This window comes from Lampris incognitus, chromosome 14 (genome assembly GCF_029633865.1).
Source record: "Lampris incognitus isolate fLamInc1 chromosome 14, fLamInc1.hap2, whole genome shotgun sequence".
In the NCBI taxonomy this organism is placed as follows: Eukaryota; Metazoa; Chordata; class Actinopteri; order Lampriformes; family Lampridae; genus Lampris; species Lampris incognitus.
In genome coordinates this window covers 253,046-325,134 of record NC_079224.1, presented here as the reverse complement: position 1 = coordinate 325,134, position 72,089 = coordinate 253,046, and positions in this window count along the sequence as shown.

The following is a 72,089-nucleotide window of genomic DNA, read 5'->3' as shown; positions in this document are numbered from 1 at the left end:
TCGCGTTAAACGCCTTTTCTCGACGAGAAAAGCACAATTTCATCAAAAACAAACAAAACAAGAAAAATGAATCTATTCAACAAGTCTGCAACAAGTCCTTAAGAGTTACATGATTTCACCCAATGCCAATGTGTAATTTCTCCAGTTCTGATCATTTTTTAGGTTGTTGGTAGCTTGGTCAATGCCAAAACACAGTGAGATTTTTTTATGGCTTTAAACGCGTTTTCTCCTCGAGAGAAACATGATTTCACTAAAAACATTATACTTTAAACATGCCTGTTGTACATGTGTGCAAACACTCAAAGCCTTAAAATAGGGTTTTCACCAATGTGTTTTTTGGTGGTAAACCTTCTATTTCAAGGTTCTCTGCGTTTTCAGACAAGTACAATATGTATTTACAGTGTTTCTAATGAAATCCCTCCTTTTAATGCATTTTCTCACAGAAAACGAGTCTCTCGCCATGGGAACATGGCTTTTTTTGAAAAAGCATATTCTGGTCGAGAAATCGTGTTTTAAGCAATAAAAACGACGCCCGGTCTTATTTAGTTCACATTTGTACTTTTGGTAAGCTAGCCCGTATTCATAACGCACTAAACCTTTTTATCGCGTTAAACGCCTTTTCTCGACGAGAAAAGCACAATTTCATCAAAAACAAACAAAACAAGAAAAATGAATCTATTCAACAAGTCTGCAACACGTCCTTAAGAGTTACATGATTTCACCCAATGTCAATGTGTAATTTCTCCAGTTCTGATCATTTTTTAGGTTGTTGGTAGCTTGGTCCAATGTCAAAACACAGTGAAATCTTTTTATGGCTTTAAACGCGTTTTCTCCTCGAGAGAAACATGATTTCACTAAAAACGTTATAGTTTAAACATGCCTGTTGTACATGTGCGCAAAAACTCAGAGCCTTAAGATAGGGGTTTCACCAATGTGTTTTTTGGTGAGAAACCTTCTATTTCAAGGTTCTGTGCGTTTTCAGACAAGTACAATATGTATTTATAGTGTTTCTGATGAAATCCCTCCTTTTAATGCATTTTCTCACAGAAAACGAGTCTCTCGCCATGGGAACATGGCTTTTTTGAAAAAGCATATTCTCGTCGAGAAATCGTGTTTTAAACAATAAAAACGACTCCCGACCTTATTTAGTTCACATTTGTACTTTTGGTAAGCTAGCCCGTATTCATAACGCACTAAACCTTTTTATCGCGCTAAACGCCTTTTCTCGATAAGAAAAGCACAATTTCATCAAAAACGAACAAAACAAGAAAAATGAATCTATTCAACAAGTCTGCAACACGTCCTTAAGAGTTACATGATTTCACCCAATGAAAATGTGTAATTTCTCCAGTTCTGATCATTTTTTAGGTTGTTGGTTGCTTGGTCAATGCCAAAACACAGTGAGATCTTTTTATGGCTTTAAACGCGTTTTCTCCTCGAGAGAAACATGATTTCACTAAAAACGTTATAGTTTAAACATGCCTGTTGTACATGTGTGCAAACACTCAGAGCCTTAAGATAGGGGTTTCACCAATGTGTTTTTTGGTGAGAAACCTTCTATTTCAAGGTTCTGTGCGTTTTCAGACAAGTACAATATGTATTTACAGTGTTTCTAATGAAATCCCTCCTTTTAATGCATTTTCTCACAGAAAACGAGTCTCTCGCCATGGCAACATGGCTTTTTTGAAAAGCATATTCTGGTCGAGAAATCGTGTTTTAAGCAATAAAAACGACGCCCGGTCTTATTTAGTTCACATTTGTACTTTTGGTAAGCTAGCCCGTATTCATAACGCACTAAACCTTTTTATCGCGTTAAACGCCTTTTCTCGACGAGAAAAGCACAATTTCATCAAAAACAAACAAAACAAGAAAAATGAATCTATTCAACAAGTCTGCAACAAGTCCTTAAGAGTTACATGATTTCACCCAATGCCAATGTGTAATTTCTCCAGTTCTGATCATTTTTTAGGTTGTTGGTAGCTTGGTCAATGCCAAAACACAGTGAGATCTTTTTATGGCTTTAAACGCGTTTTCTCCTCGAGAGAAACATGATTTCACTAAAAACATTATACTTTAAACATGCCTGTTGTACATGTGTGCAAACACTCAAAGCCTTAAAATAGGGTTTTCACCAATGTGTTTTTTGGTGAGAAACCTTCTATTTCAAGGTTCTGTGCGTTTTCAGACAAGTACAATATGTATTTATAGTGTTTCTGATGAAATCCCTCCTTTTAATGCATTTTCTCACAGAAAACAAGTCTCTCGCCATGGGAACATGGCTTTTTTGAAAAAGCATATTCTGGGCGAGAAATCGTGTTTTAAACAATAAAAACGACTCCCGGCCTTATTTAGTTCACATTTGTACTTTTGGTAAGCTAGCCCGTATTCATAACGCACTAAACCTTTTTATCGCGCTAAACGCCTTTTCTCGACGAGAAAAGCACAATTTCATCAAAAACAAACAAAACAAGAAAAATGAATCTATTCAACAAGTCTGCAACACGTCCTTAAGAGTTACATGATTTCACCCAATTTCAATGTGTAATTTCTCCAGTTCTGATCATTGTTTAGGTTGTTGGTAGCTTGGTCCAATGCCAAAACACAGTGAAATCTTTTTATAGCTTTAAACATGTTTTCTCCTCGAGAGAAACATGATTTCACTAAAAACGTTATAGTTTAAACATGCCTGTTGTACATGTGTGCAAACACCTCAGCGCCTTAAGATAGGGGTTTCACCAATGTGTTTTTTGGTGAGAAACCTTCTATTTCAAGGTTCTGTGCGTTTTCAGACAAGTACAATATGTATTTAAAGTGTTTCTAATGAAATCCCTCCTTTTAATGCATTTTCTCACTGAAGACGAGTCTCTCGCCATGGGAGCATGGCTTTTTTGAAAAAGCATATTCTGGTCGAGAAATCGTGTTTTAAGCAATAAAAACGACGCCCGGTCTTATTTAGTTTACATTTGTACTTTTGGTAAGCTAGCCCGTATTCATAACGCACTAAACCTTTTTATCGCGTTAAACGCCTTTTCTCGACGAGAAAAGCACAATTTCATCATAAACAAACAAAACAAGAAAAATGAATCTATTCAACAAGTCTGCAACACGTCCTTAAGAGTTACATGATTTCACCCAATGTCAATGTGTAATTTCTCCAGTTCTGATCATTTTTTAGGTTGTTGGTAGCTTGGTCAATGCCAAAACACAGTGAGATCTTTTTATGGCTTTAAACGCGTTTTCTCCTCGAGAGAAACATGATTTCACTAAAAACATTATACTTTAAACATGCCTGTTGTACATGTGTGCAAACACTCAAAGCCTTAAAATAGGGTTTTCACCAATGTGTTTTTTGGTGAGAAACCTTCTATTTCAAGGTTCTGTGCGTTTTCAGACAAGTACAATATGTATTTACAGTGTTTCTGATGAAATCCCTCCTTTTAATGCATGTTCTCACAGAAAATGAGTCTCTCGCCATGGGAACATGGCTTTTTTGAAAAAGCATATTCTGCTCGAGAAATCGTGTTTTAAACAATAAAAACGACTCCCGGCCTTATTTAGTTCACATTTGTACTTTTGGTAAGCTAGCCCGTACTCAGAACGCACTAAACCTTTTTATCGCGTTAAACGCCTTTTCTCGACGAGAAAAGCACAATTTCATCAAAAACAAACAAAACAAGAAAAATGAATGTATTCAACAAGTCTGCAACACGTCCTTAAGAGTTCCATAATTTCACCCAATTTCAATGTGTAATTTCTCCAGTTCTGATCATTGTTTAGGTTGTTGGTAGCTTGGTCCAATGCCAAAACACAGTGAAATCTTTTTATAGCTTTAAACATGTTTTCTCCTCGAGAGAAACATGATTTCACTAAAAACGTTATAGTTTAAACATGCCTGTTGTACATGTGTGCAAACACCTCAGCGCCTTAAGATAGGGGTTTCACCAATGTGTTTTTTGGTGAGAAACCTTCTATTTCAAGGTTCTGTGCGTTTTCAGACAAGTACAATATGTATTTACAGTGTTTCTAATGAAATCCCTCCTTTTAATGCATTTTCTCACAGAAGACGAGTCTCTCGCCATGGGAGCATGGCTTTTTTGAAAAAGCATATTCTGGTCGAGAAATCGTGTTTTAAGCAATAAAAACGACGCCCGGTCTTATTTAGTTCACATTTGTACTTTTGGTAAGCTAGCCCGTATTCATAACGCACTAAACCTTTTTATCGCGTTAAACGCCTTTTCTCGATGAGAAAAGCACAATTTCATCAAAAACAAACAAAACAAGAAAAATGAATCTATTCAACAAGTCTGCAACACGTCCTTAAGAGTTACATGATTTCACCCAATGTCAATGTGTAATTTCTCCAGTTCTGATCATTTTTTAGGTTGTTGGTTGCTTGGTCAATGCCAAAACACAGTGAGATCTTTTTATGGCTTTAAACGCGTTTTCTCCTCGAGAGAAACATGATTTCCCTAAAAACGTTATAGTTTAAACATGCCTGTTGTACATGTGTGCAAACACCTCAGCGCCTTAAGATAGGGGTTTCACCAATGTGTTTTTTGGTGAGAAACCTTCTATTTCAAGGTTCTGTGCGTTTTCAGACAAGTACAATATGTATTTATAGTGTTTCTGATGAAATCCCTCCATTTAATGCATTTTCTCACAGAAAACGAGTCTCTCGCCATGGGAACATGGCTTTTTTGAAAAAGCATATTCTCGTCGAGAAATCGTGTTTTAAGCAATAAAAACGACGCCCGGTCTTATTTAGTTCACATTTGTACTTTTGGTAAGCTACCCCGTATTCATAACGCACTAAACCTTTTTATCGCGCTAAACGCCTTTTCTCGACGAGAAAAGCACAATTTCATCAAAAACAAACAAAACAAGAAAAATGAATCTATTCAACAAGTCTGCAACAAGTCCTTAAGAGTTACATGATTTCACCCAATGTCAATGTGTAATTTCTCCAGTTCTGATCATTTTTTAGGTTGTTGGTAGCTTGGTCAATGCCAAAACACAGTGAGATCTTTTTATGGCTTTAAACGCGTTTTCTCCTCGAGAGAAACATGATTTCACTAAAAACATTATACTTTAAACATGCCTGTTGTACATGTGTGCAAACACTCAAAGCCTTAAAATAGGGTTTTCACCAATGTGTTTTTTGGTGAGAAACCTTCTATTTCAAGGTTCTGTGCGTTTTCAGACAAGTACAATATGTATTTATAGTGTTTCTGATGAAATCCCTCCTTTTAATGCATTTTCTCACAGAAAACAAGTCTCTCGCCATGGGAACATGGCTTTTTTGAAAAAGCATATTCTGGGCGAGAAATCGTGTTTTAAACAATAAAAACGTCTCCCGGCCTTATTTAGTTCACATTTGTACTTTTGGTAAGCTAGCCCGTATTCATAACGCACTAAACCTTTTTATCGCGCTAAACGCCTTTTCTCGACGAGAAAAGCACAATTTCATCAAAAACAAACAAAACAAGAAAAATGAATCTATTCAACAAGTCTGCAACACGTCCTTAAGAGTTACATGATTTCACCCAATTTCAATGTGTAATTTCTCCAGTTCTGATCATTGTTTAGGTTGTTGGTAGCTTGGTCCAATGCCAAAACACAGTGAAATCTTTTTATGGCTTTAAACATGTTTTCTCCTCGAGAGAAACATGATTTCACTAAAAACGTTATAGTTTAAACATGCCTGTTGTACATGTGCACAAACACTCAGAGCCTTAAGTTAGGGGTTTCACCAATGTGATTTTTGGTGAGAAACCTTCTATTTCAAGGTTCTGTGCGTTTTCAGACAAGTACAATATGTATTTATAGTGTTTCTGATGAAAATCCTCCTTTTAATGCATTTTCTCACAGAAAACGAGTCTCTCGCCATGGGAACATGGCTTTTTTGAAAAAGCATATTCTCGTCGAGAAATCGTGTTTTAAACAATAAAAACGACACCCGGCCTTATTTAGTTCACATTTGTACTTTTGGTAAGCTAGCCCGTATTCATAACGCACTAAACCTTTTTATCGCGTTAAACGCCTTTTCTCGACGAGAAAAGCACAATTTCATCAAAAACGAACAAAACAAGAAAAATGAATCTATTCAACAAGTCTACAACACGGCCTTTAAGAGTTACATGATTTCACCCAATGCCAATGTGTAATTTCTCCAGTTCTGATCATTTTTTAGGTTGTTGGTAGCTTGGTCCAATGCCAAAACACAGTGAAATCTTTTTATAGCTTTAAACGCGTTTTCTCCTCGAGAGAAACATGATTTCACTAAAAACGTTATAGTTTAAACATGCCTGTTGTACATGTGCGCAAATACTCAGAGCCTTAAGATAGGGGTTTCACCAATGTGTTTTTTGGTGAGAAACCTTCTATTTCAAGGTTCTGTGCGTTTTCAGACAAGTACAATATGTATTTATAGTGTTTCTGATGAAATCCCTCCTTTTAATGCATTTTCTCACAGAAAACGAGTCTCTCGCCATGGGAACATGGCTTTTTTGAAAAAGCATATTCTCGTCGAGAAATTGTGTTTTAAGCAATAAAAACGACTCCCGACCTTATTTAGTTCACATTTGTACTTTTGGTAAGCTAGCCCGTATTCATAACCTACTAAACCTTTTTATCGCGCTAAACGCCTTTTCTCGATAAGAAAAGCACAATTTCATCAAAAACAAACAAAACAAGAAAAATGAATCTATTCAACAAGTCTGCAACACGTCCTTAAGAGTTACATGATTTCACCCAATGTCAATGTGTAATTTCTCCAGTTCTGATCATTTTTTAGGTTGTTGGTTGCTTGGTCAATGCCAAAACACAGTGAGATCTTTTTATGGCTTTAAACGCGTTTTCTCCTCGAGAGAAACATGATTTCACTAAAAACGTTATAGTTTAAACATGCCTGTTGTACATGTGTGCAAACACTCAGAGCCTTAAGATAGGGGTTTCACCAATGTGTTTTTTGGTGAGAAACCTTCTATTTCAAGGTTCTGTGCGTTTTCAGACAAGTACAATATGTATTTACAGTGTTTCTAATGAAATCCCTCCTTTTAATGCATTTTCTCACAGAAAACGAGTCTCTCGCCATGGCAACATGGCTTTTTTGAAAAGCATATTCTGGTCGAGAAATCGTGTTTTAAGCAATAAAAACGACGCCCGGTCTTATTTAGTTCATATTTGTACTTTTGGTAAGCTAGCCCGTATTCATAACGCACTAAACCTTTTTATCGCGTTAAACGCCTTTTCTCGACGAGAAAAGCACAATTTCATCAAAAACAAACAAAACAAGAAAAATGAATCTATTCAACAAGTCTGCAACAAGTCCTTAAGAGTTACATGATTTCACCCAATGTCAATGTGTAATTTCTCCAGTTCTGATCATTTTTTAGGTTGTTGGTAGCTTGGTCAATGCCAAAACACAGTGAGATCTTTTTATGGCTTTAAACGCGTTTTCTCCTCGAGAGAAACATGATTTCACTAAAAACATTATACTTTAAACATGCCTGTTGTACATGTGTGCAAACACTCAAAGCCTTAAAATAGGGTTTTCACCAATGTGTTTTTTGGTGAGAAACCTTCTATTTCAAGGTTCTGTGCGTTTTCAGACAAGTACAATATGTATTTATAGTGTTTCTGATGAAATCCCTCCTTTTAATGCATTTTCTCACAGAAAACGAGTCTCTCGCCATGGGAACATGGCTTTTTGGAAAAGCATTTTCTGGTCGAGAAATCGTGTTTTAAACAATAAAAACGACTCCCGGCCTTATTTAGTTCACATTTGTACTTTTGGTAAGCTAGCCCGTACTCAGAACGCACTAAACCTTTTTATCGCGTTAAACGCCTTTTCTCGACGAGAAAAGCACAATTTCATCAAAAACGAACAAAACAAGAAAAACGAATCTATTCAACAAGTCTACAACACGGCCTTAACAGTTACATGATTTCACCCAATGCCAATGTGTAATTTCTCCAGTGCTGATCATTTTTTAGGTTGTTGGTAGCTTGGTCCAATGTCAAAACACAGTGAAATCTTTTTATGGCTTTAAACGCGTTTTCTCCTCGAGAGAAACATGATTTCCCTAAAAACGTTATAGTTTAAACATGCCTGTTGTACATGTGCGCAAACACTCAGAGCCTTAAGATAGGGGTTTCACCAATGTGTTTTTTGGTGAGAAACCTTCTATTTCAAGGTTCTGTGCGTTTTCAGACAAGTACAATATGTATTTATAGTGTTTCTGATGAAATCCCTCCTTTTAATGCATTTTCTCACAGAAAACGAGTCTCTCGCCATGGGAACATGGCTTTTTGGAAAAGCATTTTCTGGTCGAGAAATCGTGTTTTAAGCAATAAAAACGACTCCCGGCCTTATTTAGTTCACATTTGTACTTTTGGTAAGCTAGCCCGTATTCATAACGCACTAAACCTTTTTATCGCGTTAAACGCCTTTTCTCGACGAGAAAAGCACAATTTCATCAAAAACAAACAAAACAAGAAAAATGAATCTATTCAACAAGTCTGCAACACGTCCTTAAGAGTTACATGATTTCACCCAATTTCAATGTGTAATTTCTCCAGTTCTGATCATTGTTTAGGTTGTTGGTAGCTTGGTCCAATGCCAAAACACAGTGAAATCTTTTTATAGCTTTAAACATGTTTTCTCCTCGAGAGAAACATGATTTCACTAAAAACATTGTACTTTAAACATGCCTGTTGTACATGTGTGCAAACACTCAAAGCCTTAAAATAGGGTTTTCATCAATGTGTTTTTTGGTGAGAAACCTTCTATTTCAAGGTTCTGTGCGTTTTCAGACAAGTACAATATGAATTTATAGTGTTTCTGATGAAATCCCTCCTTTTAATGCATTTTCTCACAGAAAATGAGTCTCTCGCCATGGGAACATGGCTTTTTTGAAAAAGCATATTCTGCTCGAGAAATCGTGTTTTAAACAATAAAAACGACTCCCGGCCTTATTTAGTTCACATTTGTACTTTTGGTAAGCTAGCCCGTACTCAGAACGCACTAAACCTTTTTATCGCGTTAAACGCCTTTTCTCGACGAGAAAAGCACAATTTCATCAAAAACAAACAAAACAAGAAAAATGAATCTATTCAACAAGTCTACAACACGGCCTTCAAGAGTTACATGATTTCACCCAATGCCAATGTGTAATTTCTCCAGTTCTGATCATTTTTTAGGTTGTTGGTAGCTTGGTCCAATGCCAAAACGCAGTGAAATCTTTTTATAGCTTTAAACGCGTTTTCTCCTCGAGAGAAACATGATTTCACTAAAAACGTTATAGTTTAAACATGCCTGTTGTACATGTGCGCAAATACTCAGAGCCTTAAGATAGGGGTTTCACCAATGTGTTTTTTGGTGAGAAACCTTCTATTTCAAGGTTCTGTGCGTTTTCAGACAAGTACAATATGTATTTATAGTGTTTCTGATGAAATCCCTCCTTTTAATGCATTTTCTCACAGAAAACGAGTCTCTCGCCATGGGAACATGGCTTTTTTGGAAAAGCATTTTCTGGTCGAGAAATCGTGTTTTAAGCAATAAAAACGACTCCCGGCCTTATGTAGTTCACATTTGTACTTTTGGTAAGCTAGCCCGTATTCATAACGCACTAAACCTTTTTATCGCGTTAAACGCCTTTTCTCGACGAGAAAAGCACAATTTCATCAAAAACGAACAAAACAAGAAAAATGAATCTATTCAACAAGTCTACAACACGGCCTTAACAGTTACATGATTTCACCCAATGCCAATGTGTAATTTCTCCAGTTCTGATCATTTTTTAGGTTGTTGGTAGCTTGGTCCAATGTCAAAACACAGTGAAATCTTTTTATGGCTTTAAACGCGTTTTCTCCTCGAGAGAAACATGATTTCCCTAAAAACGTTATAATTTAAACATGCCTGTTGTACATGTGCGCAAAAACTCAGAGCCTTAAGATAGGGGTTTCACCAATGTGTTTTTTGGTGAGAAACCTTCTATTTCAAGGTTCTGTGCGTTTTCAGACAAGTACAATATGTATTTATAGTGTTTCTGATGAAATCCCTCCTTTTAATGCATTTTCTCACAGAAAACGAGTCTCTCGCCATGGGAACATGGCTTTTTTGAAAAAGCATATTCTCGTCGAGAAATCGTGTTTTAAACAATAAAAACGACTCCCGGCCTTATTTAGTTCACATTTGTACTTTTGGTAAGCTAGCCCGTATTCATAACGCACTAAACCTTTTTATCGCGTTAAACGCCTTTTCTCGATGAGAAAAGCACAATTTCATCAAAAACAAACAAAACAAGAAAAATGAATCTATTCAACAAGTCTACAACACGTCCTTAAGAGTTACATGATTTCACCCAATGCCAATGTGTAATTTCTCCGGTGCTGATCATTTTTTAGGTTGTTGGTAGCTTGGTCCAATGTCAAAACACAGTGAAATCTTTTTATGGCTTTAAACGCGTTTTCTCCTCGAGAGAAACATGATTTCACTAAAAACGTTATAGTTTAAACATGCCTGTTGTACATGTGCGCAAACACTCAGAGCCTTAAGATAGGGGTTTCACCAATGTGTTTTTTGGTGAGAAACCTTCTATTTCAAGGTTCTGTGCGTTTTCTGACAAGTACAATATGTATTTATAGTGTTTCTGATGAAATCCCTCCTTTTAATGCATTTTCTCACAGAAAACGAGTCTCTCGCCATGGGAACATGGCTTTTTTGAAAAAGCATATTCTGGGCGAGAAATTGTGTTTTAAACAATAAAAACGACACCCGGCCTTATTTAGTTCACATTTGTACTTTTGGTAAGCTTGCCCGTATTCATAACGCACTAAACCTTTTTATCGCGTTAAACGCCTTTTCTCGACGAGAAAAGCACAATTTCATCAAAAACGAACAAAACAAGAAAAATGAATCTATTCAACAAGTCTACAACACGGCCTTTAAGAGTTACATGATTTCACCCAATGCCAATGTGTAATTTCTCCAGTTCTGATCATTTTTTAGGTTGTTGGTAGCTTGGTCCAATGCCAAAACACAGTGAAATCTTTTTATAGCTTTAAACGCGTTTTCTCCTCGAGAGAAACATGATTTCACTAAAAACGTTATAGTTTAAACATGCCTGTTGTACATGTGCGCAAATACTCAGAGCCTTAAGATAGGGGTTTCACCAATGTGTTTTTTGGTGAGAAACCTTCTATTTCAAGGTTCTGTGCGTTTTCAGACAAGTACAATATGTATTTATAGTGTTTCTGATGAAATCCCTCCTTTTAATGCATTTTCTCACAGAAAACGAGTCTCTCGCCATGGGAACATGGCTTTTTTGAAAAAGCATATTCTCGTCGAGAAATTGTGTTTTAAGCAATAAAAACGACTCCCGACCTTATTTAGTTCACATTTGTACTTTTGGTAAGCTAGCCCGTATTCATAACGCACTAAACCTTTTTATCGCGCTAAACGCCTTTTCTCGATAAGAAAAGCACAATTTCATCAAAAACAAACAAAACAAGAAAAATGAATCTATTCAACAAGTCTGCAACACGTCCTTAAGAGTTACATGATTTCACCCAATGTCAATGTGTAATTTCTCCAGTTCTGATCATTTTTTAGGTTGTTGGTTGCTTGGTCAATGCCAAAACACAGTGAGATCTTTTTATGGCTTTAAACGCGTTTTCTCCTCGAGAGAAACATGATTTCACTAAAAACGTTATAGTTTAAACATGCCTGTTGTACATGTGTGCAAACACTCAGAGCCTTAAGATAGGGGTTTCACCAATGTGTTTTTTGGTGAGAAACCTTCTATTTCAAGGTTCTGTGCGTTTTCAGACAAGTACAATATGTATTTACAGTGTTTCTAATGAAATCCCTCCTTTTAATGCATTTTCTCACAGAAAACGAGTCTCTCGCCATGGCAACATGGCTTTTTTGAAAAGCATATTCTGGTCGAGAAATCGTGTTTTAAGCAATAAAAACGACGCCCGGTCTTATTTAGTTCATATTTGTACTTTTGGTAAGCTAGCCCGTATTCATAACGCACTAAACCTTTTTATCGCGTTAAACGCCTTTTCTCGACGAGAAAAGCACAATTTCATCAAAAACAAACAAAACAAGAAAAATGAATCTATTCAACAAGTCTGCAACAAGTCCTTAAGAGTTACATGATTTCACCCAATGTCAATGTGTAATTTCTCCAGTTCTGATCATTTTTTAGGTTGTTGGTAGCTTGGTCAATGCCAAAACACAGTGAGATCTTTTTATGGCTTTAAACGCGTTTTCTCCTCGAGAGAAACATGATTTCACTAAAAACATTATACTTTAAACATGCCTGTTGTACATGTGTGCAAACACTCAAAGCCTTAAAATAGGGTTTTCACCAATGTGTTTTTTGGTGAGAAACCTTCTATTTCAAGGTTCTGTGCGTTTTCAGACAAGTACAATATGTATTTATAGTGTTTCTGATGAAATCCCTCCTTTTAATGCATTTTCTCACAGAAAACGAGTCTCTCGCCATGGGAACATGGCTTTTTGGAAAAGCATTTTCTGGTCGAGAAATCGTGTTTTAAGCAATAAAAACGACTCCCGGCCTTATTTAGTTCACATTTGTACTTTTGGTAAGCTAGCCCGTATTCATAACGCACTAAACCTTTTTATCGCGTTAAACGCCTTTTCTCGACGAGAAAAGCACAATTTCATCAAAAACAAACAAAACAAGAAAAATGAATCTATTCAACAAGTCTGCAACACGTCCTTAAGAGTTACATGATTTCACCCAATTTCAATGTGTAATTTCTCCAGTTCTGATCATTGTTTAGGTTGTTGGTAGCTTGGTCCAATGCCAAAACACAGTGAAATCTTTTTATAGCTTTAAACATGTTTTCTCCTCGAGAGAAACATGATTTCACTAAAAACATTGTACTTTAAACATGCCTGTTGTACATGTGTGCAAACACTCAAAGCCTTAAAATAGGGTTTTCATCAATGTGTTTTTTGGTGAGAAACCTTCTATTTCAAGGTTCTGTGCGTTTTCAGACAAGTACAATATGAATTTATAGTGTTTCTGATGAAATCCCTCCTTTTAATGCATTTTCTCACAGAAAATGAGTCTCTCGCCATGGGAACATGGCTTTTTTGAAAAAGCATATTCTGCTCGAGAAATCGTGTTTTAAACAATAAAAACGACTCCCGGCCTTATTTAGTTCACATTTGTACTTTTGGTAAGCTAGCCCGTACTCAGAACGCACTAAACCTTTTTATCGCGTTAAACGCCTTTTCTCGACGAGAAAAGCACAATTTCATCAAAAACAAACAAAACAAGAAAAATGAATCTATTCAACAAGTCTACAACACGGCCTTTAAGAGTTACATGATTTCACCCAATGCCAATGTGTAATTTCTCCAGTTCTGATCATTTTTTAGGTTGTTGGTAGCTTGGTCCAATGCCAAAACACAGTGAAATCTTTTTATAGCTTTAAACGCGTTTTCTCCTCGAGAGAAACATGATTTCACTAAAAACGTTATAGTTTAAACATGCCTGTTGTACATGTGCGCAAATACTCAGAGCCTTAAGATAGGGGTTTCACCAATGTGTTTTTTGGTGAGAAACCTTCTATTTCAAGGTTCTGTGCGTTTTCAGACAAGTACAATATGTATTTATAGTGTTTCTGATGAAATCCCTCCTTTTAATGCATTTTCTCACAGAAAACGAGTCTCTCGCCATGGGAACATGGCTTTTTTGGAAAAGCATTTTCTGGTCGAGAAATCGTGTTTTAAGCAATAAAAACGACTCCCGGCCTTATGTAGTTCACATTTGTACTTTTGGTAAGCTAGCCCGTATTCATAACGCACTAAACCTTTTTATCGCGTTAAACGCCTTTTCTCGACGAGAAAAGCACAATTTCATCAAAAACGAACAAAACAAGAAAAATGAATCTATTCAACAAGTCTACAACACGGCCTTAACAGTTACATGATTTCACCCAATGCCAATGTGTAATTTCTCCAGTTCTGATCATTTTTTAGGTTGTTGGTAGCTTGGTCCAATGTCAAAACACAGTGAAATCTTTTTATGGCTTTAAACGCGTTTTCTCCTCGAGAGAAACATGATTTCCCTAAAAACGTTATAATTTAAACATGCCTGTTGTACATGTGCGCAAAAACTCAGAGCCTTAAGATAGGGGTTTCACCAATGTGTTTTTTGGTGAGAAACCTTCTATTTCAAGGTTCTGTGCGTTTTCAGACAAGTACAATATGTATTTATAGTGTTTCTGATGAAATCCCTCCTTTTAATGCATTTTCTCACAGAAAACGAGTCTCTCGCCATGGGAACATGGCTTTTTTGAAAAAGCATATTCTCGTCGAGAAATCGTGTTTTAAACAATAAAAACGACTCCCGGCCTTATTTAGTTCACATTTGTACTTTTGGTAAGCTAGCCCGTATTCATAACGCACTAAACCTTTTTATCGCGTTAAACGCCTTTTCTCGATGAGAAAAGCACAATTTCATCAAAAACAAACAAAACAAGAAAAATGAATCTATTCAACAAGTCTGCAACACGTCCTTAAGAGTTACATGATTTCACCCAATGTCAATGTGTAATTTCTCCAGTTCTGATCATTTTTTAGGTTGTTGGTTGCTTGGTCAATGCCAAAACACAGTGAGATCTTTTTATGGCTTTAAACTCGTTTTCTCCACGAGAGAAACATGATTTCACTAAAAACGTTATAGTTTAAACATGCCTGTTGTACATGTGTGCAAATACCTCAGAGCCTTAAGATAGGGGTTTCACCAATGTGTTTTTTGGTGAGAAACCTTCTATTTCAAGGTTCTGTGCGTTTTCAGACAAGTACAATATGTATTTATAGTGTTTCTGATGAAATCCCTCCTTTTAATGCATTTTCTCACAGAAAACGAGTCTCTCGCCATGGGAACATGGCTTTTTTGGAAAAGCATTTTCTGGTCGAGAAATCGTGTTTTAAGCAATAAAAACGACTCCCGGCCTTATGTAGTTCACATTTGTACTTTTGGTAAGCTAGCCCGTATTCATAACGCACTAAACCTTTTTATCGCGTTAAACGCCTTTTCTCGACGAGAAAAGCACAATTTCATCAAAAACGAACAAAACAAGAAAAACGAATCTATTCAACAAGTCTGCAACACGTCCTTAAGAGTTACATGATTTCACCCAATGTCAATGTGTAATTTCTCCAGTTCTGATCATTTTTTAGGTTGTTGGTAGCTTGGTCCAATGTCAAAACACAGTAAAATCTTTTTATGGCTTTAAACGCGTTTTCTCCTCGAGAGAAACATGATTTCACTAAAAACGTTATAGTTTAAACATGCCTGTTGTACATGTGCGCAAACACTCAGAGCCTTAAGATAGGGGTTTCACCAATGTGTTTTTTGGTGAGAAACCTTCTATTTCAAGGTTCTGTGCGTTTTCAGACAAGTACAATATGTATTTATAGTGTTTCTGATGAAATCCCTCCTTTTAATGCATTTTCTCACAGAAAACGAGTCTCTCGCCATGGGAACATGGCTTTTTTGAAAAAGCATATTCTGGGCGAGAAATTGTGTTTTAAACAATAAAAAAGACTCCCGGCCTTATTTAGTTCACATTTGTACTTTTGGTAAGCTAGCCCGTATTCATAACGCACTAAACCTTTTTATCGCGTTAAACGCCTTTTCTCGACGAGAAAAGCACAATTTCATCAAAAACGAACAAAACAAGAAAAACGAATCTATTCAACAAGTCTACAACACGGCCTTAAGAGTTACATGATTTCACCCAATGCCAATGTGTAATTTCTCCAGTGCTGATCATTTTTTAGGTTGTTGGTAGCTTGGTCCAATGTCAAAACACAGTGAAATCTTTTTATGGCTTTAAACGCGTTTTCTCCTCGAGAGAAACATGATTTCACTAAAAACGTTATAGTTTAAACATGCCTGTTGTACATGTGTGCAAACACCTCAGAGCCTTAAGATAGGGGTTTCACCAATGTGTTTTTTGGTGAGAAACCTTCTATTTCAAGGTTCTTTGCGTTTTCAGACAAGTACAATATGTATTTACAGTGTTTCTAATGAAATCCCTCCTTTTAATGCATTTTCTCACAGAAAACGAGTCTCTCGCCATGGGAACATGGCTTTTTTTGAAAAAGCATATTCTGGTCGAGAAATCGTGTTTTAAGCAATAAAAACGACGCCCGGTCTTATTTAGTTCACATTTGTACTTTTGGTAAGCTAGCCCGTATTCATAACGCACTACACCTTTTTATCGCGTTAAACGCCTTTTCTCGACGAGAAAAGCACAATTTCATCAAAAACAAACAAAACAAGAAAAATGAATGTATTCAACAAGTCTGCAACACGTCCTTAAGAGTTACATGATTTCACCCAATGTCAATGTGTAATTTCTCCAGTTCTGATCATTTTTTAGGTTGTTGGTAGCTTGGTCAATGCCAAAACACAGTGAGATCTTTTTATGGCTTTAAACGCGTTTTCTCCTCGAGAGAAACATGATTTCACTAAAAACATTATACTTTAAACATGCCTGTTGTACATGTGTGCAAACACTCAAAGCCTTAAAATAGGGTTTTCACCAATGTGTTTTTTGGTGAGAAACCTTCTATTTCAAGGTTCTGTGCGTTTTCAGACAAGTACAATATGAATTTATAGTGTTTCTGATGAAATCCCTCCTTTTTATGCATTTTCTCACAGAAAATGAGTCTCTCGCCATGGGAACATGGCTTTTTTGAAAAAGCATATTCTGCTCGAGAAATCGTGTTTTAAACAATAAAAACGACTCCCGGCCTTATTTAGTTCACATTTGTACTTTTGGTAAGCTAGCCCGTACTCAGAACGCACTAAACCTTTTTATCGCGTTAAACGCCTTTTCTCGACGAGAAAAGCACAATTTCATCAAAAACGAACAAAACAAGAAAAACGAATCTATTCAACAAGTCTGCAACACGTCCTTAAGAGTTACATGATTTCACCCAATGTCAATGTGTAATTTCTCCAGTTCTGATCATTTTTTAGGTTGTTGGTAGCTTGGTCCAATGTCAAAACACAGTAAAATCTTTTTATGGCTTTAAACGCGTTTTCTCCTCGAGAGAAACATGATTTCACTAAAAACGTTATAGTTTAAACATGCCTGTTGTACATGTGCGCAAACACTCAGAGCCTTAAGATAGGGGTTTCACCAATGTGTTTTTTGGTGAGAAACCTTCTATTTCAAGGTTCTGTGCGTTTTCAGACATAGACCAATATGTATTTATAGTGTTTCTGATGAAATCCCTCCTTTTAATGCATTTTCTCACAGAAAACGAGTCTCTCGCCATGGGAACATGGCTTTTTTGAAAAAGCATATTCTGGGCGAGAAATTGTGTTTTAAACAATAAAAACGACTCCCGGCCTTATTTAGTTCACATTTGTACTTTTGGTAAGCTAGCCCGTATTCATAACGCACTAAACCTTTTTATCGCGTTAAACGCCTTTTCTCGACGAGAAAAGCACAATTTCATCAAAAACGAACAAAACAAGAAAAACGAATCTATTCAACAAGTCTACAACACGGCCTTAAGAGTTACATGATTTCACCCAATGCCAATGTGTAATTTCTCCAGTGCTGATCATTTTTTAGGTTGTTGGTAGCTTGGTCCAATGTCAAAACACAGTGAAATCTTTTTATGGCTTTAAACGCGTTTTCTCCTCGAGAGAAACATGATTTCACTAAAAACGTTATAGTTTAAACATGCCTGTTGTACATGTGTGCAAACACCTCAGAGCCTTAAGATAGGGGTTTCACCAATGTGTTTTTTGGTGAGAAACCTTCTATTTCAAGGTTCTTTGCGTTTTCAGACAAGTACAATATGTATTTACAGTGTTTCTAATGAAATCCCTCCTTTTAATGCATTTTCTCACAGAAAACGAGTCTCTCGCCATGGGAACATGGCTTTTTTTGAAAAAGCATATTCTGGTCGAGAAATCGTGTTTTAAGCAATAAAAACGACGCCCGGTCTTATTTAGTTCACATTTTTACTTTTGGTAAGCTAGCCCGTATTCATAACGCACTACACCTTTTTATCGCGTTAAACGCCTTTTCTCGACGAGAAAAGCACAATTTCATCAAAAACAAACAAAACAAGAAAAATGAATCTATTCAACAAGTCTGCAACACGTCCTTAAGAGTTACATGATTTCACCCAATGTCAATGTGTAATTTCTCCAGTTCTGATCATTTTTTAGGTTGTTGGTAGCTTGGTCAATGCCAAAACACAGTGAGATCTTTTTATGGCTTTAAACGCGTTTTCTCCTCGAGAGAAACATGATTTCACTAAAAACATTATACTTTAAACATGCCTGTTGTACATGTGTGCAAACACTCAAAGCCTTAAAATAGGGTTTTCACCAATGTGTTTTTTGGTGAGAAACCTTCTATTTCAAGGTTCTGTGCGTTTTCAGACAAGTACAATATGAATTTATAGTGTTTCTGATGAAATCCCTCCTTTTTATGCATTTTCTCACAGAAAATGAGTCTCTCGCCATGGGAACATGGCTTTTTTGAAAAAGCATATTCTGCTCGAGAAATCGTGTTTTAAACAATAAAAACGACTCCCGGCCTTATTTAGTTCACATTTGTACTTTTGGTAAGCTAGCCCGTACTCAGAACGCACTAAACCTTTTTATCGCGTTAAACGCCTTTTCTCGACGAGAAAAGCACAATTTCATCAAAAACGAACAAAACAAGAAAAACGAATCTATTCAACAAGTCTGCAACACGTCCTTAAGAGTTACATGATTTCACCCAATTTCAATGTGTAATTTCTCCAGTTCTGATCATTGTTTAGGTTGTTGGTAGCTTGGTCCAATGCCAAAACACAGTGAAATCTTTTTATAGCTTTAAACATGTTTTCTCCTCGAGAGAAACATGATTTCACTAAAAACATTATACTTTAAACATGCCTGTTGTACATGTGTGCAAACACTCAAAGCCTTAAAATAGGGTTTTCACCAATGTGTTTTTTGGTGAGAAACCTTCTATTTCAAGGTTCTGTGCGTTTTCAGACAAGTACAATATGAATTTATAGTGTTTCTGATGAAATCCCTCCTTTTAATGCATTTTCTCACAGAAAACGAGTCTCTCGCCATGGGAACATGGCTTTTTTGAAAAAGCATATTCTGGGCGAGAAATTGTGTTTTAAACAATAAAAACGACTCCCGGCCTTATTTAGTTCACATTTGTACTTTTGGTAAGCTAGCCCGTATTCATAACGCACTAAACCTTTTTATCGCGTTAAACGCCTTTTCTCGACGAGAAAAGCACAATTTCATCAAAAACGAACAAAACAAGAAAAATGAATCTATTCAACAAGTCTACAACACGGCCTTAAGAGTTACATGATTTCACCCAATGCCAATGTGTAATTTCTCCAGTGCTGATCAATTTTTAGGTTGTTGGTAGCTTGGTCCAATGTCAAAACACAGTGAAATCTTTTTATGGCTTTAAACGCGTTTTCTCCTCGAGAGAAACATGATTTCCCTAAAAACGTTATAGTTTAAACATGCCTGTTGTACATGTGCGCAAAAACTCAGAGCCTTAAGATAGGGGTTTCACCAATGTGTTTTTTGGTGAGAAACCTTCTATTTCAAGGTTCTGTGCGTTTTCAGACAAGTACAATATGTATTTATAGTGTTTCTGATGAAATCCCTCCTTTTAATGCATTTTCTCACAGAACGAGTCTCTCGCCATGGGAACATGGCTTTTTTGAAAAAGCATATTCTGGGCGAGAAATTGTGTTTTAAACAATAAAAACGACACCCGGCCTTATTTAGTTCACATTTGTACTTTTGGTAAGCTTGCCCGTATTCATAACGCACTAAACCTTTTTATCGCGTTAAACGCCTTTTCTCGACGAGAAAAGCACAATTTCATCAAAAACGAACAAAACAAGAAAAATGAATCTATTCAACAAGTCTACAACACGGCCTTTAAGAGTTACATGATTTCACCCAATGCCAATGTGTAATTTCTCCAGTTCTGATCATTTTTTAGGTTGTTGGTAGCTTGGTCCAATGCCAAAACACAGTGAAATCTTTTTATAGCTTTAAACGCGTTTTCTCCTCGAGAGAAACATGATTTCACTAAAAACGTTATAGTTTAAACATGCCTGTTGTACATGTGCGCAAATACTCAGAGCCTTAAGATAGGGGTTTCACCAATGTGTTTTTTGGTGAGAAACCTTCTATTTCAAGGTTCTGTGCGTTTTCAGACAAGTACAATATGTATTTATAGTGTTTCTGATGAAATCCCTCCTTTTAATGCATTTTCTCACAGAAAACGAGTCTCTCGCCATGGGAACATGGCTTTTTTGAAAAAGCATATTCTCGTCGAGAAATTGTGTTTTAAGCAATAAAAACGACTCCCGACCTTATTTAGTTCACATTTGTACTTTTGGTAAGCTAGCCCGTATTCATAACGCACTAAACCTTTTTATCGCGCTAAACGCCTTTTCTCGATAAGAAAAGCACAATTTCATCAAAAACAAACAAAACAAGAAAAATGAATCTATTCAACAAGTCTGCAACACGTCCTTAAGAGTTACATGATTTCACCCAATGTCAATGTGTAATTTCTCCAGTTCTGATCATTTTTTAGGTTGTTGGTTGCTTGGTCAATGCCAAAACACAGTGAGATCTTTTTATGGCTTTAAACGCGTTTTCTCCTCGAGAGAAACATGATTTCACTAAAAACGTTATAGTTTAAACATGCCTGTTGTACATGTGTGCAAACACTCAGAGCCTTAAGATAGGGGTTTCACCAATGTGTTTTTTGGTGAGAAACCTTCTATTTCAAGGTTCTGTGCGTTTTCAGACAAGTACAATATGTATTTACAGTGTTTCTAATGAAATCCCTCCTTTTAATGCATTTTCTCACAGAAAACGAGTCTCTCGCCATGGCAACATGGCTTTTTTGAAAAGCATATTCTGGTCGAGAAATCGTGTTTTAAGCAATAAAAACGACGCCCGGTCTTATTTAGTTCATATTTGTACTTTTGGTAAGCTAGCCCGTATTCATAACGCACTAAACCTTTTTATCGCGTTAAACGCCTTTTCTCGACGAGAAAAGCACAATTTCATCAAAAACAAACAAAACAAGAAAAATGAATCTATTCAACAAGTCTGCAACAAGTCCTTAAGAGTTACATGATTTCACCCAATGTCAATGTGTAATTTCTCCAGTTCTGATCATTTTTTAGGTTGTTGGTAGCTTGGTCAATGCCAAAACACAGTGAGATCTTTTTATGGCTTTAAACGCGTTTTCTCCTCGAGAGAAACATGATTTCACTAAAAACATTATACTTTAAACATGCCTGTTGTACATGTGTGCAAACACTCAAAGCCTTAAAATAGGGTTTTCACCAATGTGTTTTTTGGTGAGAAACCTTCTATTTCAAGGTTCTGTGCGTTTTCAGACAAGTACAATATGTATTTATAGTGTTTCTGATGAAATCCCTCCTTTTAATGCATTTTCTCACAGAAAACGAGTCTCTCGCCATGGGAACATGGCTTTTTGGAAAAGCATTTTCTGGTCGAGAAATCGTGTTTTAAGCAATAAAAACGACTCCCGGCCTTATTTAGTTCACATTTGTACTTTTGGTAAGCTAGCCCGTATTCATAACGCACTAAACCTTTTTATCGCGTTAAACGCCTTTTCTCGACGAGAAAAGCACAATTTCATCAAAAACAAACAAAACAAGAAAAATGAATCTATTCAACAAGTCTGCAACACGTCCTTAAGAGTTACATGATTTCACCCAATTTCAATGTGTAATTTCTCCAGTTCTGATCATTGTTTAGGTTGTTGGTAGCTTGGTCCAATGCCAAAACACAGTGAAATCTTTTTATAGCTTTAAACATGTTTTCTCCTCGAGAGAAACATGATTTCACTAAAAACATTGTACTTTAAACATGCCTGTTGTACATGTGTGCAAACACTCAAAGCCTTAAAATAGGGTTTTCATCAATGTGTTTTTTGGTGAGAAACCTTCTATTTCAAGGTTCTGTGCGTTTTCAGACAAGTACAATATGAATTTATAGTGTTTCTGATGAAATCCCTCCTTTTAATGCATTTTCTCACAGAAAATGAGTCTCTCGCCATGGGAACATGGCTTTTTTGAAAAAGCATATTCTGCTCGAGAAATCGTGTTTTAAACAATAAAAACGACTCCCGGCCTTATTTAGTTCACATTTGTACTTTTGGTAAGCTAGCCCGTACTCAGAACGCACTAAACCTTTTTATCGCGTTAAACGCCTTTTCTCGACGAGAAAAGCACAATTTCATCAAAAACAAACAAAACAAGAAAAATGAATCTATTCAACAAGTCTACAACACGGCCTTTAAGAGTTACATGATTTCACCCAATGCCAATGTGTAATTTCTCCAGTTCTGATCATTTTTTAGGTTGTTGGTAGCTTGGTCCAATGCCAAAACACAGTGAAATCTTTTTATAGCTTTAAACGCGTTTTCTCCTCGAGAGAAACATGATTTCACTAAAAACGTTATAGTTTAAACATGCCTGTTGTACATGTGCGCAAATACTCAGAGCCTTAAGATAGGGGTTTCACCAATGTGTTTTTTGGTGAGAAACCTTCTATTTCAAGGTTCTGTGCGTTTTCAGACAAGTACAATATGTATTTATAGTGTTTCTGATGAAATCCCTCCTTTTAATGCATTTTCTCACAGAAAACGAGTCTCTCGCCATGGGAACATGGCTTTTTTGGAAAAGCATTTTCTGGTCGAGAAATCGTGTTTTAAGCAATAAAAACGACTCCCGGCCTTATGTAGTTCACATTTGTACTTTTGGTAAGCTAGCCCGTATTCATAACGCACTAAACCTTTTTATCGCGTTAAACGCCTTTTCTCGACGAGAAAAGCACAATTTCATCAAAAACGAACAAAACAAGAAAAATGAATCTATTCAACAAGTCTACAACACGGCCTTAACAGTTACATGATTTCACCCAATGCCAATGTGTAATTTCTCCAGTTCTGATCATTTTTTAGGTTGTTGGTAGCTTGGTCCAATGTCAAAACACAGTGAAATCTTTTTATGGCTTTAAACGCGTTTTCTCCTCGAGAGAAACATGATTTCCCTAAAAACGTTATAATTTAAACATGCCTGTTGTACATGTGCGCAAAAACTCAGAGCCTTAAGATAGGGGTTTCACCAATGTGTTTTTTGGTGAGAAACCTTCTATTTCAAGGTTCTGTGCGTTTTCAGACAAGTACAATATGTATTTATAGTGTTTCTGATGAAATCCCTCCTTTTAATGCATTTTCTCACAGAAAACGAGTCTCTCGCCATGGGAACATGGCTTTTTTGAAAAAGCATATTCTCGTCGAGAAATCGTGTTTTAAACAATAAAAACGACTCCCGGCCTTATTTAGTTCACATTTGTACTTTTGGTAAGCTAGCCCGTATTCATAACGCACTAAACCTTTTTATCGCGTTAAACGCCTTTTCTCGATGAGAAAAGCACAATTTCATCAAAAACAAACAAAACAAGAAAAATGAATCTATTCAACAAGTCTGCAACACGTCCTTAAGAGTTACATGATTTCACCCAATGTCAATGTGTAATTTCTCCAGTTCTGATCATTTTTTAGGTTGTTGGTTGCTTGGTCAATGCCAAAACACAGTGAGATCTTTTTATGGCTTTAAACTCGTTTTCTCCACGAGAGAAACATGATTTCACTAAAAACGTTATAGTTTAAACATGCCTGTTGTACATGTGTGCAAATACCTCAGAGCCTTAAGATAGGGGTTTCACCAATGTGTTTTTTGGTGAGAAACCTTCTATTTCAAGGTTCTGTGCGTTTTCAGACAAGTACAATATGTATTTATAGTGTTTCTGATGAAATCCCTCCTTTTAATGCATTTTCTCACAGAAAACGAGTCTCTCGCCATGGGAACATGGCTTTTTTGGAAAAGCATTTTCTGGTCGAGAAATCGTGTTTTAAGCAATAAAAACGACTCCCGGCCTTATGTAGTTCACATTTGTACTTTTGGTAAGCTAGCCCGTATTCATAACGCACTAAACCTTTTTATCGCGTTAAACGCCTTTTCTCGACGAGAAAAGCACAATTTCATCAAAAACGAACAAAACAAGAAAAACGAATCTATTCAACAAGTCTGCAACACGTCCTTAAGAGTTACATGATTTCACCCAATGTCAATGTGTAATTTCTCCAGTTCTGATCATTTTTTAGGTTGTTGGTAGCTTGGTCCAATGTCAAAACACAGTAAAATCTTTTTATGGCTTTAAACGCGTTTTCTCCTCGAGAGAAACATGATTTCACTAAAAACGTTATAGTTTAAACATGCCTGTTGTACATGTGCGCAAACACTCAGAGCCTTAAGATAGGGGTTTCACCAATGTGTTTTTTGGTGAGAAACCTTCTATTTCAAGGTTCTGTGCGTTTTCAGACAAGTACAATATGTATTTATAGTGTTTCTGATGAAATCCCTCCTTTTAATGCATTTTCTCACAGAAAACGAGTCTCTCGCCATGGGAACATGGCTTTTTTGAAAAAGCATATTCTGGGCGAGAAATTGTGTTTTAAACAATAAAAAAGACTCCCGGCCTTATTTAGTTCACATTTGTACTTTTGGTAAGCTAGCCCGTATTCATAACGCACTAAACCTTTTTATCGCGTTAAACGCCTTTTCTCGACGAGAAAAGCACAATTTCATCAAAAACGAACAAAACAAGAAAAACGAATCTATTCAACAAGTCTACAACACGGCCTTAAGAGTTACATGATTTCACCCAATGCCAATGTGTAATTTCTCCAGTGCTGATCATTTTTTAGGTTGTTGGTAGCTTGGTCCAATGTCAAAACACAGTGAAATCTTTTTATGGCTTTAAACGCGTTTTCTCCTCGAGAGAAACATGATTTCACTAAAAACGTTATAGTTTAAACATGCCTGTTGTACATGTGTGCAAACACCTCAGAGCCTTAAGATAGGGGTTTCACCAATGTGTTTTTTGGTGAGAAACCTTCTATTTCAAGGTTCTTTGCGTTTTCAGACAAGTACAATATGTATTTACAGTGTTTCTAATGAAATCCCTCCTTTTAATGCATTTTCTCACAGAAAACGAGTCTCTCGCCATGGGAACATGGCTTTTTTTGAAAAAGCATATTCTGGTCGAGAAATCGTGTTTTAAGCAATAAAAACGACGCCCGGTCTTATTTAGTTCACATTTGTACTTTTGGTAAGCTAGCCCGTATTCATAACGCACTACACCTTTTTATCGCGTTAAACGCCTTTTCTCGACGAGAAAAGCACAATTTCATCAAAAACAAACAAAACAAGAAAAATGAATGTATTCAACAAGTCTGCAACACGTCCTTAAGAGTTACATGATTTCACCCAATGTCAATGTGTAATTTCTCCAGTTCTGATCATTTTTTAGGTTGTTGGTAGCTTGGTCAATGCCAAAACACAGTGAGATCTTTTTATGGCTTTAAACGCGTTTTCTCCTCGAGAGAAACATGATTTCACTAAAAACATTATACTTTAAACATGCCTGTTGTACATGTGTGCAAACACTCAAAGCCTTAAAATAGGGTTTTCACCAATGTGTTTTTTGGTGAGAAACCTTCTATTTCAAGGTTCTGTGCGTTTTCAGACAAGTACAATATGAATTTATAGTGTTTCTGATGAAATCCCTCCTTTTTATGCATTTTCTCACAGAAAATGAGTCTCTCGCCATGGGAACATGGCTTTTTTGAAAAAGCATATTCTGCTCGAGAAATCGTGTTTTAAACAATAAAAACGACTCCCGGCCTTATTTAGTTCACATTTGTACTTTTGGTAAGCTAGCCCGTACTCAGAACGCACTAAACCTTTTTATCGCGTTAAACGCCTTTTCTCGACGAGAAAAGCACAATTTCATCAAAAACGAACAAAACAAGAAAAACGAATCTATTCAACAAGTCTGCAACACGTCCTTAAGAGTTACATGATTTCACCCAATGTCAATGTGTAATTTCTCCAGTTCTGATCATTTTTTAGGTTGTTGGTAGCTTGGTCCAATGTCAAAACACAGTAAAATCTTTTTATGGCTTTAAACGCGTTTTCTCCTCGAGAGAAACATGATTTCACTAAAAACGTTATAGTTTAAACATGCCTGTTGTACATGTGCGCAAACACTCAGAGCCTTAAGATAGGGGTTTCACCAATGTGTTTTTTGGTGAGAAACCTTCTATTTCAAGGTTCTGTGCGTTTTCAGACATAGACCAATATGTATTTATAGTGTTTCTGATGAAATCCCTCCTTTTAATGCATTTTCTCACAGAAAACGAGTCTCTCGCCATGGGAACATGGCTTTTTTGAAAAAGCATATTCTGGGCGAGAAATTGTGTTTTAAACAATAAAAACGACTCCCGGCCTTATTTAGTTCACATTTGTACTTTTGGTAAGCTAGCCCGTATTCATAACGCACTAAACCTTTTTATCGCGTTAAACGCCTTTTCTCGACGAGAAAAGCACAATTTCATCAAAAACGAACAAAACAAGAAAAACGAATCTATTCAACAAGTCTACAACACGGCCTTAAGAGTTACATGATTTCACCCAATGCCAATGTGTAATTTCTCCAGTGCTGATCATTTTTTAGGTTGTTGGTAGCTTGGTCCAATGTCAAAACACAGTGAAATCTTTTTATGGCTTTAAACGCGTTTTCTCCTCGAGAGAAACATGATTTCACTAAAAACGTTATAGTTTAAACATGCCTGTTGTACATGTGTGCAAACACCTCAGAGCCTTAAGATAGGGGTTTCACCAATGTGTTTTTTGGTGAGAAACCTTCTATTTCAAGGTTCTTTGCGTTTTCAGACAAGTACAATATGTATTTACAGTGTTTCTAATGAAATCCCTCCTTTTAATGCATTTTCTCACAGAAAACGAGTCTCTCGCCATGGGAACATGGCTTTTTTTGAAAAAGCATATTCTGGTCGAGAAATCGTGTTTTAAGCAATAAAAACGACGCCCGGTCTTATTTAGTTCACATTTTTACTTTTGGTAAGCTAGCCCGTATTCATAACGCACTACACCTTTTTATCGCGTTAAACGCCTTTTCTCGACGAGAAAAGCACAATTTCATCAAAAACAAACAAAACAAGAAAAATGAATCTATTCAACAAGTCTGCAACACGTCCTTAAGAGTTACATGATTTCACCCAATGTCAATGTGTAATTTCTCCAGTTCTGATCATTTTTTAGGTTGTTGGTAGCTTGGTCAATGCCAAAACACAGTGAGATCTTTTTATGGCTTTAAACGCGTTTTCTCCTCGAGAGAAACATGATTTCACTAAAAACATTATACTTTAAACATGCCTGTTGTACATGTGTGCAAACACTCAAAGCCTTAAAATAGGGTTTTCACCAATGTGTTTTTTGGTGAGAAACCTTCTATTTCAAGGTTCTGTGCGTTTTCAGACAAGTACAATATGAATTTATAGTGTTTCTGATGAAATCCCTCCTTTTTATGCATTTTCTCACAGAAAATGAGTCTCTCGCCATGGGAACATGGCTTTTTTGAAAAAGCATATTCTGCTCGAGAAATCGTGTTTTAAACAATAAAAACGACTCCCGGCCTTATTTAGTTCACATTTGTACTTTTGGTAAGCTAGCCCGTACTCAGAACGCACTAAACCTTTTTATCGCGTTAAACGCCTTTTCTCGACGAGAAAAGCACAATTTCATCAAAAACGAACAAAACAAGAAAAACGAATCTATTCAACAAGTCTGCAACACGTCCTTAAGAGTTACATGATTTCACCCAATTTCAATGTGTAATTTCTCCAGTTCTGATCATTGTTTAGGTTGTTGGTAGCTTGGTCCAATGCCAAAACACAGTGAAATCTTTTTATAGCTTTAAACATGTTTTCTCCTCGAGAGAAACATGATTTCACTAAAAACATTATACTTTAAACATGCCTGTTGTACATGTGTGCAAACACTCAAAGCCTTAAAATAGGGTTTTCACCAATGTGTTTTTTGGTGAGAAACCTTCTATTTCAAGGTTCTGTGCGTTTTCAGACAAGTACAATATGAATTTATAGTGTTTCTGATGAAATCCCTCCTTTTAATGCATTTTCTCACAGAAAACGAGTCTCTCGCCATGGGAACATGGCTTTTTTGAAAAAGCATATTCTGGGCGAGAAATTGTGTTTTAAACAATAAAAACGACTCCCGGCCTTATTTAGTTCACATTTGTACTTTTGGTAAGCTAGCCCGTATTCATAACGCACTAAACCTTTTTATCGCGTTAAACGCCTTTTCTCGACGAGAAAAGCACAATTTCATCAAAAACGAACAAAACAAGAAAAATGAATCTATTCAACAAGTCTACAACACGGCCTTAAGAGTTACATGATTTCACCCAATGCCAATGTGTAATTTCTCCAGTGCTGATCAATTTTTAGGTTGTTGGTAGCTTGGTCCAATGTCAAAACACAGTGAAATCTTTTTATGGCTTTAAACGCGTTTTCTCCTCGAGAGAAACATGATTTCCCTAAAAACGTTATAGTTTAAACATGCCTGTTGTACATGTGCGCAAAAACTCAGAGCCTTAAGATAGGGGTTTCACCAATGTGTTTTTTGGTGAGAAACCTTCTATTTCAAGGTTCTCTGCGTTTTCAGACAAGTACAATATGTATTTATAGTGTTTCTGATGAAATCCCTCCTTTTAATGCATTTTCTCACAGAAAACGAGTCTCTCGCCATGGGAACATGGCTTTTTTGAAAAAGCATATTCTCGTCGAGAAATCGTGTTTTAAACAATAAAAACGACTCCCGACCTTATTTAGTTCACATTTGTACTTTTGGTAAGCTAGCCCGTATTCATAACGCACTAAACCTTTTTATCGCGCTAAACGCCTTTTCTCGATAAGAAAAGCACAATTTCATCAAAAACAAACAAAACAAGAAAAATGAATCTATTCAACAAGTCTGCAACACGTCCTTAAGAGTTACATGATTTCACCGAATGTCAATGTGTAATTTCTCCAGTTCTGATCATTTTTTAGGTTGTTGGTTGCTTGGTCAATGCCAAAACACAGTGAGATCTTTTTATGGCTTTAAACGCGTTTTCTCCTCGAGAGAAACATGATTTCACTAAAAACGTTATAGTTTAAACATGCCTGTTGTACATGTGTGCAAACACTCAGAGCCTTAAGATAGGGGTTTCACCAATGTGTTTTTTGGTGACAAACCTTCTATTTCAAGGTTCTGTGCGTTTTCAGACAAGTACAATATGTATTTACAGTGTTTCTAATGAAATCCCTCCTTTTAATGCATTTTCTCACAGAAAACGAGTCTCTCGCCATGGCAACATGGCTTTTTTGAAAAGCATATTCTGGTCGAGAAATCGTGTTTTAAGCAATAAAAACGACGCCCGGTCTTATTTAGTTCATATTTGTACTTTTGGTAAGCTAGCCCGTATTCATAACGCACTAAACCTTTTTATCGCGTTAAACGCCTTTTCTCGACGAGAAAAGCACAATTTCATCAAAAACAAACAAAACAAGAAAAATGAATCTATTCAACAAGTCTGCAACAAGTCCTTAAGAGTTACATGATTTCACCCAATGTCAATGTGTAATTTCTCCAGTTCTGATCATTTTTTAGGTTGTTGGTAGCTTGGTCAATGCCAAAACACAGTGAGATCTTTTTATGGCTTTAAACGCGTTTTCTCCTCGAGAGAAACATGATTTCACTAAAAACATTATACTTTAAACATGCCTGTTGTACATGTGTGCAAACACTCAAAGCCTTAAAATAGGGTTTTCACCAATGTGTGTTTTGGTGAGAAACCTTCTATTTCAAGGTTCTGTGCGTTTTCAGACAAGTACAATATGTATTTATAGTGTTTCTGATGAAATCCCTCCTTTTAATGCATTTTCTCACAGAAAACGAGTCTCTCGCCATGGGAACATGGCTTTTTGGAAAAGCATTTTCTGGTCGAGAAATCGTGTTTTAAACAATAAAAACGACTCCCGGCCTTATTTAGTTCACATTTGTACTTTTGGTAAGCTAGCCCGTACTCAGAACGCACTAAACCTTTTTATCGCGTTAAACGCCTTTTCTCGACGAGAAAAGCACAATTTCATCAAAAACGAACAAAACAAGAAAAACGAATCTATTTAACAAGTCTACAACACGTCCTTAAGAGTTACATGATTTCACCCAATGCCAATGTGTAATTTCTCCAGTGCTGATCATTTTTTAGGTTGTTGGTAGCTTGGTCCAATGTCAAAACACAGTGAAATCTTTTTATGGCTTTAAACGCATTTCTCCTCGAGAGAAACATGATTTCCCTAAAAACGTTATAGTTTAAACATGCCTGTTGTACATGTGCGCAAACACTCAGAGCCTTAAGATAGGGGTTTCACCAATGTGTTTTTTGGTGAGAAACCTTCTATTTCAAGGTTCTGTGCGTTTTCAGACAAGTACAATATGTATTTATAGTGTTTCTGATGAAATCCCTCCTTTTAATGCATTTTCTCACAGAAAACGAGTCTCTCGCCATGGGAACATGGCTTTTTGGAAAAGCATTTTCTGGTAGAGAAATCGTGTTTTAAGCAATAAAAACGACTCCCGGCCTTATTTAGTTCACATTTGTACTTTTGGTAAGCTAGCCCGTATTCATAACGCACTAAACCTTTTTATCGCGTTAAACGCCTTTTCTCGACGAGAAAAGCACAATTTCATCAAAAACAAACAAAACAAGAAAAATGAATCTATTCAACAAGTCTGCAACACGTCCTTAAGAGTTACATGATTTCACCCAATTTCAATGTGTAATTTCTCCAGTTCTGATCATTGTTTAGGTTGTTGGTAGCTTGGTCCAATGCCAAAACACAGTGAAATCTTTTTATAGCTTTAAACATGTTTTCTCCTCGAGAGAAACATGATTTCACTAAAAACATTGTACTTTAAACATGCCTGTTGTACATGTGTGCAAACACTCAAAGCCTTAAAATAGGGTTTTCACCAATGTGTTTTTTGGTGAGAAACCTTCTATTTCAAGGTTCTGTGCGTTTTCAGACAAGTACAATATGAATTTATAGTGTTTCTGATGAAATCCCTCCTTTTAATGCATTTTCTCACAGAAAATGAGTCTCTCGCCATGGGAACATGGCTTTTTTGAAAAAGCATATTCTGCTCGAGAAATCGTGTTTTAAACAATAAAAACGACTCCCGGCCTTATTTAGTTCACATTTGTACTTTTGGTAAGCTAGCCCGTACTCAGAACGCACTAAACCTTTTTATCGCGTTAAACGCCTTTTCTCGACGAGAAAAGCACAATTTCATCAAAAACGAACAAAACAAGAAAAACGAATCTATTCAACAAGTCTACAACACGTTCTTAAGAGTTACATGATTTCACCCAATGCCAATGTGTAATTTCTCCGGTGCTGATCATTTTTTAGGTTGTTGGTAGCTTGGTCCAATGTCAAAACACAGTGAAATCTTTTTATGGCTTTAAACGCGTTTTCTCCTCGAGAGAAACATGATTTCACTAAAAACGTTATAGTTTAAACATGCCTGTTGTACATGTGCGCAAACACTCAGAGCCTTAAGATAGGGGTTTCACCAATGTGTTTTTTGGTGAGAAACCTTCTATTTCAAGGTTCTGTGCGTTTTCAGACAAGTACAATATGTATTTACAGTGTTTCTAATGAAATCCCTCCTTTTAATGCATTTTCTCACAGAAAACGAGTCTCTCGCCATGGGAACATGGCTTTTTTTGAAAAAGCATATTCTGGTCGAGAAATCGTGTTTTAAGCAATAAAAACGACGCCCGGTCTTATTTAGTTCACATTTGTACTTTTGGTAAGCTAGCCCGTATTCATAACGCACTACACCTTTTTATCGCGTTAAACGCCTTTTCTCGACGAGAAAAGCACAATTTCATCAAAAACAAACAAAACAAGAAAAATGAATCTATTCAACAAGTCTGCAACACGTCCTTAAGAGTTACATGATTTCACCCAATGTCAATGTGTAATTTCTCCAGTTCTGATCATTTTTTAGGTTGTTGGTAGCTTGGTCAATGCCAAAACACAGTGAGATCTTTTTATGGCTTTAAACGCGTTTTCTCCTCGAGAGAAACATGATTTCACTAAAAACATTATACTTTAAACATGCCTGTTGTACATGTGTGCAAACACTCAAAGCCTTAAAATAGGGTTTTCACCAATGTGTTTTTTGGTGAGAAACCTTCTATTTCAAGGTTCTGTGCGTTTTCAGACAAGTACAATATGAATTTATAGTGTTTCTGATGAAATCCCTCCTTTTTATGCATTTTCTCACAGAAAATGAGTCTCTCGCCATGGGAACATGGCTTTTTTGAAAAAGCATATTCTGCTCGAGAAATCGTGTTTTAAACAATAAAAACGACTCCCGGTCTTATTTAGTTCACATTTGTACTTTTGGTAAGCTAGCCCGTATTCATAACGCACTAAACCTTTTTATCGCGTTAAACGCCTTTTCTCGACGAGAAAAGCACAATTTCATCAAAAACAAACAAAACAAGAAAAATGAATCTATTCAACAAGTCTGCAACACGTCCTTAAGAGTTACATGATTTCACCCAATTTCAATGTGTAATTTCTCCAGTTCTGATCATTGTTTAGGTTGTTGGTAGCTTGGTCCAATGCCAAAACACAGTGAAATCTTTTTATAGCTTTAAACATGTTTTCTCCTCGAGAGAAACATGATTTCACTAAAAACATTGTACTTTAAACATGCCTGTTGTACATGTGTGCAAACACTCAAAGCCTTAAAATAGGGTTTTCACCAATGTGTTTTTTGGTGAGAAACCTTCTATTTCAAGGTTCTGTGCGTTTTCAGACAAGTACAATATGAATTTATAGTGTTTCTGATGAAATCCCTCCTTTTAATGCATTTTCTCACAGAAAATGAGTCTCTCGCCATGGGAACATGGCTTTTTTGAAAAAGCATATTCTGCTCGAGAAATCGTGTTTTAAACAATAAAAACGACTCCCGGCCTTATTTAGTTCACATTTGTACTTTTGGTAAGCTAGCCCGTACTCAGAACGCACTAAACCTTTTTATCGCGTTAAACGCCTTTTCTCGACGAGAAAAGCACAATTTCATCAAAAACGAACAAAACAAGAAAAACGAATCTATTCAACAAGTCTACAACACGTTCTTAAGAGTTACATGATTTCACCCAATGCCAATGTGTAATTTCTCCGGTGCTGATCATTTTTTAGGTTGTTGGTAGCTTGGTCCAATGTCAAAACACAGTGAAATCTTTTTATGGCTTTAAACGCGTTTTCTCCTCGAGAGAAACATGATTTCACTAAAAACATTATACTTTAAACATGCCTGTTGTACATGTGTGCAAACACTCAAAGCCTTAAAATAGGGTTTTCACCAATGTGTTTTTTGGTGAGAAACCTTCTATTTCAAGGTTCTGTGCGTTTTCAGACATAGACCAATATGTATTTATAGTGTTTCTGATGAAATCCCTCCTTTTAATGCATTTTCTCACAGAAAACGAGTCTCTCGCCATGGGAACATGGCTTTTTTGAAAAAGCATATTCTGGGCGAGAAATTGTGTTTTAAACAATAAAAACGACTCCCGGCCTTATTTAGTTCACATTTGTACTTTTGGTAAGCTAGCCCGTATTCATAACGCACTAAACCTTTTTATCGCGTTAAACGCCTTTTCTCGACGAGAAAAGCACAATTTCATCAAAAACGAACAAAACAAGAAAAACGAATCTATTCAACAAGTCTACAACACGGCCTTAAGAGTTACATGATTTCACCCAATGCCAATGTGTAATTTCTCCAGTGCTGATCATTTTTTAGGTTGTTGGTAGCTTGGTCCAATGTCAAAACACAGTGAAATCTTTTTATGGCTTTAAACGCGTTTTCTCCTCGAGAGAAACATGATTTCACTAAAAACGTTATAGTTTAAACATGCCTGTTGTACATGTGTGCAAACACCTCAGAGCCTTAAGATAGGGGTTTCACCAATGTGTTTTTTGGTGAGAAACCTTCTATTTCAAGGTTCTTTGCGTTTTCAGACAAGTACAATATGTATTTACAGTGTTTCTAATGAAATCCCTCCTTTTAATGCATTTTCTCACAGAAAACGAGTCTCTCGCCATGGGAACATGGCTTTTTTTGAAAAAGCATATTCTGGTCGAGAAATCGTGTTTTAAGCAATAAAAACGACGCCCGGTCTTATTTAGTTCACATTTTTACTTTTGGTAAGCTAGCCCGTACTCAGAACGCACTACACCTTTTTATCGCGTTAAACGCCTTTTCTCGACGAGAAAAGCACAATTTCATCAAAAACAAACAAAACAAGAAAAATGAATCTATTCAACAAGTCTGCAACACGTCCTTAAGAGTTACATGATTTCACCCAATGTCAATGTGTAATTTCTCCAGTTCTGATCATTTTTTAGGTTGTTGGTAGCTTGGTCAATGCCAAAACACAGTGAGATCTTTTTATGGCTTTAAACGCGTTTTCTCCTCGAGAGAAACATGATTTCACTAAAAACATTATACTTTAAACATGCCTGTTGTACATGTGTGCAAACACTCAAAGCCTTAAAATAGGGTTTTCACCAATGTGTTTTTTGGTGAGAAACCTTCTATTTCAAGGTTCTGTGCGTTTTCAGACAAGTACAATATGAATTTATAGTGTTTCTGATGAAATCCCTCCTTTTTATGCATTTTCTCACAGAAAATGAGTCTCTCGCCATGGGAACATGGCTTTTTTGAAAAAGCATATTCTGCTCGAGAAATCGTGTTTTAAACAATAAAAACGACTCCCGGTCTTATTTAGTTCACATTTGTACTTTTGGTAAGCTAGCCCGTATTCATAACGCACTAAACCTTTTTATCGCGTTAAACGCCTTTTCTCGACGAGAAAAGCACAATTTCATCAAAAACAAACAAAACAAGAAAAATGAATCTATTCAACAAGTCTGCAACACGTCCTTAAGAGTTACATGATTTCACCCAATTTCAATGTGTAATTTCTCCAGTTCTGATCATTGTTTAGGTTGTTGGTAGCTTGGTCCAATGCCAAAACACAGTGAAATCTTTTTATAGCTTTAAACATGTTTTCTCCTCGAGAGAAACATGATTTCACTAAAAACATTGTACTTTAAACATGCCTGTTGTACATGTGTGCAAACACTCAAAGCCTTAAAATAGGGTTTTCACCAATGTGTTTTTTGGTGAGAAACCTTCTATTTCAAGGTTCTGTGCGTTTTCAGACAAGTACAATATGAATTTATAGTGTTTCTGATGAAATCCCTCCTTTTAATGCATTTTCTCACAGAAAATGAGTCTCTCGCCATGGGAACATGGCTTTTTTGAAAAAGCATATTCTGCTCGAGAAATCGTGTTTTAAACAATAAAAACGACTCCCGGCCTTATTTAGTTCACATTTGTACTTTTGGTAAGCTAGCCCGTACTCAGAACGCACTAAACCTTTTTATCGCGTTAAACGCCTTTTCTCGACGAGAAAAGCACAATTTCATCAAAAACGAACAAAACAAGAAAAACGAATCTATTCAACAAGTCTACAACACGTTCTTAAGAGTTACATGATTTCACCCAATGCCAATGTGTAATTTCTCCGGTGCTGATCATTTTTTAGGTTGTTGGTAGCTTGGTCCAATGTCAAAACACAGTGAAATCTTTTTATGGCTTTAAACGCGTTTTCTCCTCGAGAGAAACATGATTTCACTAAAAACGTTATAGTTTAAACATGCCTGTTGTACATGTGCGCAAACACTCAGAGCCTTAAGATAGGGGTTTCACCAATGTGTTTTTTGGTGAGAAACCTTCTATTTCAAGGTTCTGTGCGTTTTCAGACAAGTACAATATGTATTTACAGTGTTTCTAATGAAATCCCTCCTTTTAATGCATTTTCTCACAGAAAACGAGTCTCTCGCCATGGGAACATGGCTTTTTTTGAAAAAGCATATTCTGGTCGAGAAATCGTGTTTTAAGCAATAAAAACGACGCCCGGTCTTATTTAGTTCACATTTGTACTTTTGGTAAGCTAGCCCGTATTCATAACGCACTACACCTTTTTATCGCGTTAAACGCCTTTTCTCGACGAGAAAAGCACAATTTCATCAAAAACAAACAAAACAAGAAAAATGAATCTATTCAACAAGTCTGCAACACGTCCTTAAGAGTTACATGATTTCACCCAATGTCAATGTGTAATTTCTCCAGTTCTGATCATTTTTTAGGTTGTTGGTAGCTTGGTCAATGCCAAAACACAGTGAGATCTTTTTATGGCTTTAAACGCGTTTTCTCCTCGAGAGAAACATGATTTCACTAAAAACATTATACTTTAAACATGCCTGTTGTACATGTGTGCAAACACTCAAAGCCTTAAAATAGGGTTTTCACCAATGTGTTTTTTGGTGAGAAACCTTCTATTTCAAGGTTCTGTGCGTTTTCAGACAAGTACAATATGAATTTATAGTGTTTCTGATGAAATCCCTCCTTTTTATGCATTTTCTCACAGAAAATGAGTCTCTCGCCATGGGAACATGGCTTTTTTGAAAAAGCATATTCTGCTCGAGAAATCGTGTTTTAAACAATAAAAACGACTCCCGGCCTTATTTAGTTCACATTTGTACTTTTGGTAAGCTAGCCCGTACTCAGAACGCACTAAACCTTTTTATCGCGTTAAACGCCTTTTCTCGACGAGAAAAGCACAATTTCATCAAAAACGAACAAAACAAGAAAAACGAATCTATTCAACAAGTCTGCAACACGTCCTTAAGAGTTACATGATTTCACCCAATGTCAATGTGTAATTTCTCCAGTTCTGATCATTTTTTAGGTTGTTGGTAGCTTGGTCCAATGTCAAAACACAGTAAAATCTTTTTATGGCTTTAAACGCGTTTTCTCCTCGAGAGAAACATGATTTCACTAAAAACGTTATAGTTTAAACATGCCTGTTGTACATGTGCGCAAACACTCAGAGCCTTAAGATAGGGGTTTCACCAATGTGTTTTTTGGTGAGAAACCTTCTATTTCAAGGTTCTGTGCGTTTTCAGACATAGACCAATATGTATTTATAGTGTTTCTGATGAAATCCCTCCTTTTAATGCATTTTCTCACAGAAAACGAGTCTCTCGCCATGGGAACATGGCTTTTTTGAAAAAGCATATTCTGGGCGAGAAATTGTGTTTTAAACAATAAAAACGACTCCCGGCCTTATTTAGTTCACATTTGTACTTTTGGTAAGCTAGCCCGTATTCATAACGCACTAAACCTTTTTATCGCGTTAAACGCCTTTTCTCGACGAGAAAAGCACAATTTCATCAAAAACGAACAAAACAAGAAAAACGAATCTATTCAACAAGTCTACAACACGGCCTTAAGAGTTACATGATTTCACCCAATGCCAATGTGTAATTTCTCCAGTGCTGATCATTTTTTAGGTTGTTGGTAGCTTGGTCCAATGTCAAAACACAGTGAAATCTTTTTATGGCTTTAAACGCGTTTTCTCCTCGAGAGAAACATGATTTCACTAAAAACGTTATAGTTTAAACATGCCTGTTGTACATGTGTGCAAACACCTCAGAGCCTTAAGATAGGGGTTTCACCAATGTGTTTTTTGGTGAGAAACCTTCTATTTCAAGGTTCTTTGCGTTTTCAGACAAGTACAATATGTATTTACAGTGTTTCTAATGAAATCCCTCCTTTTAATGCATTTTCTCACAGAAAACGAGTCTCTCGCCATGGGAACATGGCTTTTTTTGAAAAAGCATATTCTGGTCGAGAAATCGTGTTTTAAGCAATAAAAACGACGCCCGGTCTTATTTAGTTCACATTTTTACTTTTGGTAAGCTAGCCCGTACTCAGAACGCACTACACCTTTTTATCGCGTTAAACGCCTTTTCTCGACGAGAAAAGCACAATTTCATCAAAAACAAACAAAACAAGAAAAATGAATCTATTCAACAAGTCTGCAACACGTCCTTAAGAGTTACATGATTTCACCCAATGTCAATGTGTAATTTCTCCAGTTCTGATCATTTTTTAGGTTGTTGGTAGCTTGGTCAATGCCAAAACACAGTGAGATCTTTTTATGGCTTTAAACGCGTTTTCTCCTCGAGAGAAACATGATTTCACTAAAAACATTATACTTTAAACATGCCTGTTGTACATGTGTGCAAACACTCAAAGCCTTAAAATAGGGTTTTCACCAATGTGTTTTTTGGTGAGAAACCTTCTATTTCAAGGTTCTGTGCGTTTTCAGACAAGTACAATATGAATTTATAGTGTTTCTGATGAAATCCCTCCTTTTTATGCATTTTCTCACAGAAAATGAGTCTCTCGCCATGGGAACATGGCTTTTTTGAAAAAGCATATTCTGCTCGAGAAATCGTGTTTTAAACAATAAAAACGACTCCCGGCCTTATTTAGTTCACATTTGTACTTTTGGTAAGCTAGCCCGTACTCAGAACGCACTAAACCTTTTTATCGCGTTAAACGCCTTTTCTCGACGAGAAAAGCACAATTTCATCAAAAACGAACAAAACAAGAAAAACGAATCTATTCAACAAGTCTGCAACACGTCCTTAAGAGTTACATGATTTCACCCAATTTCAATGTGTAATTTCTCCAGTTCTGATCATTGTTTAGGTTGTTGGTAGCTTGGTCCAATGCCAAAACACAGTGAAATCTTTTTATAGCTTTAAACATGTTTTCTCCTCGAGAGAAACATGATTTCACTAAAAACATTATACTTTAAACATGCCTGTTGTACATGTGTGCAAACACTCAAAGCCTTAAAATAGGGTTTTCACCAATGTGTTTTTTGGTGAGAAACCTTCTATTTCAAGGTTCTGTGCGTTTTCAGACAAGTACAATATGAATTTATAGTGTTTCTGATGAAATCCCTCCTTTTAATGCATTTTCTCACAGAAAACGAGTCTCTCGCCATGGGAACATGGCTTTTTTGAAAAAGCATATTCTGGGCGAGAAATTGTGTTTTAAACAATAAAAACGACTCCCGGCCTTATTTAGTTCACATTTGTACTTTTGGTAAGCTAGCCCGTATTCATAACGCACTAAACCTTTTTATCGCGTTAAACGCCTTTTCTCGACGAGAAAAGCACAATTTCATCAAAAACGAACAAAACAAGAAAAATGAATCTATTCAACAAGTCTACAACACGGCCTTAAGAGTTACATGATTTCACCCAATGCCAATGTGTAATTTCTCCAGTGCTGATCAATTTTTAGGTTGTTGGTAGCTTGGTCCAATGTCAAAACACAGTGAAATCTTTTTATGGCTTTAAACGCGTTTTCTCCTCGAGAGAAACATGATTTCCCTAAAAACGTTATAGTTTAAACATGCCTGTTGTACATGTGCGCAAAAACTCAGAGCCTTAAGATAGGGGTTTCACCAATGTGTTTTTTGGTGAGAAACCTTCTATTTCAAGGTTCTGTGCGTTTTCAGACAAGTACAATATGTATTTATAGTGTTTCTGATGAAATCCCTCCTTTTAATGCATTTTCTCACAGAAAACGAGTCTCTCGCCATGGGAACATGGCTTTTTTGAAAAAGCATATTCTCGTCGAGAAATCGTGTTTTAAACAATAAAAACGACTCCCGACCTTATTTAGTTCACATTTGTACTTTTGGTAAGCTAGCCCGTATTCATAACGCACTAAACCTTTTTATCGCGCTAAACGCCTTTTCTCGATAAGAAAAGCACAATTTCATCAAAAACAAACAAAACAAGAAAAATGAATCTATTCAACAAGTCTGCAACACGTCCTTAAGAGTTACATGATTTCACCGAATATCAATGTGTAATTTCTCCAGTTCTGATCATTTTTTAGGTTGTTGGTTGCTTGGTCAATGCCAAAACACAGTGAGATCTTTTTATGGCTTTAAACGCGTTTTCTCCTCGAGAGAAACATGATTTCACTAAAAACGTTATAGTTTAAACATGCCTGTTGTACATGTGTGCAAACACTCAGAGCCTTAAGATAGGGGTTTCACCAATGTGTTTTTTGGTGACAAACCTTCTATTTCAAGGTTCTGTGCGTTTTCAGACAAGTACAATATGTATTTACAGTGTTTCTAATGAAATCCCTCCTTTTAATGCATTTTCTCACAGAAAACGAGTCTCTCGCCATGGCAACATGGCTTTTTTGAAAAGCATATTCTGGTCGAGAAATCGTGTTTTAAGCAATAAAAACGACGCCCGGTCTTATTTAGTTCATATTTGTACTTTTGGTAAGCTAGCCCGTATTCATAACGCACTAAACCTTTTTATCGCGTTAAACGCCTTTTCTCGACGAGAAAAGCACAATTTCATCAAAAACAAACAAAACAAGAAAAATGAATCTATTCAACAAGTCTGCAACAAGTCCTTAAGAGTTACATGATTTCACCCAATGTCAATGTGTAATTTCTCCAGTTCTGATCATTTTTTAGGTTGTTGGTAGCTTGGTCAATGCCAAAACACAGTGAGATCTTTTTATGGCTTTAAACGCGTTTTCTCCTCGAGAGAAACATGATTTCACTAAAAACATTATACTTTAAACATGCCTGTTGTACATGTGTGCAAACACTCAAAGCCTTAAAATAGGGTTTTCACCAATGTGTGTTTTGGTGAGAAACCTTCTATTTCAAGGTTCTGTGCGTTTTCAGACAAGTACAATATGTATTTATAGTGTTTCTGATGAAATCCCTCCTTTTAATGCATTTTCTCACAGAAAACGAGTCTCTCGCCATGGGAACATGGCTTTTTGGAAAAGCATTTTCTGGTCGAGAAATCGTGTTTTAAACAATAAAAACGACTCCCGGCCTTATTTAGTTCACATTTGTACTTTTGGTAAGCTAGCCCGTACTCAGAACGCACTAAACCTTTTTATCGCGTTAAACGCCTTTTCTCGACGAGAAAAGCACAATTTCATCAAAAACGAACAAAACAAGAAAAACGAATCTATTTAACAAGTCTACAACACGTCCTTAAGAGTTACATGATTTCACCCAATGCCAATGTGTAATTTCTCCAGTGCTGATCATTTTTTAGGTTGTTGGTAGCTTGGTCCAATGTCAAAACACAGTGAAATCTTTTTATGGCTTTAAACGCATTTCTCCTCGAGAGAAACATGATTTCCCTAAAAACGTTATAGTTTAAACATGCCTGTTGTACATGTGCGCAAACACTCAGAGCCTTAAGATAGGGGTTTCACCAATGTGTTTTTTGGTGAGAAACCTTCTATTTCAAGGTTCTGTGCGTTTTCAGACAAGTACAATATGTATTTATAGTGTTTCTGATGAAATCCCTCCTTTTAATGCATTTTCTCACAGAAAACGAGTCTCTCGCCATGGGAACATGGCTTTTTGGAAAAGCATTTTCTGGTAGAGAAATCGTGTTTTAAGCAATAAAAACGACTCCCGGCCTTATTTAGTTCACATTTGTACTTTTGGTAAGCTAGCCCGTATTCATAACGCACTAAACCTTTTTATCGCGTTAAACGCCTTTTCTCGACGAGAAAAGCACAATTTCATCAAAAACAAACAAAACAAGAAAAATGAATCTATTCAACAAGTCTGCAACACGTCCTTAAGAGTTACATGATTTCACCCAATTTCAATGTGTAATTTCTCCAGTTCTGATCATTGTTTAGGTTGTTGGTAGCTTGGTCCAATGCCAAAACACAGTGAAATCTTTTTATAGCTTTAAACATGTTTTCTCCTCGAGAGAAACATGATTTCACTAAAAACATTGTACTTTAAACATGCCTGTTGTACATGTGTGCAAACACTCAAAGCCTTAAAATAGGGTTTTCACCAATGTGTTTTTTGGTGAGAAACCTTCTATTTCAAGGTTCTGTGCGTTTTCAGACAAGTACAATATGAATTTATAGTGTTTCTGATGAAATCCCTCCTTTTAATGCATTTTCTCACAGAAAATGAGTCTCTCGCCATGGGAACATGGCTTTTTTGAAAAAGCATATTCTGCTCGAGAAATCGTGTTTTAAACAATAAAAACGACTCCCGGCCTTATTTAGTTCACATTTGTACTTTTGGTAAGCTAGCCCGTACTCAGAACGCACTAAACCTTTTTATCGCGTTAAACGCCTTTTCTCGACGAGAAAAGCACAATTTCATCAAAAACGAACAAAACAAGAAAAACGAATCTATTCAACAAGTCTACAACACGTTCTTAAGAGTTACATGATTTCACCCAATGCCAATGTGTAATTTCTCCGGTGCTGATCATTTTTTAGGTTGTTGGTAGCTTGGTCCAATGTCAAAACACAGTGAAATCTTTTTATGGCTTTAAACGCGTTTTCTCCTCGAGAGAAACATGATTTCACTAAAAACGTTATAGTTTAAACATGCCTGTTGTACATGTGCGCAAACACTCAGAGCCTTAAGATAGGGGTTTCACCAATGTGTTTTTTGGTGAGAAACCTTCTATTTCAAGGTTCTGTGCGTTTTCTGACAAGTACAATATGTATTTATAGTGTTTCTGATGAAATCCCTCCTTTTAATGCATTTTCTCACAGAAAACGAGTCTCTCGCCATGGGAACATGGCTTTTTTGAAAAAGCATATTCTGGGCGAGAAATTGTGTTTTAAACAATAAAAACGACACCCGGCCTTATTTAGTTCACATTTGTACTTTTGGTAAGCTTGCCCGTATTCATAACGCACTAAACCTTTTTATCGCGTTAAACGCCTTTTCTCGACGAGAAAAGCACAATTTCATCAAAAACGAACAAAACAAGAAAAACGAATCTATTCAACAAGTCTAAAACACGGCCTTAACAGTTACATGATTTCACCCAATGCCAAAGTGTAATTTCTCCAGTGCTGATCAATTTTTAGGTTGTTGGTAGCTTGGTCCAATGTCAAAACACAGTGAAATCTTTTTATGGCTTTAAACGCGTTTTCTCCTCGAGAGAAACATGATTTCCCTAAAAACGTTATAGTTTAAACATGCCTGTTGTACATGTGCGCAAACACTCAGAGCCTTAAGATAGGGGTTTCACCAATGTGTTTTTTGGTGAGAAACCTTCTATTTCAAGGTTTTGTGCGTTTTCAGACAAGTACAATATGTATTTATAGTGTTTCTGATGAAATCCCTCCTTTTAATGCATTTTCTCACAGAAAACGAGTCTCTCGCCATGGCAACATGGCTTTTTTGAAAAGCATATTCTGGTCGAGAAATCGTGTTTTAAGCAATAAAAACGACGCCCGGTCTTATTTAGTTCATATTTGTACTTTTGGTAAGCTAGCCCGTATTCATAACGCACTAAACCTTTTTATCGCGTTAAACGCCTTTTCTCGACGAGAAAAGCACAATTTCATCAAAAACAAACAAAACAAGAAAAATGAATCTATTCAAAAAGTCTGCAACAAGTCCTTAAGAGTTACATGATTTCACCCAATGTCAATGTGTAATTTCTCCAGGTCTGATCATTTTTTAGGTTGTTGGTAGCTTGGTCAATGCCAAAACACAGTGAGATCTTTTTATGGCTTTAAACGCGTTTTCTCCTCGAGAGAAACATGATTTCACTAAAAACATTATACTTTAAACATGCCTGTTGTACATGTGTGCAAACACTCAAAGCCTTAAAATAGGGTTTTCACCAATGTGTTTTTTGGTGAGAAACCTTCTATTTCAAGGTTCTGTGCGTTTTCAGACAAGTACAATATGTATTTATAGTGTTTCTGATGAAATCCCTCCTTTTAATGCATTTTCTCACAGAAAACGAGTCTCTCGCCATGGGAACATGGCTTTTTGGAAAAGCATTTTCTGGTCGAGAAATCGTGTTTTAAACAATAAAAACGACTCCCGGCCTTATTTAGTTCACATTTGTACTTTTGGTAAGCTAGCCCGTACTCAGAACGCACTAAACCTTTTTATCGCGTTAAACGCCTTTTCTCGACGAGAAAAGCACAATTTCATCAAAAACGAACAAAACAAGAAAAACGAATCTATTTAACAAGTCTACAACACGTCCTTAAGAGTTACATGATTTCACCCAATGCCAATGTGTAATTTCTCCAGTGCTGATCATTTTTTAGGTTGTTGGTAGCTTGGTCCAATGTCAAAACACAGTGAAATCTTTTTATGGCTTTAAACGCGTTTTCTCCTCGAGAGAAACATGATTTCCCTAAAAACGTTATAGTTTAAACATGCCTGTTGTACATGTGCGCAAACACTCAGAGCCTTAAGATAGGGGTTTCACCAATGTGTTTTTTGGTGAGAAACCTTCTATTTCAAGGTTCTGTGCGTTTTCAGACAAGTACAATATGTATTTATAGTGTTTCTGATGAAATCCCTCCTTTTAATGCATTTTCTCACAGAAAACGAGTCTCTCGCCATGGGAACATGGCTTTTTTGAAAAAGCATATTCTGGGCGAGAAATTGTGTTTTAAACAATAAAAACGACTCCCGGCCTTATTTAGTTCACATTTGTACTTTTGGTAAGCTAGCCCGTATTCATAACGCACTAAACCTTTTTATCGCGTTAAACGCCTTTTCTCGACGAGAAAAGCACAATTTCATCAAAAACGAACAAAACAAGAAAAATGAATCTATTCAACAAGTCTACAACACGGCCTTAAGAGTTACATGATTTCACCCAATGCCAATGTGTAATTTCTCCAGTGCTGATCAATTTTTAGGTTGTTGGTAGCTTGGTCCAATGTCAAAACACAGTGAAATCTTTTTATGGCTTTAAACGCGTTTTCTCCTCGAGAGAAACATGATTTCCCTAAAAGCGTTATAGTTTAAACATGCCTGTTGTACATGTGCGCAAACACTCAGAGCCTTAAGATAGGGGTTTCACCAATGTGTTTTTTGGTGAGAAACCTTCTATTTCAAGGTTCTGTGCGTTTTCAGACAAGTACAATATGTATTTATAGTGTTTCTGATGAAATCCCTCCTTTTAATGCATTTTCTCACAGAAAACGAGTCTCTCGCCATGGCAACATGGCTTTTTTGAAAAGCATATTCTGGTCGAGAAATCGTGTTTTAAGCAATAAAAACGACGCCCGGTCTTATTTAGTTCATATTTGTACTTTTGGTAAGCTAGCCCGTATTCATAACGCACTAAACCTTTTTATCGCGTTAAACGCCTTTTCTCGACGAGAAAAGCACAATTTCATCAAAAACAAACAAAACAAGAAAAATGAATCTATTCAACAAGTCTGCAACAAGTCCTTAAGAGTTACATGATTTCACCCAATGTCAATGTGTAATTTCTCCAGGTCTGATCATTTTTTAGGTTGTTGGTAGCTTGGTCAATGCCAAAACACAGTGAGATCTTTTTATGGCTTTAAACGCGTTTTCTCCTCGAGAGAAACATGATTTCACTAAAAACATTATACTTTAAACATGCCTGTTGTACATGTGTGCAAACACTCAAAGCCTTAAAATAGGGTTTTCACCAATGTGTTTTTTGGTGAGAAACCTTCTATTTCAAGGTTTTGTGCGTTTTCAGACAAGTACAATATGTATTTATAGTGTTTCTGATGAAATCCCTCCTTTTAATGCATTTTCTCACAGAAAACGAGTCTCTCGCCATGGGAACATGGCTTTTTGGAAAAGCATTTTCTGGTCGAGAAATCGTGTTTTAAACAATAAAAACGACTCCCGGCCTTATTTAGTTCACATTTGTACTTTTGGTAAGCTAGCCCGTACTCAGAACGCACTAAACCTTTTTATCGCGTTAAACGCCTTTTCTCGACGAGAAAAGCACAATTTCATCAAAAACGAACAAAACAAGAAAAACGAATCTATTCAACAAGTCTACAACACGTCCTTAAGAGTTACATGATTTCACCCAATGCCAATGTGTAATTTCTCCAGTGCTGATCATTTTTTAGGTTGTTGGTAGCTTGGTCCAATGTCAAAACACAGTGAAATCTTTTTATGGCTTTAAACGCATTTCTCCTCGAGAGAAACATGATTTCCCTAAAAACGTTATAGTTTAAACATGCCTGTTGTACATGTGTGCAAACACTCAAAGCCTTAAAATAGGGTTTTCACCAATGTGTTTTTTGGTGAGAAACCTTCTATTTCAAGGTTCTGTGCGTTTTCAGACAAGTACAATATGTATTTATAGTGTTTCTGATGAAATCCCTCCTTTTAATGCATTTTCTCACAGAAAACGAGTCTCTCGCCATGGGAACATGGCTTTTTGGAAAAGCATTTTCTGGTCGAGAAATCGTGTTTTAAACAATAAAAACGACTCCCGGCCTTATTTAGTTCACATTTGTACTTTTGGTAAGCTAGCCCGTACTCAGAACGCACTAAACCTTTTTATCGCGTTAAACGCCTTTTCTCGACGAGAAAAGCACAATTTCATCAAAAACGAACAAAACAAGAAAAACGAATCTATTCAACAAGTCTACAACACGTCCTTAAGAGTTACATGATTTCACCCAATGCCAATGTGTAATTTCTCCAGTGCTGATCATTTTTTAGGTTGTTGGTAGCTTGGTCCAATGTCAAAACACAGTGAAATCTTTTTATGGCTTTAAACGCATTTCTCCTCGAGAGAAACATGATTTCCCTAAAAACGTTATAGTTTAAACATGCCTGTTGTACATGTGCGCAAACACTCAGAGCCTTAAGATAGGGGTTTCACCAATGTGTTTTTTGGTGAGAAACCTTCTATTTCAAGGTTCTGTGCGTTTTCAGACAAGTACAATATGTATTTATAGTGTTTCTGATGAAATCCCTCCTTTTAATGCATTTTCTCACAGAAAACGAGTCTCTCGCCATGGGAACATGGCTTTTTGGAAAAGCATTTTCTGGTCGAGAAATCGTGTTTTAAGCAATAAAAACGACTCCCGGCCTTATTTAGTTCACATTTGTACTTTTGGTAAGCTAGCCCGTATTCATAACGCACTAAACCTTTTTATCGCGTTAAACGCCTTTTCTCGACGAGAAAAGCACAATTTCATCAAAAACAAACAAAACAAGAAAAATGAATCTATTCAACAAGTCTGCAACACGTCCTTAAGAGTTACATGATTTCACCCAATTTCAACGTGTAATTTCTCCAGTTCTGATCATTGTTTAGGTTGTTGGTAGCTTGGTCCAATGCCAAAACACAGTGAAATCTTTTTATAGCTTTAAACATGTTTTCTCCTCGAGAGAAACATGATTTCACTAAAAACATTGTACTTTAAACATGCCTGTTGTACATGTGTGCAAACACTCAAAGCCTTAAAATAGGGTTTTCACCAATGTGTTTTTTGGTGAGAAACCTTCTATTTCAAGGTTCTGTGCGTTTTCAGACAAGTACAATATGAATTTCTAGTGTTTCTGATGAAATCCCTCCATTTAATGCATTTTCTCACAGAAAATGAGTCTCTCGCCATGGGAACATGGCTTTTTTGAAAAAGCATATTCTGCTCGAGAAATCGTGTTTTAAACAATAAAAACGACTCCCGGCCTTATTTAGTTCACATTTGTACTTTTGGTAAGCTAGCCCGTACTCAGAACGCACTAAACCTTTTTATCGCGTTAAACGCCTTTTCTCGACGAGAAAAGCACAATTTCATCAAAAACGAACAAAACAAGAAAAACGAATCTATTCAACAAGTCTACAACACGTCCTTAAGAGTTACATGATTTCACCCAATGCCAATGTGTAATTTCTCCGGTGCTGATCATTTTTTAGGTTGTTGGTAGCTTGGTCCAATGTCAAAACACAGTGAAATCTTTTTATGGCTTTAAACGCGTTTTCTCCTCGAGAGAAACATGATTTCACTAAAAACGTTATAGTTTAAACATGCCTGTTGTACATGTGCGCAAAAACTCAGAGCCTTAAGATAGGGGTTTCACCAATGTGTTTTTTGGTGAGAAACCTTCTATTTCAAGGTTCTGTGCGTTTTCTGACAAGTACAATATGTATTTATAGTGTTTCTGATGAAATCCCTCCTTTTAATGCATTTTCTCACAGAAAACGAGTCTCTCGCCATGGGAACATGGCTTTTTTGAAAAAGCATATTCTGGGCGAGAAATTGTGTTTTAAACAATAAAAACGACACCCGGCCTTATTTAGTTCACATTTGTACTTTTGGTAAGCTTGCCCGTATTCATAACGCACTAAACCTTTTTGTCGCGTTAAACGCCTTTTCTCGACGAGAAAAGCACAATTTCATCAAAAACGAACAAAACAAGAAAAATGAATCTATTCAACAAGTCTACAACACGGCCTTTAAGAGTTACATGGTTTCACCCAATGCCAATGTGTAATTTCTCCAGTTCTGATCATTTTTTAGGTTGTTGGTAGCTTGGTCCAATGCCAAAACACAGTGAAATCTTTTTATAGCTTTAAACGCGTTTTCTCCTCGAGAGAAACATGATTTCACTAAAAACGTTATAGTTTAAACATGCCTGTTGTACATGTGCGCAAATACTCAGAGCCTTAAGATAGGGGTTTCACCAATGTGTTTTTTGGTGAGAAACCTTCTATTTCAAGGTTCTGTGCGTTTTCAGACAAGTACAATATGTATTTATAGTGTTTCTGATGAAATCCCTCCTTTTAATGCATTTTCTCACAGAAAACGAGTCTCTCGCCATGGGAACATGGCTTTTTTGAAAAAGCATATTCTCGTCGAGAAATTGTGTTTTAAGCAATAAAAACGACTCCCGACCTTATTTAGTTCACATTTGTACTTTTGGTAAGCTAGCCCGTATTCATAACGCACTAAACCTTTTTATCGCGCTAAACGCCTTTTCTCGATAAGAAAAGCACAATTTCATCAAAAACAAACAAAACAAGAAAAATGAATCTATTCAACAAGTCTGCAACACGTCCTTAAGAGTTACATGATTTCACCCAATGTCAATGTGTAATTTCTCCAGTTCTGATCATTTTTTAGGTTGTTGGTTGCTTGGTCAATGCCAAAACACAGTGAGATCTTTTTATGGCTTTAAACGCGTTTTCTCCTCGAGAGAAACATGATTTCACTAAAAGCGTTATAGTTTAAACATGCCTGTTGTACATGTGTGCAAACACTCAGAGCCTTAAGATAGGGGTTTCACCAATGTGTTTTTTGGTGAGAAACCTTCTATTTCAAGGTTCTGTGCGTTTTCAGACAAGTACAATATGTATTTACAGTGTTTCTAATGAAATCCCTCCTTTTAATGCATTTTCTCACAGAAAACGAGTCTCTCGCCATGGCAACATGGCTTTTTTGAAAAGCATATTCTGGTCGAGAAATCGTGTTTTAAGCAATAAAAACGACGCCCGGTCTTATTTAGTTCATATTTGTACTTTTGGTAAGCTAGCCCGTATTCATAACGCACTAAACCTTTTTATCGCGTTAAACGCCTTTTCTCGACGAGAAAAGCACAATTTCATCAAAAACAAACAAAACAAGAAAAATGAATCTATTCAACAAGTCTGCAACAAGTCCTTAAGAGTTACATGATTTCACCCAATGTCAATGTGTAATTTCTCCAGTTCTGATCATTTTTTAGGTTGTTGGTAGCTTGGTCAATGCCAAAACACAGTGAGATCTTTTTATGGCTTTAAACGCGTTTTCTCCTCGAGAGAAACATGATTTCACTAAAAACATTATACTTTAAACATGCCTGTTGTACATGTGTGCAAACACTCAAAGCCTTAAAATAGGGTTTTCACCAATGTGTGTTTTGGTGAGAAACCTTCTATTTCAAGGTTCTGTGCGTTTTCAGACAAGTACAATATGTATTTATAGTGTTTCTGATGAAATCCCTCCTTTTAATGCATTTTCTCACAGAAAACGAGTCTCTCGCCATGGGAACATGGCTTTTTGGAAAAGCATTTTCTGGTCGAGAAATCGTGTTTTAAACAATAAAAACGACTCCCGGCCTTATTTAGTTCACATTTGTACTTTTGGTAAGCTAGCCCGTACTCAGAACGCACTAAACCTTTTTATCGCGTTAAACGCCTTTTCTCGACGAGAAAAGCACAATTTCATCAAAAACGAACAAAACAAGAAAAACGAATCTATTTAACAAGTCTACAACACGTCCTTAAGAGTTACATGATTTCACCCAATGCCAATGTGTAATTTCTCCAGTGCTGATCATTTTTTAGGTTGTTGGTAGCTTGGCCCAATGTCAAAACACAGTGAAATCTTTTTATGGCTTTAAACGCATTTCTCCTCGAGAGAAACATGATTTCCCTAAAAACGTTATAGTTTAAACATGCCTGTTGTACATGTGCGCAAACACTCAGAGCCTTAAGATAGGGGTTTCACCAATGTGTTTTTTGGTGAGAAACCTTCTATTTCAAGGTTCTGTGCGTTTTCAGACAAGTACAATATGTATTTATAGTGTTTCTGATGAAATCCCTCCTTTTAATGCATTTTCTCACAGAAAACGAGTCTCTCGCCATGGGAACATGGCTTTTTGGAAAAGCATTTTCTGGTAGAGAAATCGTGTTTTAAGCAATAAAAACGACTCCCGGCCTTATTTAGTTCACATTTGTACTTTTGGTAAGCTAGCCCGTATTCATAACGCACTAAACCTTTTTATCGCGTTAAACGCCTTTTCTCGACGAGAAAAGCACAATTTCATCAAAAACAAACAAAACAAGAAAAATGAATCTATTCAACAAGTCTGCAACACGTCCTTAAGAGTTACATGATTTCACCCAATTTCAATGTGTAATTTCTCCAGTTCTGATCATTGTTTAGGTTGTTGGTAGCTTGGTCCAATGCCAAAACACAGTGAAATCTTTTTATAGCTTTAAACATGTTTTCTCCTCGAGAGAAACATGATTTCACTAAAAACATTGTACTTTAAACATGCCTGTTGTACATGTGTGCAAACACTCAAAGCCTTAAAATAGGGTTTTCACCAATGTGTTTTTTGGTGAGAAACCTTCTATTTCAAGGTTCTGTGCGTTTTCAGACAAGTACAATATGAATTTATAGTGTTTCTGATGAAATCCCTCCTTTTAATGCATTTTCTCACAGAAAATGAGTCTCTCGCCATGGGAACATGGCTTTTTTGAAAAAGCATATTCTGCTCGAGAAATCGTGTTTTAAACAATAAAAACGACTCCCGGCCTTATTTAGTTCACATTTGTACTTTTGGTAAGCTAGCCCGTACTCAGAACGCACTAAACCTTTTTATCGCGTTAAACGCCTTTTCTCGACGAGAAAAGCACAATTTCATCAAAAACGAACAAAACAAGAAAAACGAATCTATTCAACAAGTCTACAACACGTTCTTAAGAGTTACATGATTTCACCCAATGCCAATGTGTAATTTCTCCGGTGCTGATCATTTTTTAGGTTGTTGGTAGCTTGGTCCAATGTCAAAACACAGTGAAATCTTTTTATGGCTTTAAACGCGTTTTCTCCTCGAGAGAAACATGATTTCACTAAAAACGTTATAGTTTAAACATGCCTGTTGTACATGTGCGCAAACACTCAGAGCCTTAAGATAGGGGTTTCACCAATGTGTTTTTTGGTGAGAAACCTTCTATTTCAAGGTTCTGTGCGTTTTCAGACAAGTACAATATGTATTTACAGTGTTTCTAATGAAATCCCTCCTTTTAATGCATTTTCTCACAGAAAACGAGTCTCTCGCCATGGGAACATGGCTTTTTTTGAAAAAGCATATTCTGGTCGAGAAATCGTGTTTTAAGCAATAAAAACGACGCCCGGTCTTATTTAGTTCACATTTGTACTTTTGGTAAGCTAGCCCGTATTCATAACGCACTACACCTTTTTATCGCGTTAAACGCCTTTTCTCGACGAGAAAAGCACAATTTCATCAAAAACAAACAAAACAAGAAAAATGAATCTATTCAACAAGTCTGCAACACGTCCTTAAGAGTTACATGATTTCACCCAATGTCAATGTGTAATTTCTCCAGTTCTGATCATTTTTTAGGTTGTTGGTAGCTTGGTCAATGCCAAAACACAGTGAGATCTTTTTATGGCTTTAAACGCGTTTTCTCCTCGAGAGAAACATGATTTCACTAAAAACATTATACTTTAAACATGCCTGTTGTACATGTGTGCAAACACTCAAAGCCTTAAAATAGGGTTTTCACCAATGTGTTTTTTGGTGAGAAACCTTCTATTTCAAGGTTCTGTGCGTTTTCAGACAAGTACAATATGAATTTATAGTGTTTCTGATGAAATCCCTCCTTTTTATGCATTTTCTCACAGAAAATGAGTCTCTCGCCATGGGAACATGGCTTTTTTGAAAAAGCATATTCTGCTCGAGAAATCGTGTTTTAAACAATAAAAACGACTCCCGGCCTTATTTAGTTCACATTTGTACTTTTGGTAAGCTAGCCCGTACTCAGAACGCACTAAACCTTTTTATCGCGTTAAACGCCTTTTCTCGACGAGAAAAGCACAATTTCATCAAAAACGAACAAAACAAGAAAAACGAATCTATTCAACAAGTCTGCAACACGTCCTTAAGAGTTACATGATTTCACCCAATGTCAATGTGTAATTTCTCCAGTTCTGATCATTTTTTAGGTTGTTGGTAGCTTGGTCCAATGTCAAAACACAGTAAAATCTTTTTATGGCTTTAAACGCGTTTTCTCCTCGAGAGAAACATGATTTCACTAAAAACGTTATAGTTTAAACATGCCTGTTGTACATGTGCGCAAACACTCAGAGCCTTAAGATAGGGGTTTCACCAATGTGTTTTTTGGTGAGAAACCTTCTATTTCAAGGTTCTGTGCGTTTTCAGACATAGACCAATATGTATTTATAGTGTTTCTGATGAAATCCCTCCTTTTAATGCATTTTCTCACAGAAAACGAGTCTCTCGCCATGGGAACATGGCTTTTTTGAAAAAGCATATTCTGGGCGAGAAATTGTGTTTTAAACAATAAAAACGACTCCCGGCCTTATTTAGTTCACATTTGTACTTTTGGTAAGCTAGCCCGTATTCATAACGCACTAAACCTTTTTATCGCGTTAAACGCCTTTTCTCGACGAGAAAAGCACAATTTCATCAAAAACGAACAAAACAAGAAAAACGAATCTATTCAACAAGTCTACAACACGGCCTTAAGAGTTACATGATTTCACCCAATGCCAATGTGTAATTTCTCCAGTGCTGATCATTTTTTAGGTTGTTGGTAGCTTGGTCCAATGTCAAAACACAGTGAAATCTTTTTATGGCTTTAAACGCGTTTTCTCCTCGAGAGAAACATGATTTCACTAAAAACGTTATAGTTTAAACATGCCTGTTGTACATGTGTGCAAACACCTCAGAGCCTTAAGATAGGGGTTTCACCAATGTGTTTTTTGGTGAGAAACCTTCTATTTCAAGGTTCTGTGCGTTTTCAGACAAGTACAATATGAATTTATAGTGTTTCTGATGAAATCCCTCCTTTTTATGCATTTTCTCACAGAAAATGAGTCTCTCGCCATGGGAACATGGCTTTTTTGAAAAAGCATATTCTGCTCGAGAAATCGTGTTTTAAACAATAAAAACGACTCCCGGCCTTATTTAGTTCACATTTGTACTTTTGGTAAGCTAGCCCGTACTCAGAACGCACTAAACCTTTTTATCGCGTTAAACGCCTTTTCTCGACGAGAAAAGCACAATTTCATCAAAAACGAACAAAACAAGAAAAACGAATCTATTCAACAAGTCTGCAACACGTCCTTAAGAGTTACATGATTTCACCCAATTTCAATGTGTAATTTCTCCAGTTCTGATCATTGTTTAGGTTGTTGGTAGCTTGGTCCAATGCCAAAACACAGTGAAATCTTTTTATAGCTTTAAACATGTTTTCTCCTCGAGAGAAACATGATTTCACTAAAAACATTATACTTTAAACATGCCTGTTGTACATGTGTGCAAACACTCAAAGCCTTAAAATAGGGTTTTCACCAATGTGTTTTTTGGTGAGAAACCTTCTATTTCAAGGTTCTGTGCGTTTTCAGACAAGTACAATATGAATTTATAGTGTTTCTGATGAAATCCCTCCTTTTAATGCATTTTCTCACAGAAAACGAGTCTCTCGCCATGGGAACATGGCTTTTTTGAAAAAGCATATTCTGGGCGAGAAATTGTGTTTTAAACAATAAAAACGACTCCCGGCCTTATTTAGTTCACATTTGTACTTTTGGTAAGCTAGCCCGTATTCATAACGCACTAAACCTTTTTATCGCGTTAAACGCCTTTTCTCGACGAGAAAAGCACAATTTCATCAAAAACGAACAAAACAAGAAAAATGAATCTATTCAACAAGTCTACAACACGGCCTTAAGAGTTACATGATTTCACCCAATGCCAATGTGTAATTTCTCCAGTGCTGATCAATTTTTAGGTTGTTGGTAGCTTGGTCCAATGTCAAAACACAGTGAAATCTTTTTATGGCTTTAAACGCGTTTTCTCCTCGAGAGAAACATGATTTCCCTAAAAACGTTATAGTTTAAACATGCCTGTTGTACATGTGCGCAAAAACTCAGAGCCTTAAGATAGGGGTTTCACCAATGTGTTTTTTGGTGAGAAACCTTCTATTTCAAGGTTCTGTGCGTTTTCAGACAAGTACAATATGTATTTATAGTGTTTCTGATGAAATCCCTCCTTTTAATGCATTTTCTCACAGAAAACGAGTCTCTCGCCATGGGAACATGGCTTTTTTGAAAAAGCATATTCTCGTCGAGAAATCGTGTTTTAAACAATAAAAACGACTCCCGACCTTATTTAGTTCACATTTGTACTTTTGGTAAGCTAGCCCGTATTCATAACGCACTAAACCTTTTTATCGCGCTAAACGCCTTTTCTCGATAAGAAAAGCACAATTTCATCAAAAACAAACAAAACAAGAAAAATGAATCTATTCAACAAGTCTGCAACACGTCCTTAAGAGTTACATGATTTCACCGAATGTCAATGTGTAATTTCTCCAGTTCTGATCATTTTTTAGGTTGTTGGTTGCTTGGTCAATGCCAAAACACAGTGAGATCTTTTTATGGCTTTAAACGCGTTTTCTCCTCGAGAGAAACATGATTTCACTAAAAACGTTATAGTTTAAACATGCCTGTTGTACATGTGTGCAAACACTCAGAGCCTTAAGATAGGGGTTTCACCAATGTGTTTTTTGGTGACAAACCTTCTATTTCAAGGTTCTGTGCGTTTTCAGACAAGTACAATATGTATTTACAGTGTTTCTAATGAAATCCCTCCTTTTAATGCATTTTCTCACAGAAAACGAGTCTCTCGCCATGGCAACATGGCTTTTTTGAAAAGCATATTCTGGTCGAGAAATCGTGTTTTAAGCAATAAAAACGACGCCCGGTCTTATTTAGTTCATATTTGTACTTTTGGTAAGCTAGCCCGTATTCATAACGCACTAAACCTTTTTATCGCGTTAAACGCCTTTTCTCGACGAGAAAAGCACAATTTCATCAAAAACAAACAAAACAAGAAAAATGAATCTATTCAACAAGTCTGCAACAAGTCCTTAAGAGTTACATGATTTCACCCAATGTCAATGTGTAATTTCTCCAGTTCTGATCATTTTTTAGGTTGTTGGTAGCTTGGTCAATGCCAAAACACAGTGAGATCTTTTTATGGCTTTAAACGCGTTTTCTCCTCGAGAGAAACATGATTTCACTAAAAACATTATACTTTAAACATGCCTGTTGTACATGTGTGCAAACACTCAAAGCCTTAAAATAGGGTTTTCACCAATGTGTGTTTTGGTGAGAAACCTTCTATTTCAAGGTTCTGTGCGTTTTCAGACAAGTACAATATGTATTTATAGTGTTTCTGATGAAATCCCTCCTTTTAATGCATTTTCTCACAGAAAACGAGTCTCTCGCCATGGGAACATGGCTTTTTGGAAAAGCATTTTCTGGTCGAGAAATCGTGTTTTAAACAATAAAAACGACTCCCGGCCTTATTTAGTTCACATTTGTACTTTTGGTAAGCTAGCCCGTACTCAGAACGCACTAAACCTTTTTATCGCGTTAAACGCCTTTTCTCGACGAGAAAAGCACAATTTCATCAAAAACGAACAAAACAAGAAAAACGAATCTATTTAACAAGTCTACAACACGTCCTTAAGAGTTACATGATTTCACCCAATGCCAATGTGTAATTTCTCCAGTGCTGATCATTTTTTAGGTTGTTGGTAGCTTGGTCCAATGTCAAAACACAGTGAAATCTTTTTATGGCTTTAAACGCATTTCTCCTCGAGAGAAACATGATTTCCCTAAAAACGTTATAGTTTAAACATGCCTGTTGTACATGTGCGCAAACACTCAGAGCCTTAAGATAGGGGTTTCACCAATGTATTTTTTGGTGAGAAACCTTCTATTTCAAGGTTCTGTGCGTTTTCAGACAAGTACAATATGTATTTATAGTGTTTCTGATGAAATCCCTCCTTTTAATGCATTTTCTCACAGAAAACGAGTCTCTCGCCATGGGAACATGGCTTTTTGGAAAAGCATTTTCTGGTAGAGAAATCGTGTTTTAAGCAATAAAAACGACTCCCGGCCTTATTTAGTTCACATTTGTACTTTTGGTAAGCTAGCCCGTATTCATAACGCACTAAACCTTTTTATCGCGTTAAACGCCTTTTCTCGACGAGAAAAGCACAATTTCATCAAAAACAAACAAAACAAGAAAAATGAATCTATTCAACAAGTCTGCAACACGTCCTTAAGAGTTACATGATTTCACCCAATTTCAATGTGTAATTTCTCCAGTTCTGATCATTGTTTAGGTTGTTGGTAGCTTGGTCCAATGCCAAAACACAGTGAAATCTTTTTATAGCTTTAAACATGTTTTCTCCTCGAGAGAAACATGATTTCACTAAAAACATTGTACTTTAAACATGCCTGTTGTACATGTGTGCAAACACTCAAAGCCTTAAAATAGGGTTTTCACCAATGTGTTTTTTGGTGAGAAACCTTCTATTTCAAGGTTCTGTGCGTTTTCAGACAAGTACAATATGAATTTATAGTGTTTCTGATGAAATCCCTCCTTTTAATGCATTTTCTCACAGAAAATGAGTCTCTCGCCATGGGAACATGGCTTTTTTGAAAAAGCATATTCTGCTCGAGAAATCGTGTTTTAAACAATAAAAACGACTCCCGGCCTTATTTAGTTCACATTTGTACTTTTGGTAAGCTAGCCCGTACTCAGAACGCACTAAACCTTTTTATCGCGTTAAACGCCTTTTCTCGACGAGAAAAGCACAATTTCATCAAAAACGAACAAAACAAGAAAAACGAATCTATTCAACAAGTCTACAACACGTTCTTAAGAGTTACATGATTTCACCCAATGCCAATGTGTAATTTCTCCGGTGCTGATCATTTTTTAGGTTGTTGGTAGCTTGGTCCAATGTCAAAACACAGTGAAATCTTTTTATGGCTTTAAACGCGTTTTCTCCTCGAGAGAAACATGATTTCACTAAAAACGTTATAGTTTAAACATGCCTGTTGTACATGTGCGCAAACACTCAGAGCCTTAAGATAGGGGTTTCACCAATGTGTTTTTTGGTGAGAAACCTTCTATTTCAAGGTTCTGTGCGTTTTCTGACAAGTACAATATGTATTTATAGTGTTTCTGATGAAATCCCTCCTTTTAATGCATTTTCTCACAGAAAACGAGTCTCTCGCCATGGGAACATGGCTTTTTTGAAAAAGCATATTCTGGGCGAGAAATTGTGTTTTAAACAATAAAAACGACACCCGGCCTTATTTAGTTCACATTTGTACTTTTGGTAAGCTTGCCCGTATTCATAACGCACTAAACCTTTTTATCGCGTTAAACGCCTTTTCTCGACGAGAAAAGCACAATTTCATCAAAAACGAACAAAACAAGAAAAACGAATCTATTCAACAAGTCTACAACACGGCCTTAACAGTTACATGATTTCACCCAATGCCAAAGTGTAATTTCTCCAGTGCTGATCAATTTTTAGGTTGTTGGTAGCTTGGTCCAATGTCAAAACACAGTGAAATCTTTTTATGGCTTTAAACGCGTTTTCTCCTCGAGAGAAACATGATTTCCCTAAAAACGTTATAGTTTAAACATGCCTGTTGTACATGTGCGCAAACACTCAGAGCCTTAAGATAGGGGTTTCACCAATGTGTTTTTTGGTGAGAAACCTTCTATTTCAAGGTTCTGTGCGTTTTCAGACAAGTACAATATGTATTTATAGTGTTTCTGATGAAATCCCTCCTTTTAATGCATTTTCTCACAGAAAACGAGTCTCTCGCCATGGCAACATGGCTTTTTTGAAAAGCATATTCTGGTCGAGAAATCGTGTTTTAAGCAATAAAAACGACGCCCGGTCTTATTTAGTTCATATTTGTACTTTTGGTAAGCTAGCCCGTATTCATAACGCACTAAACCTTTTTATCGCGTTAAACGCCTTTTCTCGACGAGAAAAGCACAATTTCATCAAAAACAAACAAAACAAGAAAAATGAATCTATTCAAAAAGTCTGCAACAAGTCCTTAAGAGTTACATGATTTCACCCAATGTCAATGTGTAATTTCTCCAGGTCTGATCATTTTTTAGGTTGTTGGTAGCTTGGTCAATGCCAAAACACAGTGAGATCTTTTTATGGCTTTAAACGCGTTTTCTCCTCGAGAGAAACATGATTTCACTAAAAACATTATACTTTAAACATGCCTGTTGTACATGTGTGCAAACACTCAAAGCCTTAAAATAGGGTTTTCACCAATGTGTTTTTTGGTGAGAAACCTTCTATTTCAAGGTTCTGTGCGTTTTCAGACAAGTACAATATGTATTTATAGTGTTTCTGATGAAATCCCTCCTTTTAATGCATTTTCTCACAGAAAACGAGTCTCTCGCCATGGGAACATGGCTTTTTGGAAAAGCATTTTCTGGTCGAGAAATCGTGTTTTAAACAATAAAAACGACTCCCGGCCTTATTTAGTTCACATTTGTACTTTTGGTAAGCTAGCCCGTACTCAGAACGCACTAAACCTTTTTATCGCGTTAAACGCCTTTTCTCGACGAGAAAAGCACAATTTCATCAAAAACGAACAAAACAAGAAAAACGAATCTATTTAACAAGTCTACAACACGTCCTTAAGAGTTACATGATTTCACCCAATGCCAATGTGTAATTTCTCCAGTGCTGATCATTTTTTAGGTTGTTGGTAGCTTGGTCCAATGTCAAAACACAGTGAAATCTTTTTATGGCTTTAAACGCGTTTTCTCCTCGAGAGAAACATGATTTCCCTAAAAACGTTATAGTTTAAACATGCCTGTTGTACATGTGCGCAAACACTCAGAGCCTTAAGATAGGGGTTTCACCAATGTGTTTTTTGGTGAGAAACCTTCTATTTCAAGGTTCTGTGCGTTTTCAGACAAGTACAATATGTATTTATAGTGTTTCTGATGAAATCCCTCCTTTTAATGCATTTTCTCACAGAAAACGAGTCTCTCGCCATGGGAACATGGCTTTTTTGAAAAAGCATATTCTGGGCGAGAAATTGTGTTTTAAACAATAAAAACGACTCCCGGCCTTATTTAGTTCACATTTGTACTTTTGGTAAGCTAGCCCGTATTCATAACGCACTAAACCTTTTTATCGCGTTAAACGCCTTTTCTCGACGAGAAAAGCACAATTTCATCAAAAACGAACAAAACAAGAAAAATGAATCTATTCAACAAGTCTACAACACGGCCTTAAGAGTTACATGATTTCACCCAATGCCAATGTGTAATTTCTCCAGTGCTGATCAATTTTTAGGTTGTTGGTAGCTTGGTCCAATGTCAAAACACAGTGAAATCTTTTTATGGCTTTAAACGCGTTTTCTCCTCGAGAGAAACATGATTTCCCTAAAAGCGTTATAGTTTAAACATGCCTGTTGTACATGTGCGCAAACACTCAGAGCCTTAAGATAGGGGTTTCACCAATGTGTTTTTTGGTGAGAAACCTTCTATTTCAAGGTTCTGTGCGTTTTCAGACAAGTACAATATGTATTTATAGTGTTTCTGATGAAATCCCTCCTTTTAATGCATTTTCTCACAGAAAACGAGTCTCTCGCCATGGCAACATGGCTTTTTTGAAAAGCATATTCTGGTCGAGAAATCGTGTTTTAAGCAATAAAAACGACGCCCGGTCTTATTTAGTTCATATTTGTACTTTTGGTAAGCTAGCCCGTATTCATAACGCACTAAACCTTTTTATCGCGTTAAACGCCTTTTCTCGACGAGAAAAGCACAATTTCATCAAAAACAAACAAAACAAGAAAAATGAATCTATTCAACAAGTCTGCAACAAGTCCTTAAGAGTTACATGATTTCACCCAATGTCAATGTGTAATTTCTCCAGGTCTGATCATTTTTTAGGTTGTTGGTAGCTTGGTCAATGCCAAAACACAGTGAGATCTTTTTATGGCTTTAAACGCGTTTTCTCCTCGAGAGAAACATGATTTCACTAAAAACATTATACTTTAAACATGCCTGTTGTACATGTGTGCAAACACTCAAAGCCTTAAAATAGGGTTTTCACCAATGTGTTTTTTGGTGAGAAACCTTCTATTTCAAGGTTTTGTGCGTTTTCAGACAAGTACAATATGTATTTATAGTGTTTCTGATGAAATCCCTCCTTTTAATGCATTTTCTCACAGAAAACGAGTCTCTCGCCATGGGAACATGGCTTTTTGGAAAAGCATTTTCTGGTCGAGAAATCGTGTTTTAAACAATAAAAACGACTCCCGGCCTTATTTAGTTCACATTTGTACTTTTGGTAAGCTAGCCCGTACTCAGAACGCACTAAACCTTTTTATCGCGTTAAACGCCTTTTCTCGACGAGAAAAGCACAATTTCATCAAAAACGAACAAAACAAGAAAAACGAATCTATTCAACAAGTCTACAACACGTCCTTAAGAGTTACATGATTTCACCCAATGCCAATGTGTAATTTCTCCAGTGCTGATCATTTTTTAGGTTGTTGGTAGCTTGGTCCAATGTCAAAACACAGTGAAATCTTTTTATGGCTTTAAACGCGTTTTCTCCTCGAGAGAAACATGATTTCCCTAAAAACGTTATAGTTTAAACATGCCTGTTGTACATGTGTGCAAACACTCAAAGCCTTAAAATAGGGTTTTCACCAATGTGTTTTTTGGTGAGAAACCTTCTATTTCAAGGTTCTGTGCGTTTTCAGACAAGTACAATATGTATTTATAGTGTTTCTGATGAAATCCCTCCTTTTAATGCATTTTCTCACAGAAAACGAGTCTCTCGCCATGGGAACATGGCTTTTTGGAAAAGCATTTTCTGGTCGAGAAATCGTGTTTTAAACAATAAAAACGACTCCCGGCCTTATTTAGTTCACATTTGTACTTTTGGTAAGCTAGCCCGTACTCAGAACGCACTAAACCTTTTTATCGCGTTAAACGCCTTTTCTCGACGAGAAAAGCACAATTTCATCAAAAACGAACAAAACAAGAAAAACGAATCTATTCAACAAGTCTACAACACGTCCTTAAGAGTTACATGATTTCACCCAATGCCAATGTGTAATTTCTCCAGTGCTGATCATTTTTTAGGTTGTTGGTAGCTTGGTCCAATGTCAAAACACAGTGAAATCTTTTTATGGCTTTAAACGCATTTCTCCTCGAGAGAAACATGATTTCCCTAAAAACGTTATAGTTTAAACATGCCTGTTGTACATGTGCGCAAACACTCAGAGCCTTAAGATAGGGGTTTCACCAATGTGTTTTTTGGTGAGAAACCTTCTATTTCAAGGTTCTGTGCGTTTTCAGACAAGTACAATATGTATTTATAGTGTTTCTGATGAAATCCCTCCTTTTAATGCATTTTCTCACAGAAAACGAGTCTCTCGCCATGGGAACATGGCTTTTTGGAAAAGCATTTTCTGGTCGAGAAATCGTGTTTTAAGCAATAAAAACGACTCCCGGCCTTATTTAGTTCACATTTGTACTTTTGGTAAGCTAGCCCGTATTCATAACGCACTAAACCTTTTTATCGCGTTAAACGCCTTTTCTCGACGAGAAAAGCACAATTTCATCAAAAACAAACAAAACAAGAAAAATGAATCTATTCAACAAGTCTGCAACACGTCCTTAAGAGTTACATGATTTCACCCAATTTCAACGTGTAATTTCTCCAGTTCTGATCATTGTTTAGGTTGTTGGTAGCTTGGTCCAATGCCAAAACACAGTGAAATCTTTTTATAGCTTTAAACATGTTTTCTCCTCGAGAGAAACATGATTTCACTAAAAACATTGTACTTTAAACATGCCTGTTGTACATGTGTGCAAACACTCAAAGCCTTAAAATAGGGTTTTCACCAATGTGTTTTTTGGTGAGAAACCTTCTATTTCAAGGTTCTGTGCGTTTTCAGACAAGTACAATATGAATTTCTAGTGTTTCTGATGAAATCCCTCCATTTAATGCATTTTCTCACAGAAAATGAGTCTCTCGCCATGGGAACATGGCTTTTTTGAAAAAGCATATTCTGCTCGAGAAATCGTGTTTTAAACAATAAAAACGACTCCCGGCCTTATTTAGTTCACATTTGTACTTTTGGTAAGCTAGCCCGTACTCAGAACGCACTAAACCTTTTTATCGCGTTAAACGCCTTTTCTCGACGAGAAAAGCACAATTTCATCAAAAACGAACAAAACAAGAAAAACGAATCTATTCAACAAGTCTACAACACGTTCTTAAGAGTTACATGATTTCACCCAATGCCAATGTGTAATTTCTCCGGTGCTGATCATTTTTTAGGTTGTTGGTAGCTTGGTCCAATGTCAAAACACAGTGAAATCTTTTTATGGCTTTAAACGCGTTTTCTCCTCGAGAGAAACATGATTTCACTAAAAACGTTATAGTTTAAACATGCCTGTTGTACATGTGCGCAAACACTCAGAGCCTTAAGATAGGGGTTTCACCAATGTGTTTTTTGGTGAGAAACCTTCTATTTCAAGGTTCTGTGCGTTTTCTGACAAGTACAATATGTATTTATAGTGTTTCTGATGAAATCCCTCCTTTTAATGCATTTTCTCACAGAAAACGAGTCTCTCGCCATGGGAACATGGCTTTTTTGAAAAAGCATATTCTGGGCGAGAAATTGTGTTTTAAACAATAAAAACGACACCCGGCCTTATTTAGTTCACATTTGTACTTTTGGTAAGCTTGCCCGTATTCATAACGCACTAAACCTTTTTATCGCGTTAAACGCCTTTTCTCGACGAGAAAAGCACAATTTCATCAAAAACGAACAAAACAAGAAAAACGAATCTATTCAACAAGTCTACAACACGGCCTTAACAGTTACATGATTTCACCCAATGCCAAAGTGTAATTTCTCCAGTGCTGATCAATTTTTAGGTTGTTGGTAGCTTGGTCCAATGTCAAAACACAGTGAAATCTTTTTATGGCTTTAAACGCGTTTTCTCCTCGAGAGAAACATGATTTCCCTAAAAACGTTATAGTTTAAACATGCCTGTTGTACATGTGCGCAAACACTCAGAGCCTTAAGATAGGGGTTTCACCAATGTGTTTTTTGGTGAGAAACCTTCTATTTCAAGGTTCTGTGCGTTTTCAGACAAGTACAATATGTATTTATAGTGTTTCTGATGAAATCCCTCCTTTTAATGCATTTTCTCACAGAAAACGAGTCTCTCGCCATGGCAACATGGCTTTTTTGAAAAGCATATTCTGGTCGAGAAATCGTGTTTTAAGCAATAAAAACGACGCCCGGTCTTATTTAGTTCATATTTGTACTTTTGGTAAGCTAGCCCGTATTCATAACGCACTAAACCTTTTTATCGCGTTAAACGCCTTTTCTCGACGAGAAAAGCACAATTTCATCAAAAACAAACAAAACAAGAAAAATGAATCTATTCAAAAAGTCTGCAACAAGTCCTTAAGAGTTACATGATTTCACCCAATGTCAATGTGTAATTTCTCCAGGTCTGATCATTTTTTAGGTTGTTGGTAGCTTGGTCAATGCCAAAACACAGTGAGATCTTTTTATGGCTTTAAACGCGTTTTCTCCTCGAGAGAAACATGATTTCACTAAAAACATTATACTTTAAACATGCCTGTTGTACATGTGTGCAAACACTCAAAGCCTTAAAATAGGGTTTTCACCAATGTGTTTTTTGGTGAGAAACCTTCTATTTCAAGGTTCTGTGCGTTTTCAGACAAGTACAATATGTATTTATAGTGTTTCTGATGAAATCCCTCCTTTTAATGCATTTTCTCACAGAAAACGAGTCTCTCGCCATGGGAACATGGCTTTTTGGAAAAGCATTTTCTGGTCGAGAAATCGTGTTTTAAACAATAAAAACGACTCCCGGCCTTATTTAGTTCACATTTGTACTTTTGGTAAGCTAGCCCGTACTCAGAACGCACTAAACCTTTTTATCGCGTTAAACGCCTTTTCTCGACGAGAAAAGCACAATTTCATCAAAAACGAACAAAACAAGAAAAACGAATCTATTTAACAAGTCTACAACACGTCCTTAAGAGTTACATGATTTCACCCAATGCCAATGTGTAATTTCTCCAGTGCTGATCATTTTTTAGGTTGTTGGTAGCTTGGTCCAATGTCAAAACACAGTGAAATCTTTTTATGGCTTTAAACGCGTTTTCTCCTCGAGAGAAACATGATTTCCCTAAAAACGTTATAGTTTAAACATGCCTGTTGTACATGTGCGCAAACACTCAGAGCCTTAAGATAGGGGTTTCACCAATGTGTTTTTTGGTGAGAAACCTTCTATTTCAAGGTTCTGTGCGTTTTCAGACAAGTACAATATGTATTTATAGTGTTTCTGATGAAATCCCTCCTTTTAATGCATTTTCTCACAGAAAACGAGTCTCTCGCCATGGGAACATGGCTTTTTTGAAAAAGCATATTCTGGGCGAGAAATTGTGTTTTAAACAATAAAAACGACTCCCGGCCTTATTTAGTTCACATTTGTACTTTTGGTAAGCTAGCCCGTATTCATAACGCACTAAACCTTTTTATCGCGTTAAACGCCTTTTCTCGACGAGAAAAGCACAATTTCATCAAAAACGAACAAAACAAGAAAAATGAATCTATTCAACAAGTCTACAACACGGCCTTAAGAGTTACATGATTTCACCCAATGCCAATGTGTAATTTCTCCAGTGCTGATCAATTTTTAGGTTGTTGGTAGCTTGGTCCAATGTCAAAACACAGTGAAATCTTTTTATGGCTTTAAACGCGTTTTCTCCTCGAGAGAAACATGATTTCCCTAAAAGCGTTATAGTTTAAACATGCCTGTTGTACATGTGCGCAAACACTCAGAGCCTTAAGATAGGGGTTTCACCAATGTGTTTTTTGGTGAGAAACCTTCTATTTCAAGGTTCTGTGCGTTTTCAGACAAGTACAATATGTATTTATAGTGTTTCTGATGAAATCCCTCCTTTTAATGCATTTTCTCACAGAAAACGAGTCTCTCGCCATGGCAACATGGCTTTTTTGAAAAGCATATTCTGGTCGAGAAATCGTGTTTTAAGCAATAAAAACGACGCCCGGTCTTATTTAGTTCATATTTGTACTTTTGGTAAGCTAGCCCGTATTCATAACGCACTAAACCTTTTTATCGCGTTAAACGCCTTTTCTCGACGAGAAAAGCACAATTTCATCAAAAACAAACAAAACAAGAAAAATGAATCTATTCAACAAGTCTGCAACAAGTCCTTAAGAGTTACATGATTTCACCCAATGTCAATGTGTAATTTCTCCAGGTCTGATCATTTTTTAGGTTGTTGGTAGCTTGGTCAATGCCAAAACACAGTGAGATCTTTTTATGGCTTTAAACGCGTTTTCTCCTCGAGAGAAACATGATTTCACTAAAAACATTATACTTTAAACATGCCTGTTGTACATGTGTGCAAACACTCAAAGCCTTAAAATAGGGTTTTCACCAATGTGTTTTTTGGTGAGAAACCTTCTATTTCAAGGTTTTGTGCGTTTTCAGACAAGTACAATATGTATTTATAGTGTTTCTGATGAAATCCCTCCTTTTAATGCATTTTCTCACAGAAAACGAGTCTCTCGCCATGGGAACATGGCTTTTTGGAAAAGCATTTTCTGGTCGAGAAATCGTGTTTTAAACAATAAAAACGACTCCCGGCCTTATTTAGTTCACATTTGTACTTTTGGTAAGCTAGCCCGTACTCAGAACGCACTAAACCTTTTTATCGCGTTAAACGCCTTTTCTCGACGAGAAAAGCACAATTTCATCAAAAACGAACAAAACAAGAAAAACGAATCTATTCAACAAGTCTACAACACGTCCTTAAGAGTTACATGATTTCACCCAATGCCAATGTGTAATTTCTCCAGTGCTGATCATTTTTTAGGTTGTTGGTAGCTTGGTCCAATGTCAAAACACAGTGAAATCTTTTTATGGCTTTAAACGCATTTCTCCTCGAGAGAAACATGATTTCCCTAAAAACGTTATAGTTTAAACATGCCTGTTGTACATGTGTGCAAACACTCAAAGCCTTAAAATAGGGTTTTCACCAATGTGTTTTTTGGTGAGAAACCTTCTATTTCAAGGTTCTGTGCGTTTTCAGACAAGTACAATATGTATTTATAGTGTTTCTGATGAAATCCCTCCTTTTAATGCATTTTCTCACAGAAAACGAGTCTCTCGCCATGGGAACATGGCTTTTTGGAAAAGCATTTTCTGGTCGAGAAATCGTGTTTTAAACAATAAAAACGACTCCCGGCCTTATTTAGTTCACATTTGTACTTTTGGTAAGCTAGCCCGTACTCAGAACGCACTAAACCTTTTTATCGCGTTAAACGCCTTTTCTCGACGAGAAAAGCACAATTTCATCAAAAACGAACAAAACAAGAAAAACGAATCTATTCAACAAGTCTACAACACGTCCTTAAGAGTTACATGATTTCACCCAATGCCAATGTGTAATTTCTCCAGTGCTGATCATTTTTTAGGTTGTTGGTAGCTTGGTCCAATGTCAAAACACAGTGAAATCTTTTTATGGCTTTAAACGCATTTCTCCTCGAGAGAAACATGATTTCCCTAAAAACGTTATAGTTTAAACATGCCTGTTGTACATGTGCGCAAACACTCAGAGCCTTAAGATAGGGGTTTCACCAATGTGTTTTTTGGTGAGAAACCTTCTATTTCAAGGTTTTGTGCGTTTTCAGACAAGTACAATATGTATTTATAGTGTTTCTGATGAAATCCCTCCTTTTAATGCATTTTCTCACAGAAAACGAGTCTCTCGCCATGGGAACATGGCTTTTTGGAAAAGCATTTTCTGGTCGAGAAATCGTGTTTTAAGCAATAAAAACGACTCCCGGCCTTATTTAGTTCACATTTGTACTTTTGGTAAGCTAGCCCGTATTCATAACGCACTAAACCTTTTTATCGCGTTAAACGCCTTTTCTCGACGAGAAAAGCACAATTTCATCAAAAACAAACAAAACAAGAAAAATGAATCTATTCAACAAGTCTGCAACACGTCCTTAAGAGTTACATGATTTCACCCAATTTCAACGTGTAATTTCTCCAGTTCTGATCATTGTTTAGGTTGTTGGTAGCTTGGTCCAATGCCAAAACACAGTGAAATCTTTTTATAGCTTTAAACATGTTTTCTCCTCGAGAGAAACATGATTTCACTAAAAACATTGTACTTTAAACATGCCTGTTGTACATGTGTGCAAACACTCAAAGCCTTAAAATAGGGTTTTCACCAATGTGTTTTTTGGTGAGAAACCTTCTATTTCAAGGTTCTGTGCGTTTTCAGACAAGTACAATATGAATTTCTAGTGTTTCTGATGAAATCCCTCCATTTAATGCATTTTCTCACAGAAAATGAGTCTCTCGCCATGGGAACATGGCTTTTTTGAAAAAGCATATTCTGCTCGAGAAATCGTGTTTTAAACAATAAAAACGACTCCCGGCCTTATTTAGTTCACATTTGTACTTTTGGTAAGCTAGCCCGTACTCAGAACGCACTAAACCTTTTTATCGCGTTAAACGCCTTTTCTCGACGAGAAAAGCACAATTTCATCAAAAACGAACAAAACAAGAAAAACGAATCTATTCAACAAGTCTACAACACGTCCTTAAGAGTTACATGATTTCACCCAATGCCAATGTGTAATTTCTCCGGTGCTGATCATTTTTTAGGTTGTTGGTAGCTTGGTCCAATGTCAAAACACAGTGAAATCTTTTTATGGCTTTAAACGCGTTTTCTCCTCGAGAGAAACATGATTTCACTAAAAACGTTATAGTTTAAACATGCCTGTTGTACATGTGCGCAAAAACTCAGAGCCTTAAGATAGGGGTTTCACCAATGTGTTTTTTGGTGAGAAACCTTCTATTTCAAGGTTCTGTGCGTTTTCTGACAAGTACAATATGTATTTATAGTGTTTCTGATGAAATCCCTCCTTTTAATGCATTTTCTCACAGAAAACGAGTCTCTCGCCATGGGAACATGGCTTTTTTGAAAAAGCATATTCTGGGCGAGAAATTGTGTTTTAAACAATAAAAACGACACCCGGCCTTATTTAGTTCACATTTGTACTTTTGGTAAGCTTGCCCGTATTCATAACGCACTAAACCTTTTTGTCGCGTTAAACGCCTTTTCTCGACGAGAAAAGCACAATTTCATCAAAAACGAACAAAACAAGAAAAATGAATCTATTCAACAAGTCTACAACACGGCCTTTAAGAGTTACATGGTTTCACCCAATGCCAATGTGTAATTTCTCCAGTTCTGATCATTTTTTAGGTTGTTGGTAGCTTGGTCCAATGCCAAAACACAGTGAAATCTTTTTATAGCTTTAAACGCGTTTTCTCCTCGAGAGAAACATGATTTCACTAAAAACGTTATAGTTTAAACATGCCTGTTGTACATGTGCGCAAATACTCAGAGCCTTAAGATAGGGGTTTCACCAATGTGTTTTTTGGTGAGAAACCTTCTATTTCAAGGTTCTGTGCGTTTTCAGACAAGTACAATATGTATTTATAGTGTTTCTGATGAAATCCCTCCTTTTAATGCATTTTCTCACAGAAAACGAGTCTCTCGCCATGGGAACATGGCTTTTTTGAAAAAGCATATTCTCGTCGAGAAATTGTGTTTTAAGCAATAAAAACGACTCCCGACCTTATTTAGTTCACATTTGTACTTTTGGTAAGCTAGCCCGTATTCATAACGCACTAAACCTTTTTATCGCGCTAAACGCCTTTTCTCGATAAGAAAAGCACAATTTCATCAAAAACAAACAAAACAAGAAAAATGAATCTATTCAACAAGTCTGCAACACGTCCTTAAGAGTTACATGATTTCACCCAATGTCAATGTGTAATTTCTCCAGTTCTGATCATTTTTTAGGTTGTTGGTTGCTTGGTCAATGCCAAAACACAGTGAGATCTTTTTATGGCTTTAAACGCGTTTTCTCCTCGAGAGAAACATGATTTCACTAAAAACGTTATAGTTTAAACATGCCTGTTGTACATGTGTGCAAACACTCAGAGCCTTAAGATAGGGGTTTCACCAATGTGTTTTTTGGTGAGAAACCTTCTATTTCAAGGTTCTGTGCGTTTTCAGACAAGTACAATATGTATTTACAGTGTTTCTAATGAAATCCCTCCTTTTAATGCATTTTCTCACAGAAAACGAGTCTCTCGCCATGGCAACATGGCTTTTTTGAAAAGCATATTCTGGTCGAGAAATCGTGTTTTAAGCAATAAAAACGACGCCCGGTCTTATTTAGTTCATATTTGTACTTTTGGTAAGCTAGCCCGTATTCATAACGCACTAAACCTTTTTATCGCGTTAAACGCCTTTTCTCGACGAGAAAAGCACAATTTCATCAAAAACAAACAAAACAAGAAAAATGAATCTATTCAACAAGTCTGCAACAAGTCCTTAAGAGTTACATGATTTCACCCAATGTCAATGTGTAATTTCTCCAGTTCTGATCATTTTTTAGGTTGTTGGTAGCTTGGTCAATGCCAAAACACAGTGAGATCTTTTTATGGCTTTAAACGCGTTTTCTCCTCGAGAGAAACATGATTTCCCTAAAAACGTTATAGTTTAAACATGCCTGTTGTACATGTGCGCAAACACTCAGAGCCTTAAAATAGGGTTTTCACCAATGTGTTTTTTGGTGAGAAACCTTCTATTTCAAGGTTCTGTGCGTTTTCAGACAAGTACAATATGTATTTATAGTGTTTCTGATGAAATCCCTCCTTTTAATGCATTTTCTCACAGAAAACGAGTCTCTCGCCATGGGAACATGGCTTTTTGGAAAAGCATTTTCTGGTCGAGAAATCGTGTTTTAAACAATAAAAACGACTCCCGGCCTTATTTAGTTCACATTTGTACTTTTGGTAAGCTAGCCCGTACTCAGAACGCACTAAACCTTTTTATCGCGTTAAACGCCTTTTCTCGACGAGAAAAGCACAATTTCATCAAAAACGAACAAAACAAGAAAAACGAATCTATTCAACAAGTCTACAACACGTCCTTAAGAGTTACATGATTTCACCCAATGCCAATGTGTAATTTCTCCAGTGCTGATCATTTTTTAGGTTGTTGGTAGCTTGGTCCAATGTCAAAACACAGTGAAATCTTTTTATGGCTTTAAACGCATTTCTCCTCGAGAGAAACATGATTTCCCTAAAAACGTTATAGTTTAAACATGCCTGTTGTACATGTGCGCAAACACTCAGAGCCTTAAGATAGGGGTTTCACCAATGTGTTTTTTGGTGAGAAACCTTCTATTTCAAGGTTCTGTGCGTTTTCAGACAAGTACAATATGTATTTATAGTGTTTCTGATGAAATCCCTCCTTTTAATGCATTTTCTCACAGAAAACGAGTCTCTCGCCATGGGAACATGGCTTTTTGGAAAAGCATTTTCTGGTCGAGAAATCGTGTTTTAAGCAATAAAAACGACTCCCGGCCTTATTTAGTTCACATTTGTACTTTTGGTAAGCTAGCCCGTATTCATAACGCACTAAACCTTTTTATCGCGTTAAACGCCTTTTCTCGACGAGAAAAGCACAATTTCATCAAAAACAAACAAAACAAGAAAAATGAATCTATTCAACAAGTCTGCAACACGTCCTTAAGAGTTACATGATTTCACCCAATTTCAATGTGTAATTTCTCCAGTTCTGATCATTGTTTAGGTTGTTGGTAGCTTGGTCCAATGCCAAAACACAGTGCAATCTTTTTATGGCTTTAAACATGTTTTCTCCTCGAGAGAAACATGATTTCACTAAAAACATTGTACTTTAAACATGCCTGTTGTACATGTGTGCAAACACTCAAAGCCTTAAAATAGGGTTTTCACCAATGTGTTTTTTGGTGAGAAACCTTCTATTTCAAGGTTCTGTGCGTTTTCAGACAAGTACAATATGAATTTATAGTGTTTCTGATGAAATCCCTCCTTTTAATGCATTTTCTCACAGAAAATGAGTCTCTCGCCATGGGAACATGGCTTTTTTGAAAAAGCATATTCTGCTCGAGAAATCGTGTTTTAAACAATAAAAACGACTCCCGGCCTTATTTAGTTCACATTTGTACTTTTGGTAAGCTAGCCCGTACTCAGAACGCACTAAACCTTTTTATCGCGTTAAACGCCTTTTCTCGACGAGAAAAGCACAATTTCATCAAAAACGAACAAAACAAGAAAAACGAATCTATTCAACAAGTCTACAACACGTCCTTAAGAGTTACATGATTTCACCCAATGCCAATGTGTAATTTCTCCGGTGCTGATCATTTTTTAGGTTGTTGGTAGCTTGGTCCAATGTCAAAACACAGTGAAATCTTTTTATGGCTTTAAACGCGTTTTCTCCTCGAGAGAAACATGATTTCACTAAAAACGTTATAGTTTAAACATGCCTGTTGTACATGTGCGCAAACACTCAGAGCCTTAAGATAGGGGTTTCACCAATGTGTTTTTTGGTGAGAAACCTTCTATTTCAAGGTTCTGTGCGTTTTCTGACAAGTACAA